A 72,089-nucleotide genomic window follows, 5' to 3' on the forward strand; every position below is an offset into this window, starting at 1 on the left:
CTGGACACCACCTATCGCTCCAACACCGTTCCAACATATCACAAAACCCCTTCTGCCCAAGATGCAACAGCCACAATTAAGACGCTGATCACTTTCTCCTCAACTGCCTTGAGTTCTTTCCACACAGATACACACAACATCGCCACACTTTATGACCTACTGACACACACACCCAGCTGGGCGCAGATGGCTCCTCCACCATAAAGACATATGTTCAAAGACAAAGGAATGATTCATTTATTCATGAGACGATTTCTCACACTTTTAACGTGGTCTTAAACCTGCACTAGGTAAATCCAATCCCTATAGGATGCAACTGATCTTCACCTCGTCTTCATGCATATGACACGATCCTCAGGTAGAGGGACAATATCTAAATCATTTATGAGGCAAAAATAACCTAAAAACGTTACCCTACATAGACATTTGAACATCCTACAAACCACATATACTGTGCTAGACTTAGAGAACATCTGAGTGAAGATTTGCTCGAGATGAAAGCTGCCTCGTCCCTTACTATGCAGAGGCCCAGGATAACAGATGAGCTATATCAGAACTCCGGGACAATGTTAAGTTACACGATTGGTGGCTTGAGGTCTGTGTAGTTAAGCCAGACTCGAGTCTTCACATGGGCAGTGATCCAGCTTGCCGTCTTTGCATTCGGACGCATTCCACTTCGCCGCACAATGCAGCCATATATAGCTGGGTGAGCTAAATGGGGCTTACGCCTCCCAAAGCAAGAACAAACGGGACTCGAACCCACGCCTTCGTGCTTCACGGCAAAGCGTTCAATTCAACCGTGGATGTGAGAATGTGAGACCCCTCTCCTTCTGGTAACCCGGTAAGTCTTACGTCTTTAAGTCAGTTCTAGAACATTTCAAGTGAGAATCTCTATAGGTTCACAGGATGACGTGTCTAAATAAAGATCTGCTTCACAGAAAACCAGATCTTACTCTCCAGTGACTCAGATGGGTCTTAGCTGCTGGCCACTGATGGATTCATTAGTGAATCAGTGAGTCACCAGTGGTCCAGTGAGTCATCAGCAGTCCACTGGTTCATTTGTGGCCCTGTGGGTCATCAGTGGCCCGGTGGCTCATCAGACATCCAGTACGAGGTAAAATGATTCTTCAGTGGTCCAGTGATCCTTCACTGGACCAATGATCATCGCCGAAGGAACCCCAGCAGTCCAATCGTGTCAATGGTCCAGAATTACTTTGTTGGAGCATCAGCGGTACAGAAGTACCTCGGGAGAGCAGTGGTACACATGTACCTCATTCACTGACATTCTGGTCCAGAGTTACATGTGACCCAGCGATCTGGCCAAGTACTCCGAGGAGGTACTTCGACGTTGCAGCGATGTGGTGTTGGTCCAGGAAGGTGCCTCGATGTTCCAGCGATGTGGTGTTGGTCTAGATAGGTTCCTCGATGTTCCAGCCATGTGGTGTTGGTCTAGATAGGTTCCTCGATGTTCCAACGATGTGGTGTTGGTCTAGATAGGTTCCTCGATGTTCCAGCCATGTGGTGTTGGTCTAGATAGGTTCCTCGATGTTCCAGCGATGTGGTGTTGGTCTAGATAGGTTCCTCGATGTTCCAGTGATGTGGTGTTGGTCTAATAGGTTCCTCGATGTTCCAGCGATGTGATGGTGGTACAGGGAGATACTTCGACGTTCTAGCGATGTGGTGTTGGTCCAGGGAGGTGCCTCAATGTTCCAGCGATGTGGCGTTGGTCGAGAGAGGTTCCAGCGATGTGATGATAGTCCAGGATCCAGAGAGGTACCTTAATGGTCATATAATATGGTGTTGGCCCAGAGAGATTCCTCGATGTTTCAGCCATGTGGTGATGGTCCAGAGAGATACTTCGATGTTCCAGCGATGTGGTCCTTGTCCAGAGAGGTTCCTCGATGTTCCAGTGATGTGGTGTTGGTCTAGATAGGTTCCTCGATGTTCCAGCGATGTGGTGTTAGTCTAGATAGGTTCCTCGATGTTCCAGCGATGTGATGATGGTACAGGGAGATACTTCAACGTTCCAGCGATCTGGTCCCGAGAGATACCTCGATGTTCTAGCGATGTGGACGTTGTCCAGAGATGTAACTCGATGTTCCAGTGACCTTTCCAGTTAGTGATCCAGAGAGGTACGCCAGCGGTCCAGCAGCCTCGCTTCCTAAGACGAGGTAACCCAACCAACGGTGCAGGATGGCCACGAAAATGTCATGGGAAGATGAGGTCAGAGGTGGCGCAGGGCGGGGTGGGTGGTGGCTGGGGTCGGGGGTCGGCGGAGATATAAAAAGGGGCTGGCGGCCCAAGTTGGCAGCAGACCTTCAGCGGCGACCAGAGCGCCAGCATCTTTCCTCCCACACCCTTCGCCCGCCCCGCCGCCCGCACCGCCGCCCATCATGGCCTCCTGGACTAGCTTGGTAGGAAACCCAATCGCCTCCCTCCCCCCCAACTCCCCGGAAGTGACCCCCCCCCCTGTGAAACACTCGGTTCAATCTTCTTGTGAAACTACACAAGTGAACCTTCACGGGAAACACATATATGAACCAAGTAACACACACCAGTGAACCATACAAATGAACGTTCGCGTGAAACACATATATGAACCAAGTGAAGCACAGAAGTGAACCATACATCTGAACCCTCACTTGAAAATGGTTAAATCTTCTTGTGAAACACACAACAGAACCTTCAAGTGAAACACATATAGAAACCAAGTGAAGCACACAAGTGGACCATACATAAGAACCCTCACGTGCAACACATGACTGAATCTTCTTGTGAAACACAACTGAACCTTGAAGTGAGACACATAACTGAACATTCAAGAGAAACACATGACTGAATCACTTCCTGAAACAACACAAAGGATTCTTCACGTGAATCAGAAACGCGTGACACCAACAGAGAACCCATAAAACAGGGGATCGAACGATCACACAACACTACGATCCATCTAACCCGAAACACAGTGTTGTCTGCCACGACTCAGAATACCATCGACCACAAGTGATTCAGTTCTTCTTGGTGGTGTTTCATACGTGTGTGTGTGTGTGTGTGTGTGTACATGTGGGTTTTGTTCGAGGATATACAAGGCTGCAACACAAATTTTCATCATCACACGTCATCTGACCATCACCACACCCCACGCCATACCATCATCTGACCATCACCACAACCCACGCCATACCATCATCTGACCATCACCACAACCCACGCCATACCATCATCTGACCATCACCACACCCACGCCATACCATCATCTGACCATCACCACACCCACGCCATACCATCATCTTACCATCACCACACCCCACGCCATACCATCATCTGACCATCACCACACCCCACGCCATACCATCATCTGACCATCACCACACCCACGCCATACCATCATCTTACCATCACCACATCCCACGCCATACCATCATCTTACCATCACCACACCCAAGCTATACCATATACTATCACTATATACCCTACATCATCATCAAACTGTCACCATATACCCTCTACACCATTTCATCACCATCACCACAAGAAATGATCACCATTTGCAACCTCTGCATAGCTGCCACTGCCACACCACATCCATCTACCACACGACGCCACACCATCTACCACACGACGCCACACCATCTACCACACGACGCCACACCTACTACCACACGACGCCACACCTACTACCACACGCCGCCACACCATCTACCACACGACGCCACACCTACTACCACACGACGCCACACCATCTACCACACGACGCCACACCTACTACCACACGACGCCACACCATCTACCACACGACGCCACACCTACTACCACACGACGCCACACCATCTACCACACGACGCCACACCATCTACCACACGACGCCACACCATCTGCCACACGACACCACACCATCTACACGACACCACACCATTCTCCACGATCGAACCACCACACAAAGTTCATCTACCACCAGGACGTCACACAATTTACCATCACGAAATTCTCAACTTTGATCTTTCCTTCCCTCTAGATTAAGGTGACAGTGAATTACATCATATATATAAAGTGTTGACTAACCATCGTAGATTTGAGGCATAATATATATATTTCTTTTTTTTTCTTTTTTTTCCCCCCAAAAGAAGGAACAGAGAAGGGGGCCAGGTGAGGATATTCCCTCAAAGGCCCAGTCCTCTCTTCTTAACGCTACCTCGCTATCGCGGGAAATGGCGAATAGTATGAAAATATATATATATATATATATATATATATATATATATATATATATATATATATATATATATATATATATACATATATATATATATATATATATATATAGTTGTCTATGTGTTGAATATGTTATATTCCCCAGTCAAGCATTACATCGTCATGACACCAAAAAAGCCTCGTCTCGAGAGGGCGCATGTTATCCCCTTCTGAAGCCAGGACACCACAAAAAATCTCCTTTCCGTTAACACAGCTTTTGTCTCTGTTGCAGGCGCTGTTGTCCGCATTAGCGGTTAGCGCGCTGAGTTTGCCTCGGCCCGACGAAAGTGCCTACAAGATTCCCCAAGTTGGAACTGGACGGCGTTCCCAGTACTACGTCCTCCACAACGACGGAACCTACAAGTACGGCTACGACACCGGCGACGGCGCCTTCGAGAGCGCTCGACTCAAGCAGGCTGGCCGCCAGGACGGAGAGTTCGGCTACAGGGACCCCGACGGCAACACTGTCACCCTCCAGTACAAAGCTGGTGAGGGAGGCTTCGTGGCCAAGGGGGACCACATACCTGCCCCACACCCGGACTTCGATGCGGCTCACGCGGCAGCTCGAGCTCGCCCACCCTTCGTAGATCCTCTCGCCGACGGGAACACCGACGCTTCGTACGGATTCCAGTTCGCCGAGGACGGGCTTGCGCGAGTGGAGCAGAGTGACTCAGACGGCAATGTGCGTGGCTCTTACACCTACACTGACGAGGAAGGTCGTACACGAACCTACACATACACTGCCGGCCGTGGTACTGGTTTTGTCATCGAGGGCGACGATCTTCCACAAGCACCAGAGGCTCCCGGGGCCACTCCAGCTGCAACACGACTCTCATCTTCTGCCGGCCGGTTCTCTGCCTCCCGCGCTACCGGAACAACATCCTCCACCGCTTCAGCTGTAACCGCCTTCAGGGCATCCTCTGCCAGCCCACGTCGTCCAGCTCGCCCCTTCAGTGGCACTTCAGCAACAACTTCAGGAAGCTTCTCTACTCAGTACCGCAGTCCAACAGCATCACGCACCACTGCAGTGTCACACACTCCCTCCATCACCCGCACTTCCACGGCTTTTCGTCGCCCTACCTTTACAGGCGCCCAGACTCAGTACACAACCTCTTCCCAAGCTTCAACCCGTCAACAGACCAGACCATTTGAACCTGCCAATACTCGCAGTCAGCTGACGTCTGATGGTGGTTACGCCTTTGCCTACGAGACGTCCAGTCACTCGCGAGCCGAGTCTGGCGACGGAGACAACAACGTTGTGGGAGAATTCGACTTCGTCGCAGATGACGATGGCCAGCGACGAGCTATCCAGTATGAGGCAAGCTCCGCCACAGGATTCATCGCCGAGGGTGCGCACATTCCTGTAGGACCCGAGGTGCCTGGGGCGCCGTCTGGCCAGCCTACCGGCAAAATCGTCCCCGTTCAAGAGGTCCCCTTCATCGACCCTCTGGCTGACTCCAACACCGACGCCTCCTACAACTTCGGCTTCGAGTCGGAGCAGTATTCCCGCACAGAGACCGCTGACGCCGATGGCAACGTTCAAGGTACCTACACAGTCGTGGACGACGACGGAACGCGTCGCACCTACCGCTTCCGGGCCGGCGAGGGCGTCGGCTTCGAAACCGAGGAAGTCTCGTCTTCTCGAGGTCCTCCTCCATCCCGCCCTGCTTCCGCTACGTATGCTTCAACCTTGCACGGCAGCGCAGGCACAGCAACCTCGTCCGCAGCAGCTGGTGCGGTTTCTGTGGGTCCGTCAACGACCTACTCCGTCCCATCCCCTTTCAGAGGCACCTCGTCAGCGCGCCGACCAGCGACCCAGACTTCGGTGACATCTCGACCATTCGCATACACTCAGCCCGCCACCTTCTCCTCCTCGACGTCCCCTCTGAGGACCTCCTTCACCCAGTCTACCAGACAGGAACTCTTCCCTGGCTTCACGCTAAACCAGTACGCTGCCACAGATAACGCCGAGAAGTACGGCTACGTCTTGAAGTTCGACTAAACACGGAGCGAAAGCGTCGACGAGGAGAGGCAGATGGGAGCCACGCACCGCTGACCCTCCTCCACTGCTCTCGAGAATAGAACCCACACTCACATGATACATCCATCACGCGCACTTCAGACGGGTACAATGACGTACTACGTTCACGTACGTGCGTACGTACACGCTAGTGCACGAGAGCTACCAACCTCTGCAGTCCAACAGGTTACGGTGACGGGAACACAGATCCGCTGGCTGTACTCAGGACGATCATACGTCATCCAGCACCCAACTAACATGATCATCTTACACTCCACCCCCTGCAGGTTGAGTGGCCTCATGCATGCTATATATGTGTGTTTTTTTTTTTTATATAACAACTGTACCGAACATCTCATCCAAGACACTAACTCCCATATTTAGCCATGATTATCCACGCAATTTATAAAGTTTTGAAGATGATCATCATATTTTATTTGACCTTTGATATAAATATATGTATATAAATATACGAACAAAGTGCATAGGAACGCGCACCTTTATAGAACATACAAATCTCCAACAGCCAGGATCGAACCCTGTGGCACAGGGGTCCTGGGTTCAATCCTGTCTGTTGAAGGTTTGTATGATATACATATATATATATATATATATATATATATATATATATATATATATATATATATATATATATATATATACATATATATATATATATATATATATATATATATATATATATATATATATATATATATATATATATATATATATATATATATATATATATATATATATTTACAGAACCTTATAGTTATAGTTACACTGGAAAAACAGTATCAACTCAACACGAACTCAGAAATCGTCTTTGGTCAAAACGACCTGTGACAAAAGAACAACGCTTACCTTCCCCCAGAAGAGACTCGATCATGAACGTAAACACTGAATCTACCTCATCAAATCCACTCTTCCTTATATGGTTTCTGATCCGATACACAACATGGGATGTATAGAATATCAGGATATGGTTCGAGTGTCAGACATGGCACACACACACACCACAGGTCTGATCCATAAACTGAACAGTTCACAGGCACAGAAGCACTGGAACATTTCAGTGAAACACGAGACGTTTCAGTGAAATATGAGACGTGTGTGTGTGTACTTGGTCACCTCCAGGTACCCCATAAGACCCCTCTGTATGGGAGGCCCTCCTGCTCAGACGAAGAGCCAGCTAGACGCCCTCTCCCTGCCTCACACCACTAGCCCTGAGAACCATATTTACACCATTCCAGGAACGTATATCTTACATGAGAGGAGAGAGTAAGGCAGCTCCACCTTAACCTATGATAAATACTGAGGGTTAAGACAATGGTCGTCATGTGACAAAGAGAACTAGGAATGGAGAGAACTTCTCCTCCAATATGTTGGGTCATAATCATATGGAGAGAACCTCTCCTCCAATATGTTGGGTCATAATCACATGGAGAGAACTTCTCCTCCAATATGTTGGGTCATAATCATATGGAGAGAACCTCTCCTCCAATATGTTGGGTCATAATCACATGGAGAGAACCTCTCCTCCAATATGTTGGGTCATAATCACATGGACAGAACCTCTCCTCCACCATGTTGGACCATAATCACATGGAGAGAACCTCTCCTCCACCATGTTGGACCATAATCACATGGAGAGAACCTCTCCTCCAACATGTTGGACCATAATCACATGGAGAGAACCTCTCCTCCACCATGTTGGACCATAATCACATGGAGAGAACCTCTCCTCCAACATGTTGGACCATAATCACATGGAGAGAACCTCTCCTCCAACATGTTGGACCATAATCACATGGAGAGAACCTCTCCTCCACCATGTTGGACCATAATCACATGGAGAGAACCTCTCCTCCATCATGTTGGGCCATAATCACATGGAGAGAACCTCTCCTCCATCATGTTGGGCCATAATCACATGGAGAGAACCTTTCCTCCATCATGTTGGGTCATAATCACATGGAGAGAACCTCTCCTCCATCATGTTGGACCATAATCACATGGAGAGAACCTCTCCTCCATCATGTTGGACCATAATCACATGGAGAGAACCTCTCCTCCATCATGTTGGGTCATAATCACATGGAGAGAACCTTTCCTCCATCATGTTGGGTCATAATCACATGGAGAGAACCTCTCCTCCACCATGTTGGGCCTTAATCACATGGAGGGAACCTCTCCTCCATCATGTTGGACCATAATCACATGGAGGGAACCTCTCCTCCAACATGTTGGGTCATAATCACATGGAGAGAACCTCTCCTCCACCATGTTGGGTAATCACGACATCCTCCACTCCGTCCCGGAAGCGATCCATGATCAACGTCACAATGGTCCCCAAGAGCTGGGGGACGACGGTGAGTGGGTGAGGGGGCTGTGGTTATAATCACCGCAATTATTCTTCTACTTAAAATATATTCCCTTTTTCCGGGTGGGGGGATCTCATCTACCCCACAGTGTGTTGTAATGTCCGTAACTGATCATTTTTCGTACTGGGACGTGGCGTAGTAGGCAAATGAATGCCCTGATCCAAGCCATGTATATTCCTCCTTCACTTGGAGAGATATGCTTTTTCCTTCCTTCCTTCCTTCATTCCTTCGTCTTTTCCCCCCACATCCTCTTCACTCCCAAGGCAACGCAAGGTCAAGTAACACATGAGAAGCTCAAGTAAATGTGATGTAATTCTTTCTTTTTCTTTTCCTTTCCTATAATTTCATCATACAACACTTCGTCGACCTGTGTTCGGGGTTGGCGTGTGCATGTCGACCATGCCACCCCGGGTACCTCCTGCCCATGAAGACACACTCGACAGTGCTGCTCAAGGTCTCCGAAGACCAACACACACGCTCCAGAGGCTCCGGGGGTTCCAGACGTTCTTTGCTCAGCTCGCGTCCTTGGTACTCACTCGCGAGTACATCCCCAGAGAATGAGTCCCCCCCCCTCCCCTCTGTGGTGGAATAGGTCACTAGTACATCCCCAGAGATCTGGAGGCAGAGTCGAGAGAGACGTTCCAAAAGCTAGTGTGCTCCGAGATAGTGGGAGTGTGTGAGAGTGAAGAGGTGAGGTTACCATCAGTACAAGAAAGGGCAGCGAGACAGGATGGGTTGAGTACGAGTCTGAGAGGGAGGTAGGGAGGGAGGAGAACATGGAGGAAGTGCCATGCTTTAAGCCATAGGCAGCTGAGAGAGTGGATATGGCAGCGGACGGGAGCATGGGAGCTGACATGAGCAGGAGAGGGAGCAGAGATCCTGGGGTACACTGAAGGGTGTAGAGGGAGGAGGGGGTTGTCACTGCCTGTTCGGACGAGGATGGGTATGTTTGAAGGTATGGTAGTCCCGACGGCATCGGAGGGATGCGAGTCTTGGGCTCTGAATGCAAGGGAACGGTAGAGGTGTGGACGTACTGCATATGAACAACTTACCAACTCTATGTGGCGTGAGGAGGGTTGATCCCGTACGGAACAACAGTGTAAAAGAGACATGTGATAATAAGCCGAGTGCGCGCTGAGATGGTTTGGACATATGGAGAGGATGAGTGAAAAGAGATTGATTAAGAAGACATATGCGTCAGAACAGACGGATGAAAGAGATGGAAGGATGGAGTGAAAGACGCTTAAAGTCATCAGGGCCTGAACATACACGGCGGTGAGAACCATGATGCATGGGATGGAGCGATCTGAAGTGATGTGGTATACGGGGGCGACGTGCTGTCAATTGGTTGGACCAAGGTATATGACATGGGAATGGGAAGTCTAGGGTAAGGTCTGTGGGATATGAATGTTTAGGGGGCTCTGGTTTCGATGCACTGTACATGACAGTCAGTAAGAGTGAACGTGAATAAATGAGTCCGTTCTTCGTCTGTTCCCGGCGCTACTTCGCTAAGCGAGAAATGGAAAAATCAAACTGAAAAATACCTATATATATATACATATATATATATATATATATATATATATATATATATATATATATATATATATATATATATATATCCTTTTCTATACCTAACCGCCTTCCCGCCTCAACGACATGGCATCAGGGACAAACGAACAAAGGCTTCACTTGTAAACACTCAGTCTTTGTATACAATGCAAAACGCACCAGAACCCAAGCCTCACTTTAACCCAGTAAGAGCAAGACGCTCCCATATGCAACCATGATCCAACTTACTTCTAACCGATGCTCACCTCTCCTCGTATTCACCTCCCTGACCAGCTCGTATAAGAAGAGATTAAATAGCCATGGTGACATCACACATCCTTGATGCAGACCCATCTTCGCTAAGAATCACTTACCCTCGTCCCTCTCTTTTCGCTAAAATGCTGTACTCTTCCAGCAAAAGCTCATTGCATTCAGTAGCTTTTCTACCACACAGTATATATATATATATATATATATATATATATATATATATCTTCGTATCACCTTCTACGAGGCATCTTCGTCAACCCTATCATACCCTCATTTTTTCAGATCCATAAATGCCCAGTTCCTACCCATCTCTCTATCGAAAACTCCTCACAACTCTCCTTGCTCCTTTGACGGTTCTGGAATTCCATCTCTTGACTCAATGAACATACTTGGTATTACTGTAACAGCCTCTCTATTTCTTGGAAACCCCACATTACAGGAATAACCGTGTCTGTCTCTTAAGAAACTGGGTGTCCTGTTTACATGTCGTAACCTTCTCTTTCTGAACAGTTTGCTCCATTTATACAAGAGGCTGATTCATCCTTGTATGGAGTACAGCTCTCACATCTGGGGTGGTTCTAGCTCTGCATCCTTACTTGACAAAGTGGAGTCGAAAGTGATCCGCCTTATAAACTGTCTCAGGCTAACTTCTAAAACTTGACCCCCCTTGCCTTGCACCGAATCGTTGGTTCACTTTCCCTCTTCTATAGGTATTACTTTAGTTTTTGCTCCCGATAGCTGGCTACCTGTGTGCCCACAGCACTAGCTAGATCACGCAATACTCGGCAAGCTGCTGCAATTATTGTGTGGCCATCAGCAACTCCGGGGTGGGCCAATTTGATAACTGTTTCTTTCCCTACACGTCGAATCTTTGAATCTCTCTACTTTCCCATTCTTTTCCAAATGACTATGACCTAGCACATTTCAAAAGACAGGTTTTTAACTTTCTCAAAAATTCGCAAATACTTTCCCTTGTCTTTTCTTTTTCCGTTTAATGATTCTCTCTATATTTCAATTAGGGCACGGCCTTAATGTGGACTTTCGTCCTTGGCTGAAGCCTTCAAAATAGTAAAAAAAAAAAAAAAAAAAAATACAGATCCTTCTCCTTCAAGAATTCCTCACAAAAATTCTTCAAAACAAACATCGGGTCTGCACATCCTCTACCTCTGCTGGAACCACGTAGCTTCTCTGCACACCACCACCCGCTTAATGCCCACTCTTCTACCTCAGTAGTTCGAGCACATCCTTTTGCCTCCATTCTCCTTATACAAGGGAAGTGTGCAGGCATTTTGCTCAACCTCTGGCACCCTCACCTTTGGCCATTCAAACGTCAGACACCCACACTAACCGATCGACAGCATTCTCACCCACTTTCTTGGAAAACCCAACCGCAGTCACACCTACAACCGACCACCGCTTTGCCGCACCTCATCTTAACGCAAATGGCATGCACGACCTCCCTCCTTTTCATCCTCACCCCACCACCCACCTGAGGTTGTGGGTAACATAAGTCCGGAGTTTCATGACACAATAACGAGTAGTATATTGGCAGTTCTCAAGACATGACTCACTACCGTATCTCAGCTAAGAGCTAGAGAACTGGCTGTTATGAACCTCCTCCTCCTTCTTCCCTCGAACACCTAAGCTGTGGAATTCTCTTCCTTCTTTTGTCATTCCCTCATCATTGAACCTTTCCTCCTTGAAGAGCCAGGCCCTACAAACACACACGGAGCCCTGGTTAATCTCTACTTTCTTCTTTATCTTTTTTTCTTTCACCCGAGATGGCGGCCTTGACTGGGGCATGTTATTTTTCCAGGGCCGTTGTGGTCACCATAAAAAAAAAAAAAATGAAAGTGATGCTCTGAGCCGTGACAGATCTCTGGGATCTACCGGTCCAATAAATAACTGTATTACCAGCTACTTCTGTGTTGCTCCAGCATTATATGAATGCGAAGATCCAAGACGAAACGTAGCATTATATGAATGCGAAGATCCAAAACGAAACGTGGTATACAAGAAGCTGTGGAAAGCATAATAAATTGTATTTTGAGGATAACAGGATGATAGTTCGATGAAGGATTCCGCCTACGCGACCCTCAGCAACGGTACGGGCAACATGCCTCACACCACGGAGACATGGCAAGTACCTCTGCGTCATCGCAAAGTTCGATCTGTTTCCGAAGGCTCCACGGCGCGGTGGCTCCAAGTGATCATCCCCACCTTTTCACAACTCAAAAGTCTGCATTCCCTTTTATCGAAATATTTTCCACAGCGGGGGGACCCCTCGCCTAAATTCAATGTCTTCATTACAGTATGTGAAGGTGTACTAAAATGCCCAAACAAGATCTGGGTTACGAAGATGGATGTAAGCAAGAAATTCGCAAAAAAAAACAAAAAAAAAAAAAAACGGCCATGCAAACTACCGCCAAACGAGCTCACAATTAAGGAAAAAGCCTGAAGAAGAGCGAAAGAGACCATTGATGGAAGTGTTGCCAGACGGAGTGAAGACAAGGGAACGATAACTACACGAAGAGCAGGCGACACCTGTTGGGAGCTGCTGCCAGACGGAGCAAAGACAGACTAGAGGAAGATCTTGTCAGGATGGCCAGAGACGTAGCACCAACGAAACAAGTAATTATCGTACGAGGTAAATAATGTGAATATCAGGGTCTTTACGTAATTCGTCACAGGATCCATCCCCAACATTTCTCCAGAGTTTATAACCCGGAAAAAAGATGAGTACCAGTTTTTGTTACTTTCGGAATGTCTCGGTGTCAATATATTACACTATATGTATGAGAAACATTACCTTGAATGGGACCTCCGTGGCGTCGCGTAGCGGTTCGCGTTCATGACCGTGACACATTCACGGGCCGGCAAGGGTCGAGCGCATAGGTTCGAATCCTGGTTTGTGGCAGTCGGCCCGCAGTCAAACCAGCTGTTCATCTACACCCAGGAGCTAGTCGATACAACGTGCCGTCTCAGCTAGCATAAAAAAAAAAAACTACTAAGTATTCTGTATATGGTAATGTGACAACTGAATTAATTCAGTTCAATATGTTTATGAATTAATTACTGTCGCTACCGTAGTATCATTAACGAAAATGGATTGAGAAATTATTCATTTTTTTAACTAAATTGTAAATCCGTCTAACAAATGTTCATTCTGGTGACACTATGAAACTTAGCTAATAAGTCTTTATTCTCTAGATCCAAACTCATCTACGCTGACCTAGCCACACACCTCAAGGTAATAACCGATCTATTTTTTTTCATTTTTGGAGAAGACGAACCATTAAACGAGAGTAACTAGACCGTCAGGCAGTTCTAGAGTTCCTTGTCGCCTCGAGAACACCTTTAACTACCAATTCTGGGCAAAAACACAGATATACGAAATCATCCAAAATTATCAGATACTAACAAAAAATAAAAAAAAAATATAGCTGACGCATTCAGTAACTAACTCGAGTAACAAAATCTAACTTAAAGCTAAAGAACGTTCAAGTTCCAGTTAGTTTTGCGTTATTTCGTTAACCTAACCTAATCTAACCGAAGCTAACTTTACCGGAACCATAATTTTTAACTTAAAACAGAATGTAAAGTTCCCGTACCGTAACTTTAACAACCAATATTTATATCAGGCGCTTTCATTACCCCTCCATTGAAATACACACACACACACACACACACACACACACACACACACACACAATCCTAACTTAAATAAAAAAAATTCTGTTTTAGAAATAAATGTCTGAAGTGTCCGACGGTCACTTGGCAGGAAAATACAAACCAGAAGATACTTAAACACAAATGATACCTACGATAATATAAGTGGCTTTGGGTTACCATACAAAAAAAAACAAGAATATTTGTATGGGTGACAAGCTTAGGTTTACCACGCAACAAGAAGAAGAATTTTTGTATGGGTGAAAATTGGCGCGGGTTTGCCTCGTGCAACCTTACTACACCATGCTACCAGGTCAGGTTAGGCTACCAAACCTAAACTACCAGAATCTACGCTACCACACTCCAGACTCGGGTCCTGTAATTAAGCCCATTGACTAAGTAACTAGGCTACCAGATATAGGGTACCAGACTTAGGGTGCTAGGCTGCCACACTGTAACTAGGCCCAACGACATCATTGTCGTGCTGGTTCACTTCCATCTAACAAATCCTTAATATAAACCAAGAGTAAAATTCTGATTTATGAACGACACGCCGAATTTAGCATTATTACATAAGTTTTCGCCCTGGTCGTTAAGACTCCATTGCAACTACATACATCCCTTTAAAAAATATATATCTATACACTGAATGGAAACTTTAAATGGATATGAGGACGAGAACTCCTATGGGTGAAGGGCGAAGAAGCAACTCTCAAAGTGAAAAGGCTCTTCACAGGTAAGCTTGAACTAAAACAGGAAAACGAACAGATAAGCTTAATATGAAGCGTAGTTCTGTCTGGTGAAAAACCATGAGTCTTGAACGTAAAATACGAAACTATTGGGAAACTTGAAAATATGGGCCAGGAGAAGAATGGGGAATATAAGTCAGGCAGATCAACGAAATAACGTAGACGTTTTTATGTCAAGTGGACAAGGGAACTTCACTTATGTAATATTATTACGAAAAACCAAGCGACGAACAGTGTTGCCTGCCATCTTGTCTTGTATAACATAATGATTGACTGACTGATTGACTTTATTCAGGGAACCTAGTGCATTATGACAGGTGTACACATGTGCAATATACCACAATAAGGTACGTAGCAGCTTCCACTAGGATAACCTACTAAGGTTTAACAAACTTATTTCCACAGGGTAACTGTATTGTAGCAGAGATGGAGCAGTCAACAAAGGAGCCACTGCACCCTATACAAGAATCATATGCACATTGTATGTATATATATATATATATATATATATATATATATATATATATATATATATATATATATATATATATAGCGTCACCGACTGCTTTTAGTTACGTTTAAGTGACAAGTAACCTTCGCTGAGGTTGCATCAGTGGTGTTACATAACCTCGTCGTAGAACTTGCTCCAAAAGCGTCCATCCTTTCCCTACTACTAGCTGTAGCGTATCCTTGAATCATATGTACTAAAGTTTCTGGATTGCAAGAGGACGCATATATACGATTGTTCATTACGTCCTCTGGTTTTTCATGAAGGGATGTAAACTCAGAAGACCTTCTCATTTCAAGGAAAGTCAGTTGTTACGATAACATATGAAGATCGATCTTAGCGTCTCCAAAGCAAGTTTGTACTAATGATACTGGTTGCTTTAGGTGACAAACATCTGTATATATATATATATATATATATATATATATATATATATATATATATATATATATATAATGAATTTTTCAATCTTGCTATTCTGCTTGGAACACAGACAACTGTTTTTTTTTAGAGTCAGAACACAAGAAGGAACATCCAAGGCGATAAACTTGACTCAAGTGATGGTAGTGTAACTTTCCCACTAATGTTACGCTGTTGAGAGACAGGGTAAAATCCGGATCAGTCAGTAACGGGTTAAGAGGTGCGAGGTCGGCGGTGGTTCTGCCCCGAGTGTGGGATATAAGGAGGGTGAGGAAGGCACAAGACAGCAGAGCTCGGCCGGCAGCCACACCGTCCACTACACACCATGGCCCTCTGGACTAGCTTGGTAATGCTCACCACAAATGTTGACGCATAAGACCCACTTCTTTCCAACTGACCAACATTGACTCCTGCTTAATGACTCCCTCACCACCGACCTTTCTTGACAGTGAAGAACGGCATTAAGAACTCGTAATTATCACAAATGGTAACACTTACTCCAATCATCTTTCACGCAATTACAACGTAATGGTTTATCTCTTGTCTTTAACTTCGTTAACACTAGCAAAGGTCTGGACTACCCAGTTCCACACTGTACTCTTACCTTTACTTCAAGTGTCTATGCAATTGAAAATTCATTTCAGAAGAAACACATAATTATACAAGTATTCTAAATGCATAAGTGTTTGACCACAATATCTAGTTAGTATTATTCATATATTTGGTGTAATAGCGAAAGTTGTCTCTGTTGCAGGCGCTGTTGTCCGCATTAGCGGTTAGCGCGCTGAGTTTGCCTCAGCCCGACGAAAGTGCCTACAAGATTCCCCAAGTTGGAACTGGACGGCGTTCCCAGTACTACGTCCTCCATAAGGACGGAACCTTCAAGTACGGCTACGATACTGGCGAGGGAGCCTTCGAAAGAGCTCGTTCACCTCGAGTTGGTAAGGTAGATGGTGACTTCGGCTACACTGATCCTGACGGCAATAATGTCTATCTTCAGTACCAAGCTGACGAAGGGGGTTTCGTAGCCAAGGGTGACCACATACCTGCCCCACACCCGGACTTCGCTGCAGCTCACGCGGCAGCTCGAGCTCGCCCACCTTTCGTAGATCCTCTCGCCGATCCCACAGCTGACGCTTCCTATGGATTCCAGTTCGCCGAGGGTGGACAGGCACGCGCCGAGCAGAGTGACTCAGACGGCAATGTGCGTGGCTCTTACACCTACACTGACGAGGAAGGTCGTACACGAACCTACACATACACTGCCGGCCGTGGTACTGGTTTTGTCATCGAGGGCGACGATCTTCCACAAGCACCAGAGGCTCCCGGGGCCACTCCAGCTGCAACACGACTCTCATCTTCTGCCGGCCGGTTCTCTGCCTCCAGCGCTACCGGAACAACATCCTCCACACGACCTTCACAAACTTCTGCTACTCCTTCTACAACCTTCAGAGCTTCTGCAGCCTCACGACCTTCATCAACCCCCTTCAGTGCCACACCAGGTTCCCCTGTTGGAACAGGACCTTCTTCAAGACCCTTCGGTGCCACTCCTGGTTCCCCTGCAGGAGTAGGAAGACCTTCATCAACCCCCTTCGGTGCCACTCCAGGTTCCCCTGTAGGAACAGGAAGACCTTCTTCAAGACCCTTCGGTGCCACTCCAGGTTCCCCTGCAGGAGCAGTATCTTACCAGCGAAGTGGCGCACAATCTGATGCATCTTACTCATTTGCCTACGACGCCGGTGACCACTCACGGTCCGAGTCTGCCGATGCTGACCTCAATGTTGAGGGACAGTTTTCTTTCGTGGCTGACGACGGTGTCACAAGAAAAGTCACATATGAAGCTGGTAGTGACACGGGATTCCTGGCTGAGGGAGACCATCTTCCTCAAGCACCACAGTCACCCGTTGGCTCTCAGACTACATCACCCAGCTTGTCAAGACCACAAACCTCTTTCCGTAGTCCAGCAGCAGCCCGCACACCCTCCTTCCCTGGCACTCCTGCAGGCTCTCCCACTCCTTCCTTCCCAGGCACTTCCGCAGGCTTCCCTACTACTTCTTACCGTGGCACTCCCGCAGGCGCGCGCCCTTCCTCTTTCCCTGGTACTCCCGCAGGCTCCCCCACTTCTTCCTTCCCAGGCACTCCTGCAGGTTCTCCCACTCCTTTCTTCTCTGGCACTCCCGCAGGTGCCCGCGCTTCCTCCTTCTCTGGCACTCCTGCAGGTGCCAGCCCTTCCTCCTTCTCTGGAACTCCTGCCGGCGTCCCATCTCCTTCTTTCCCTGGCACTCCTGCAGGCGCCAGCCCTTCCTCCTTCTCTTCACGTCCCTTAACGCGTCAACAGGGCCAACCATTTGAACCTGCCAACACTCGTAGCCAACTTTCTCCAGATGGTAGTTACTCCTTTGCCTACGAGACGTCCAGTCACTCACGAGCAGAGTCTGGCGACAAAGACAACAATGTTGTGGGAGACTTTGATTTTGTTGCCGATGATGGACAGCGACGAGCTATTCAGTATGAAGCAAGTTCCGCCACAGGATTCATCGCCGAGGGTGCGCACATTCCTGTAGGACCAAAGGTTCCTGGGGCGCCGTCTGGCCAGCCTACAGGAAGAATAGTTCCAGTTCAGGAAGTTCCCTTTATCGACCCTCTCGCTGACTCCAGTGCCGATGCCTCCTACGACTTCGCCTTTGATTCGGAGCAGTATTCCCGCACAGAGACCGCTGACGCCGACGGCAACGTTCAAGGTACCTACACAGTCGTGGACGATGACGGAACGCGTCGCACCTACCGCTTCCGGGCCGGCGAGGGCGTCGGCTTTGAAACCGAGCAAGTTTCATCTTCTCGAGGTCCTCCTCCATCTCGGCCTGCATCAGCCACCTTCCGTGGCGCAGCGTCCACCGGACAGGTGGCTGCTCCATCTTCTCCAGGTGCTCGTCCTTCATCTGGGCCTGCGTCAGCCACCTTCCGTGGCGTAGCGTCCCCCGGGCAAGCTGCAACATCTTCCACCACATTCTCTAGCCAGACGGGCGCCGCCTTCGCCACTTCTGCCGCGTCGTCCGCCTTCACAACCGCGTCAGCAGGCTCCAGGCTGGACGCCTCCTCCAACATTAAACTCCATCAGTACGGTGCCTCCGAGAACTGTGACAAATCTGGGTATGTTCTAACCTTTGATTAACCAGGTGAACAAGACATCAGGTGACCCGTCGCTACTTGACGTATCTGGAGTTCTGTGTGAACCCACGATTTGTCGGCACGAAATGAGGTTTGGGTACTGGTGAAATCATACACATTTATTGTCCATACACATTCAAAGTTAGGCCACCACATATTGTAAATGTCTACGTATTTAGAAGCATTATGTCAACATTTTTTTTTTTCTCTCTCTCTCTGTAGATTTCATGTGTTATCTCTGTCCCATCTGCAACGAAAAGAATAATTAAAAAAAAAGAAATGCATTAATGTCTCTTTCCTTCACACCAAATCCCACACCCGGGAAATGGGTCTTGACTGCAAACATATGCACATCTGTCACTGCACAGTTCACTGCATCATAACCTGTGCACTGAACACCGTCATGCTGAGCGCTGGGTACTGTGAACCACACACCGCACAGATGCCTGATGGTGCTCTGGTGTGGATACTGAACACTTCGACACTGAGCACTGAACGCTGAATGACCCACACAGAACACAAATGCAATGTGCAATGCTGTGGTGGATAGTGTGAGCTCTAGGCACTGAGCATTAGGTAACAAGAGCTTTGCACAAGAAGCACCAGATACTGAGCATTGAGATGCATGAGCTGTCCACAAGAAGCACCAGATACTGAGCATTGGGCGGCATGAGCAATGCACAGGAAGCACTACACAGAGAACTGCAAAGCCTAGCCCCACACTGAGCACTGGGTGGCATGAGCAGTGCACTGGAAGCACCACATTGAGCACTGGGTAGTATGAGCAAAGCACAGGAAGCACCACACTGAGCACTGACAAATATGAGCAGTGCACAGGAAGCACCACACTGAGCTCTGGGTAGTATGAAAAATGTACAGGAAGTACCACACTGAGCGTTGGGTAGTATAAGCAGTGCACAGGAGGCACCACACTGAGCACTGGGTAGTATGAACAGTGCACAGGAAGCACCACACTGAGCACTGGGCGACATGAGCAGTGCCAAACCAGGTACTCCAGCCCGTAATAGATGTGCGACAGACGTACCATCTTCCTGTCTCTGTCTGACTTGCATGTTGCACACGAGGTAACGTACCCAGTTCCCAGAGAGAGAGAGAGAGAGAGAGAGAGAGAGAGAGAGAGAGAGAGAGAGAGAGAGAGAGAGAGAGAGAGAGAGATAATGATCAAGGCAATAATGTCCGGACAAAGATGGATATATCTGATGGTACGGTATAGTCCCAGCGGTGCTGTATGGGTGCGACTCGATGGCCACCTATGTACTAACACAAGCCTGTGGATGGAAGAAGGCGAATGTGGCTGATATGAAATGCTTTAAGTATAATATGTGGCGTGAGGAGGGTTGATCACGTCGAGAGTGACTGGGAAAGACTTACGCGTGGTGGTGATCCTATCATCACTGAAGAACGTAGGGACATATGGAGAGGATGAGTGAGGAGAGATGGACTAAGAGGATACATGTCTCAGAAGTAGAGAGAGCAAGAGCACCGCGAAAGAGATAGAAGGATGAAGTGAAAAAGGATTAGGGTAATCGTAGCCTTACCATGTAGGAGGGTCTGAGGTGTGCATGGGATAGAGTGAACTGGAGTGATGTGGTATACAGGGGGCAACGTACGCTTAATGGGATGAAACAGTCCATATGAAACGATCAGAGGAAACCGCAGAAAGTATGTGGGAGGTGCCACACAGCCCTCTGTTATTTCCCCTGACCGTTTCATATGCCCTAGTTCAATCCACTGAGAGCTCGTCGCCCCCTGCTTGACACATCACTCTAATTCATTCTATCCCGTGCATAGCTTATAACCTTCAGGTATGTGTAGGTTCTTGATACTGAAAATCTTTTCCACTCTATCCTTCCATCGCCAATTCTGTCTCCTCCCTTTCACTTCTTACCCATTTAACTTTCTTGTCAACCTCTCGTCACTCATCCTCTCTGTATGTCCAAACCATTTCAGTACATCGCCATCACCTCTCTCAACCATAACAATATTAATTAAGTAATAATAATAATAATAATAATAATAATAATAATAATAATAACAATAGTAATAATGATAATGTCTCACTAGATGCAACAAAATTCTGAATACAATAAAAGAAAATACTCATAAGAAAGGCAGTAAGGCCTATGTAATAAGGGGGTAATGGTAGGGGGTTAGACAGCCATCCTGTACACCAACCCTGGTCTTGTAGCGATCTGTACGACCTCACCTGAGCTCGATACAGTTGTGGTGCCGAACTACAATTTGTGGACAAGGGATCTCCAGTGGCAAGAGATGACGGTGGCGGGAATGGTGCAGGAGCTTCTTTCCGAGCTGACGGATGAGGTGCAGGTGATGATGGGTGGGGAGAGGTGGGATGAACAGTGAGAGACCAAGGATGATCCTGCACTCCAATTTCTGCAACCCTTCTGTATGGTGGATGACGAGGAAGACCTGACGGAGGAGGCAGAGATGAGTTTAGCAGGAAGGACAGTCGGGGAGGTGTTTCTCCAAGTTCAGGTGCACGGAGTCCAAAGTGTCTTGAACAGAGGGATGATGCAGTCGCGTTCCTTCCAATACCAAGATAAAACAATAGGAATATCGACTGTAATCCTTCATTCAAACCACAGAAACTAACAAGTGACATTCAAACAACAGAAGTATTTACTCCCAAGTCAATATTTCTTCCTTAAGATCCTTCTCCGTCCTCGCGACGCTTCCCACCCGGAGGCGGGAAACACATGACCGGTGCCCGGCCAGATGCCTCGTAAGGAAACCAATTCAAACTCTACGGGGGAAGCACAAGAAGGAGCACCAACATACACAACATGAAACAAGTGATGGCAGTTCAACTTTCCCACTAATGTTACACTGTTGAGAGACAGGGTAAAATCCGGATCAGTCAGTAACGGGTTAAGAGGTGCGAGGTCGGCGGTGGTTCTGCCCCGAGTGTGGGATATAAGGAGGGTGAGGAAGGCACAAGACAGCAGAGCTCGGCCGGCAGCCACACCGTCCACTACACACCATGGCCCTCTGGACTAGCTTGGTAATGCTCACCACAAATGTTGACGCATAAGACCCACTTCTTTCCAACTGACCAACATTGACTCCTGCTTAATGACTCCCTCACCACCGACCTATCTTGACTTTTAACTGTGAAGAACGGAGTGAAGAACTCGTAATTATTGCTTATAGTTACATTCAATACAATGATTTTTCACGTCTGATTCTAATACAACAGATTTATCTCTTGTCTTCGTTAACACTAGCAAAGGTCTGGACTACCCAGTTCCACACTGTACTCTTACCTTTACTTCAAGTGTCTATGCAATTGAAAATTCATTTCAGAAGAAACACATAATTATACAAGTATTCTAAATGCATAAGTGTTTGACCACAATATCTAGTTAGTATTATTCATATATTTGGTGTAATAGCGAAAGTTGTCTCTGTTGCAGGCGCTGTTGTCCGCATTAGCGGTTAGCGCGCTGAGTTTGCCTCAGCCCGACGAAAGTGCCTACAAGATTCCCCAAGTTGGAACTGGACGGCGTTCCCAGTACTACGTCCTCCATAAGGACGGAACCTTCAAGTACGGCTACGATACTGGCGAGGGAGCCTTCGAAAGAGCTCGTTCACCTCGAGTTGGTAAGGTAGATGGTGACTTCGGCTACACTGATCCTGACGGCAATAATGTCTATCTTCAGTACCAAGCTGACGAAGGGGGTTTCGTAGCCAAGGGTGACCACATACCTGCCCCACACCCGGACTTCGCTGCAGCTCACGCGGCAGCTCGAGCTCGCCCACCTTTCGTAGATCCTCTCGCCGATCCCACAGCTGACGCTTCCTATGGATTCCAGTTCGCCGAGGGTGGACAGGCACGCGCCGAGCAGAGTGACTCAGACGGCAATGTGCGTGGCTCTTACACCTACACTGACGAGGAAGGTCGCACACGAACCTACACATACACTGCCGGCCGTGGTACTGGTTTTGTCATCGAGGGCGACGATCTTCCACAAGCACCAGAGGCTCCCGGGGCCACTCCAGCTGCAACACGACTCTCATCTTCTGCCGGCCGGTTCTCTGCCTCCAGCGCTACCGGAACAACATCCTCCACACGACCTTCACAAACTTCTGCTACTCCTTCTACAACCTTCAGAGCTTCTGCAGCCTCACGACCTTCATCAACACCCTTCAGTGCCACACCAGGTTCCCCTGTTGGAACAGGAGACCTTCTTCAAGACCCTTCGGTGCCACTCCTGGTTCCCCTGCAGGAGCAGGAAGACCTTCATCAACCCCCTTCGGTGCCACTCCAGGTTCCCTTGCAGGAACAGGAAGACCTTCACCAACCCCCTTCAGTGCCACATCAGGTTCCCCTGTTGGAACAGGAGGACCTTCTTCAAGACCCTTCGGTGCCACTCCTGGTTCCCCTGCAGGAGCAGGAAGACCTTCATCAACCCCCTTCGGTGCCACTCCAGGTTCCCCTGTAGGAACAGGAAGACCTTCTTCAAGACCCTTCGGTGCCACTCCAGGTTCCCCTGTAGGAACAGGAAGACCTTCTTCAAGACCCTTCGGTGCCACTCCAGGTTCCCCTGCAGGAGCAGTATCTTACCAGCGAAGTGGCGCACAATCTGATGCATCTTACTCATTTGCCTACGACGCCGGTGACCACTCACGGTCCGAGTCTGCCGATGCTGACCTCAATGTTGAGGGACAGTTTTCTTTCGTGGCTGACGACGGTGTCACAAGAAAAGTCACATATGAAGCTGGTAGTGACACGGGATTCCTGGCTGAGGGAGACCATCTTCCTCAAGCACCACAGTCACCCGTCGGCTCTCAGACTACATCACCCAGCTTGTCAAGACCACAAACCTCTTTCCGTAGTCCAGCAGCAGCCCGCACACCCTCCTTCCCTGACACTCCTGCAGGCTCTCCCACTCCTTCCTTCCCAGGCACTTCCGCAGGCTTCCCTACTACTTCTTACCGTGGCACTCCCGCAGGCGCGCGCCCTTCCTCTTTCCCTGGTACTCCCGCAGGCTCCCCCACTTCTTCCTTCCCAGGCACTCCTGCAGGTGCCAGCCCTTCCTCCTTCTCTGGCACTCCTGCAGGTTTTCCCACTCCTTCCTTCTCTGGCACTCCCACAGGTGCCCGCCCTTCCTCCTTCTCTGGCACTCCCGCCGGCGCTCGCCCTTCCTCCTTCTCTGGCACTCCTACAGGCGCCCGTCCTTCCTCCTTCTCTGGCACTCCTGCAGGCTCCCCCACTCCTTCCTTCTCTGGCACTCCCGCAGGTGCCAGCCCTTCCTCCTTCTCTGGCACTCCTGCAGGTGCCAGCCCTTCCTCCTTCTCTGGAACTCCTGCCGGCGCCCCAACTCCTTCCTTCCCTGGCACTCCTGCAGGCGCCAGCCCTTCCTCCTTCTCTTCACGTCCCTTAACGCGTCAACAGGGCCAACCATTTGAACCTGCCAACACTCGTAGCCAACTTTCACCAGATGGTAGTTACTCCTTTGCCTACGAGACGTCCAGTCACTCACGAGCAGAGTCTGGCGACAAAGACAACAATGTTGTGGGAGACTTTGATTTTGTTGCCGATGATGGACAGCGACGAGCTATTCAGTATGAAGCAAGTTCCGCCACAGGATTCATCGCCGAGGGTGCGCACATTCCTGTAGGACCAAAGGTTCCTGGGGCGCCGTCTGGCCAGCCTACAGGAAGAATAGTTCCAGTTCAGGAAGTTCCCTTTATCGACCCTCTCGCTGACTCCAGTGCCGATGCCTCCTACGACTTCGCCTTTGATTCGGAGCAGTATTCCCGCACAGAGACCGCTGACGCCGACGGCAACGTTCAAGGTACCTACACAGTCGTGGACGATGACGGAACGCGTCGCACCTACCGCTTCCGGGCCGGCGAGGGCGTCGGCTTTGAAACCGAGCAAGTTTCATCTTCTCGAGGTCCTCCTCCATCTCGGCCTGCATCAGCCACCTTCCGTGGCGCAGCGTCCACCGGACAGGTGGCTGCTCCATCTTCTCCAGGTGCTCGTCCTTCATCTGGGCCTGCGTCAGCCACCTTCCGTGGCGTAGCGTCCCCCGGGCAAGCTGCAACATCTTCCACCACATTCTCTAGCCAGACGGGCGCCGCCTTCGCTACTTCTGCCGCGTCGTCCGCCTTCTCAACCGCGTCAGCAGGCTCCAGGCTGGACGCCTCCTCCAACATTAAACTCCATCAGTACGGTGCCTCCGAGAACTGTGACAAATCTGGGTATGTTCTAACCTTTGATTAACCAGGTGAACAAGACATCAGGTGACCCGTCGCTACTTGACGTCTCGGGAGGCTCTTCGTGTGAACTGGTCAAAAAATATATATGTAAGGTGTTGTTCTGCAGGATCCAATGGATGTACATACACATTTATAAGCGGGATAAATGTATTTTACATTAAGTCTCTGCATGCTTTAAGGGAGAGACATTTGTTTTACAACAAGCAATGTAAAAGAATTAAAAAAAAAAAAGAGTGTGAGGCAATAAAGTCTGTCATTATCCACAACATCACGTCCATGCGAACGTCTTCACTCGAACTCCACATGATGTCATCAGGTAGAACACGTAGGAGGAGACGCATACCGTTAGCAAGTGTCTTCCTGACCTTTCTCTACCCCAGATGCCATGTGAACCATGCGTCTGTCAGTCGCCAGCTTCCTGGTCAGTCTTCACTCGTTCCCTCCCTCCTATCCTCATGTTTACTTCAACTTTCAAAAGCGTCTTTTCCTCTTCTTTCCAGCGATCTCATTCTAGGACGTCCTACTGGACATCTTCCTTTATGGGTCAGCAAACGTACTTCTTGAACTGTCATGGAAACACACACACATACACACACACACACAAGAGGGTGAATACAGTGTGTCTACCTCCACTTTATCAATCACCATCACGTTCACTTCGGAGGAAGACACCACGAAACTCTCATCACCTCCACTACATCCTCGACACACCTAAATTCACTTGACCATCAACAAGCGCTTCTTCACTACACCACGAGCCTTCAGGATCGGAGACCTTGGTGTCGGATCGATCTTCGGCACATCTTCCTCTCTACGACACCGCTTCTTCACTACACCACGAGCCTTCAGGATCGGAGACCATGGTGTCGGATCGATCTTCGGCACATCTTCCTCTCTACGACACCGCTTCTTCACTATACCCTCCATGTCTCCGACTCTCACTCGACAGTTCCCGATTAGGGCCAGGGCTTGGTCCTCGTCCTCACCCTGATGGGTAAGGGTCAAGTGCATTTCTCGATCGACAACCTTTATCAACCACAACTCTTCCATACCACTAGATGCACTTACCAACCTTTGACTAAAGGCATTTTCGTGAGACCCATGACACATCTGTCCTTTGACCTGACCCTTACAGGTCAAGACAATGGCTCTGGTTTGGTGAAGAAGCATTTGACCTTAACCTACCCAGGGTCATTTCAAACGCAACTTTACTACACCAGGTTAGGCTGCGGACTGGTGGGAAAGTCACCAGGGTCAGGCTGCGGACTGGTGGGAAAGTCACCAGGGTCAGGGCTGCGGCGCAACTGGTGGGAAAGTCACCAGGGTCAGGGCTGCGGACTGGTGGGAAAGTCACCAGGGTCAGGCTGCGGACTGGTGGGAAAGTCACCAGGGTCAGGCTGCGGACTGGTGGGAAAGTCACCAGGGTCAGGGCTGCGGACTGGTGGGAAAGTCACCAGGGTCAGGCTGCGGACTGGTGGGAAAGTCACCAGGGTCAGGCTGCGGACTGGTGGGAAAGTCACCAGGGTCAGGGCTGCGGACTGGTGGGAAAGTCGCCCGGTTAGGCTGCGGACTGGTGGGAAAGTCACCAAGGTCAGGGCTGCGGACTGGTGGGAAAGTCGCCCGGTTAGGCTGCGGACTGGTGGGAAAGTCACCAGGGTCAGGGCTGCGAACTGGTGGGAAAGTCACCAGGGTCAGGGCTGCGGACTGGTGGGAAAGTAAGCAAACGAATCATGACAAATGCAATCTCTATCCCTTGTACAGAGGGAGCCTTAGAGACTTGCAAACTCAGGATGCACCAGTGACCTCACGCTGACCCTGCATCTCAGGATGCACCAGCGACCTCACGCTGACCCTGGCACAGGACTGAGCGGTGAAAACAGTGCAAGGAAACATACCGTGAGCAGTGGACATTCGATAACACTGCTCGCATGGAGAGTATACGGCAACACAGTCTTAATGCAAGCACGGACATGCACTTTCAAAGGAAAATTATCAGAAAGAGACACTTGTGAAGCAATCGATCAAGGAAAACATCAGGGCCAGATAAGACTATGAATGTGAATCTAAAAAAAAAATCTCCATACAAACGAACTCATTGATGAAAGCCAATCACATGGATGCGTCATAACTTCTTTCAACCAGTCAACGTGAAATAAAATACAGCATAACATCGCCTTTCAACAAATCAAAGCGAATCATTACACTTTTCAACCAATCTGAGAAGCATTACTTTTCCCTACGCCTCGCTCATATAACAGTTTGTTATGTGCCGTTCCCAGTGTATAACTCTTAATAATGAATTAATACTTACAATCAAACTTCCAATACTCATAAAATACGTGAACTGAAATAGTAAATCAGGACATAGATATTAGACGGAGGAAATGCCTGTCAGATATCACGTCTTTCAATACAATGACTTAATAATGGAGTCATTTTTTTTTCAACTTCCATAATGGAACAATATAAAACATAATTCACACTGATATAGAAAAAAATATTATAAACCACGTGTGTCTGAAGGAGGTTTAACACGGGCGTCAGACCCAACCATGTAAACATAATTAGCTTCCATTCTCCCGTTGGTCGTCCACCACCTCAGATGAAACAATATCGTTTTAAGTCACCATACACATCACCCGTCATTACCAACCTGTAAATGAGCAGCCTGGTGCCCTGTACGTCAGCAAATGGTTCATTCTGGAGCGTCTTATCAATACTGACAGGAATCCATTTTCGTCATAACCGTATATTGACATGTTCGGCCGCATGGACCGAGCTGTTGCTGGGACTTCTTCTTGCCCACAGAATTAAATTCGTCCAGAGGGATGATGCTAGTGTCTCTGTATTCCAACTTTCCTTCACTAATTCGAATAAAGAATCGGGAGTCCCAGGTGCAGGATAATTTCTCATATTGTTTGGCCATTCGAGCCACGTCCTTCCGCAGTGCTCCAGGTAGTGAATGTAAACAAACTCTTGTTCTCAAATGAGCATTATGAATGTAAACAAAGTTTCAGAAAAAAAAGTTATAGTTCATTTATAATTGGGGTTAATAAAGTTTCTTACATATCAGTAAATATGAGAAAAATTATATTTGCTTTGATTAAACTCTGAATACTGTTTTGACTACGTAACGCCAAACACGAGAAATATCGTGCAAGCTCGCTATGACAAATTGGTGAAATATATTGCGTTTCCATGAAATTTTGGCGGCAATACAATTTCGACAAAAAAATGCCGATAAATGTGTCCGTCCGTGACAGGGTCTGTAGCGGTAACGAAAACGAAGTTCAATATTTACGACATTGACAAGTGGGGGCACTTGCCCCCTTTATTACCCCTAAAAAAATCTCATATGGTATATTCATGGTCATAATTTGTGTTGGTGTTTAAGCAATCAATCTTTAAGTTTGCTCACTTACACTGTAAAAACATTCCTACATCCATGTTTTGCTCTAGAAAATCCTTGAAATCTTTCCATGATTATCCATGTATTATTCTAAAACGTATATCAATGCTCTTGTAATTTTGTCATTTAACTAATTTTCTTACGTGACCTTCCAACAGCAGCAAACATATTCAGTTGGTAACATAGATCAACAGTATTGGTCCCAAATCCGGACCCTGTGGCACTCCATTGGCCAGATGAAAACCCCTTTGAGAAAGGCTATTCCAACATGCTTCCTTAGTTCCCTCCCACAGTAATAATCTATCCAGGTTTTTAATCAGCTTCCCATGCCGAACCGCGTCAAATGCTTTCTGACAGTTCATCCAGCCTTAGTTCCTCATAGAAATCTTAAGAGATCAGTGACACATGACCTCGATTCTTCTCTTTTAAACTATCCGCCATTTCCCGCATTAGCGAGGTAGCGTTAAGAACAGAGGACTGGGCCTTTGTGGAATATCCTCACCTGGCCCCCCTCTGTTCCTTCTTTTGGAAAATTAGAAAAAAGAAAAAAAAAAGTCCCGCGTTAGCGAGGTAGCGCAAGGAAACGGACGAAAGAATGGCCCAACTCACCCACACACACACATATATATATATATATATATATATATATATATATATATATATATATATATATATATACATATATATATATATATATATATATATATATATATATATATATATATATATATACACTCAGGAAGTTTCTCCATAAAAAAGTGAACCACTTCCTTTCTAATCATTTTCCAAAACTTCGTTACAAAGACCGCTTTATAATTCGACGCACTTCCGGTCTCATGTGATTAGTTGTTACAAGGGAAGCTTTAAACTCCTCTTGTTCAGTCTCTTAACCTTGTGTTTACTTATTTTCTTTACTCCGATGCACGTATGCAAACACACACACACACCAGACTTAACAAGATGCCTTTTTACCGATCGGCCCCAATGAGAGGATCAACACCTGGGCTTGCTGTACATCGAATGCCACACTCAGGATTCCAACCCCGACCCAAGGATGGCCTGTGCTGTGTTTGTGATTACATGGGCAGTTTTTTTTTTTTTCACTCTTGTTGCCTCGTATCTAGATTTTTTTTTTTTTTTATACCTCGTCGCTGTCTCCCGCGTTTGCGAGGTAGCGCAGGGAAACAGACGAAAGAAATGGCCCAACCCCCCCCCCCCCCATACTCATGTACATACACACGTCCACACACGCAAATATACATACCTACACAGCTTTCCATGGTTTACCCCAGACGCTTCACATGCCCTGATTCAATCCACCGACAGCACGTCAACCCCTGTATACCACATCGCTCCAATTCACTCTATTCCTTGCCCTCCTTTCACCCTCCTGCATGTTCAGGCCCCGATCACACAAAATCTTTTTCACTCCATCTTTCCACCTCCAATTTGGTCTCCCCCTTCTCCTCGTTCCCTCCACCTCCGACACATATATCCTCTTGGTCAATCTTTCCTCACTCATTCTCTCCATGTGCCCAAACCACTTCAAAACACCCTCTTCTGCTCTCCCAACCACGCTCTTTTTATTTCCACACATCTCTCTTACCCTTACGTTACTTACTCGATCAAACCACCTCACACCACACATTGTCCTCAAACATCTCATTTCCAGCACATCCATCCTCCTGCGCACATCTCTATCCATAGCCCACGCCTCGCAACCATACAACATTGTTGGAACCACTATTCCTTCAAACATACCCATTTTTGCTTTCCGAGATAATGTTCTCGACTTCCACACATTTTTCAAGGCTCCCAAAATTTTCGCCCCCTCCCCCACCCTATGATCCACTTCCGCTTCCATGGTTCCATCCGCTGACAGATCCACTCCCAGATATCTAAAACACTTCACTTCCTCCAGTTTTTCTCCATTCAAACTCACCTCCCAATTGACTTGACCCTCACCCCTACTGTACCTAATAACCTTGCTCTTATTCACATTTACTCTTAACTTTCTTCTTCCACACACTTTACCAAACTCAGTCACCAGCTTCTGCAGTTTCTCACATGAATCAGCCACCAGCGCTGTATCATCAGCGAACAACAACTGACTCACTTCCCAAGCTCTCTCATCCCCAACAGACTTCATACTTGCCCCTCTTTCCAGGACTCTTGCATTTACCTCCCTAACAACCCCATCCATAAACAAATTAAACAACCATGGAGACATCACACACCCCTGCCGCAAACCTACATTCACTGAGAACCAATCACTTTCCTCTCTTCCTACACGTACACATGCCTTACATCCTCGATAAAAACTTTTCACTGCTTCTAACAACTTGCCTCCCACACCATATATTCTTAATACCTTCCACAGAGCATCTCTATCAACTCTATCATATGCCTTCTCCAGATCCATAAATGCTACATACAAATCCATTTGCTTTTCTAAGTATTTCTCACATACATTCTTCAAAGCAAACACCTGATCCACACATCCTCTACCACTTCTGAAACCGCACTGCTCTTCCCCAATCTGATGCTCTGTACATGCCTTCACCCTCTCAATCAATATAAATTGTCAAAGTGGTTAGTTTCTTTACTGACACCTTTAGTGGGTAAGATATCACATTCTAATATCATGAACAATGTAGATTTAGTTAAGCTTAATAATATCAGTTCATTTTGATTTCAACCTTGTTAGCTTTGATGTTTCCTAACTTTTAACAAAAGTTCAAGTTGATGACCTTTTAGAATATTCATGTTTTGGATGATATTCATTTACGTTTCAACGTCTGTTTTCACTGAACTGATAACATTGCGTATAAAAGTGTATTTCAATTCAATGGAGTTTATTATGCTCAAAAATTTGGTATGGCAATGGGTAAACCTTTTTCACCTGTACTAAGTAATATTTATATGGAATTCCTTGAAACAAAATTACTAAAGGATATCTTACCATCTAAAACAATTTGGTTTAGGTATGTTGATGTTTTGTGTTTGGCCAACAAATGAAAATTTGCTAACATTTCTCTCCTTAACAATTTAGTACCTTCCATCAACTTTACTGTAGAAAATGAAAATAATGGTATGTTACAATTTTTAGATTGCATGATCCATAGGCAAGAAAACAAGTTTAAGTTTAGCATATACAGAAAACCAACCAATGTATGCTCATATATCCATTACTACTCATCTCAACATGAGTTAAATTATCATTTCAATCTTATGTTCCTGTGTGTGTATATGTATGTATACGTTGAGATGTATAGGTATGTATATTTGCGTGTGTGGACGTGTATGTATATACATGTCTATGTGGGTGGGTTGGGCCATTCTTTCGTGTGTTTCCTTGCACTACCTCACTAACGCGGGAGACAGCGACAAAGCAAAATAAATAATATATAGATATAAATATAAGTAAAGTTTTTAGATATCTGGGAGTGGATCTGGCAGCGGATGGAACCATGGAAGCGGAAGTGAATCATAGGGTGGGGGAGGGAGAGAAAATTCTGGGAGCATTGAAGAATGTTTGGAAGTCGAGAACATTTTTTATCTCGGAAAGCAAAAATGGCTATGTTTGAAGGAATAGTGGTTCCAACAATGTTGTATGGTTGCGAGGCATGGGCTATGGTTAGAGTTGTGCGTAGGAGGGTGGATCTGCTGGAAATGAGATGTTTGAGGACAATATGTAGTGTGAGGTGGTTTGATCGAGTAAGTAATGTAAGGGTAAGAGAGATATGTGGAAATAAAAAGAGCGTGGTTGAGAAAGCAGAAGAGGGTGTTTTGAAATGGTTTGGGCACATGGAGAGAATGAGTGTGGAAAGATTGACCAAGAGGATATATGTGTCAGAAGTGGAGGGAACGAGAAGTGGGAGACCAAATTGGAGGTGGAAAGATGGAGTGAAAAAGATTTTGAGTGATTGGGGTCTGAACATGCAGGAGGGTGAAAGGCGGGCAAGGAATAGAGTGAATTGGATCGATGTGGTATACCGGGGTCGACGTGCTGTCAATGGATAGAATCAGGGCATGTGAAGCGTCTGGGGTAAACCATGGAAAGTTCTGTGGGGCCTGGATGTGGAAAGGGAGCTGTGGTTTCGGGCATTATTACATGACAGCTAGAGACTGAGTGTGAACGAATGGGGCTTTTGTTGTCTTTTCCTAGCGCTACCTCGCACACATGAGGGGGGAGGGGGATGTTATTCCATGGCGAGGTGGTGATGGGAATAAATAAAGGCAGACAGTATGAATTATGTATATGTGTATATATGTATATGTCTGTGTGTGTATATATATGTGTACATTGAGATGTATAGGTATGTATATTTGCGTGTGGACGTGTATGTATATACATGTGTATGGTGGTGGGTTGGGCCATTTCTTTTGTCTGTTCCCTTGTGCTAACTCGCAAACGCAGGAGACAGCGACAAAGCAAAATAGATAAATAAATATAAATATACATGCATGTACTGCACAAGCTCAGACACAAACCATACTATCCTCTGTGTATGCATGTCACCTGCCTCTGCCTGTATGAGATTACATTGCAAGTGAAAAGTCACCTTTGGAGAGGTCAAGGAACATACTCAAAAAGAGACCACTTTCCCTGCTAAAGAGGTACTGGGTAATACAGGGATTCTTTCTTAAGAAGACGTCTTGGGATATATATGCTCCTGCAGCACAAGTCTACGCTATTTCCAGTAGCAGAGAAAATGGAACCATGGAAGCGGAAGTCACACGGTGAGAAAGTTCTCGGAGCAGTGAGTAATGTACGGAAAATATAGTGGCTATCTGGGTGTATGAGTTTTATACCAAAGTCTTTTCCACCTGTTCCACTTTATTAGGTCTTACATTGTACCAGTTATGTTCTCTTCATTATTTCACGACTTATTTGCAAATATTTTTCATTAAATTCAATCAGCTTCTGATCCAATGATTTTGCTTTAGTGTCGTCTGAAAAGCTCCAGATGAGGCTTTCCTTTCCTTCTTTGTCAATGTCTGCAATTGTTATAATAAAATGAGGCTAGCGCTGTACCCTAAGGCACCTGACATAACATCCTTCTAAGAAGTTGTTCCGTTTCTACCACTTCAGACTGAACCTCCAGTTCATTACTCATTCTTTGATGTTCCCATCTTACCCTTGTTTTGTAGAGCAACTTTCTTGAATGAAATTGTGATTTACTTTATTAAATGCTTTTGCTGTCACGAAAAAATGTCCATTCTTTCTCCTGGGATTAAAATTTCAAGTCATTGTAATTTGCATACTTATTCCAAACACAAATCCATGCTGGTTTGTTTATGTAGCTATTATTCATTAGCTGGTTTAATATACGACCTTTTATCATTGGGTTTTACTTTGTAACGATCAAGATAATTGGTATGTATTCAGATATTTGCTTGGATCATCCTTCATTTACTTGGATTATGTTAGGTTTGATAGAAAAAAAATCATGGCCTAACTCTGAACAATACAAGGTTATCTCCATCTAAATGCATCTATACAAACCTGTCACCCGATACCTTTGATTGCATGCAAAAGGCTCTCTCTTTCAAGCCATTATGGTGGCTAAATATAAGAGTACATGGAGAGTTGAGCAAGTTTCATTATATATATGGATGTGAAGCTGGGCTATGCATGTCACTGTGGCTTTTAAACATCTATAAATGGAGTGATAAGAGAGATAACAGTAAAACTATGGAGAAGAGGTGCTGCGATGGAGTGTGGTGATGACAAGCCTGTTTGCTGATCATAATGTGTTGTTTCCTGACAATGAAAAGATGCTGATGGTTGTGTATTTCATGATGTGTTTGAGTATCAGCAATTACAGGTAAATGCAAGTAAAAGTAATGAAGTTTGGAAGAAAACAGTGAAAGTAAAGATTTCACTAAGCCATAGAGAAAAAGTAACTAAACTGTAATATAGATATGAGTGTACAAAGACTGGAAGAGGTGAGAGTATCTAAGTATTTGGGAGCTATCTTGGGTAAGTTTGGTGATATGAAAGAATAGATAAAGCATCAAACAGTAAATGGCAGGAGAGTAATTGTCTCTATTATAATGAAGGAAAGAGGTGCAAGTACGTGAGTGAAGAAAGAATCAAGGGAGAGCAAAGTCCTACTGACCCTGACCTATATGCTATGGAAACATGGACATGGGATGACTCACAGAGGTCAAGAAACCAGGATGTGGAAATGAGTTGAGATAAGAATGTACTGTGCCAAGATAGAATTAAGAATGTACTGCATGATGTATGAGAGATCTGGTATGGCAGGGAATGCAAAAGGAATAAATCGTGAGGAAGAGTGGGTGAAACAATACTTTGAGGGGGTTTTGACATGTGGAAAAGTGCAAATTTACAAGTGTATGATAGTCTGACAATGGACATGTGACATGGAGAAACAAGAGTACAGCAGTACTGGAAAGAGTTAAAAGAGAAATCGTGGGAAGAATGTGTGGAATGGTGTACATCAGGCAATCATGTAAACAGAGCGATAAGATTCTTTTCCTGTCACCAACCCCTTGATGGGGGTTTCATGAGGGAACAGGCATCAGAAACAAAGACAAATAGAGAAAAATATATGATATATACCAATAACCATCCCATATGTGGCACACCAACTGAATGTTTACCAATTCATGTACCCAGAAATGCTGAAAGTCAGTTTGTTCACTTTTCCAATCTCCTACTGATTGTGTTGATTTTTCTGATCTCTTAATTATACAAAGACTGGCATAAGAAAAGTTTGACACATCTGATTGCCCAATTCCCAAGGATACATCTACATCAGTACTGAAGCATATACTATTCCCCTCCACCTAAGTCATAGCTGACACTGTATACCCAGACAGTTCTGATTGCAATTATTTTGAAGTGTGCTAGAAAACTCATTGATCCATTCACTTAGTATATCATTTATTTTTTTTTACTTGGACATAATTTTCAAAATCATAAAATGCCTTAAGGAGAGAATACTTTTTTTTTTTTTTTTTGATTTTCCAAAAGAAGGAACAGAGAAGGGGGCCAGGTGAGGATATTCCCTCAAAGACCCAGTCCTCTGTTCTTAATGCTACCTCGCTAACGCGGGAAATGGCAAACAGTTTGAAAGAAAGAAAATAATCCAGCAATGATCTAAGAACAGTTTATGCACTTTAGCCTTAACATAAGCCACTGCCAGTCTTCACTGTTGTTTTTCCTCCTTTATAAGATCTTTAAGCATGTTTCTTAATCTTTCTAAGCAATACTTGACAGCAGTTAAGCCTTTCAGATATCTTTAGACACTATAATGACACTATCATTTCTTTTTGAACTCTTCTTCCACAACACACTGCAAACAAAACACATCACCGCTGGGGGGGAATCAAACAAGATTTTATGATTACCACTGTCGTTATCTTCGATCTTTGCATTGTTAAATATTTGACAATGACCATCTCATATCTTAAACAGCATAAATAAAATTCAGTGGGCCTTCACAGCACAAGAAAAATACAGGCAACTATAGGCTTTCTTGTGACTTCACACTTCACATTCCTTCCAAAACCAAAATAAAAAAAAGAAAAAAAAATCACCTCTTTCACTATTAAGTGAAAATGTAACTTAAAACCTAAAAGCCTGGAACATGGGTAAATACGACATTATTGTACAAACCTAGGAACACTTTTATGGGGATCCTTCATATTCAAGGCTGCACTCCATGTAGAAGCAAGGAAATGGTGGACTCCTCAAGGAGCATAGGCGATGTCTTCCCAAAGGTGAATTTTCGTTTGCAGAAAGAATCCGTAACACCAGTAGCTTACATACATACAAATATATAAAGTTACAATTTAGGTGCTACAGATTTTGCTGTTAAGTAATTACATTATGAATAAGAAGTCCCCTTTGGCAAGACTGATCATTGTCAATGGACAGTAAAGGGCACAGCTGACCTTTTCCCCTAATGAATCCATTTCCATGTTCCTAGTTGTACAGCTTTAAAGATGAAGGGGCCCCATAAAAGAAGTCTTGGGATTGTAAAATAATACCGATTCTGATCAATATAATGGTGCAAAGTATTGGTACATCTGTCAATAATCATTATAATTTAACATCAGGAGTATACCTGACTGTCCTAGTTATTCACTATAATACTCTCCATAGTGAATTATAATTCAAATCAGGAATTCACCTGACTATCCTAACTATTCACTAAAACATCAAGCATTACATTTCAACATTCATTCCATAGTGATATCATCTGAGTCTTGTCAAGGAGAATTCATTCACTCAGTGTAGAGCAATTTTGACACTAATAACTATAACGAGTAAAAATCCTACTCTGTAGTGACTTTGAACACTAAACAGGATATATGATTAAGGCTAACTAGCAGATATATTGAGGGCACAGCTGACATGTTACTGAAACTCTAGCCCATATAGTTTTAAAACAAACAGGTAGTTTTACAGCTCCAGATAAATTTCATGCCACCAACACCTCAACTCTTGCTAAAGATGTTTATGTATGTGATTACTCCTCTACCTCCTCTGGCTACTTTGGCTTCCCGAGCCATAGCCTGCTCCTCCCCACTGCTGCTTATTATATGCAGAGCCCCACTGCTGGCCGGTGCCACTCCAACTACCACTCTGCTGGCCCCAACCACCGCCACCACCACCACCACTGGCTGTACTTGACTGGTTGCCTGCTCCATATTGTTGGTTAGTTCCATAGCCCTGGTTTCCATATCCATATCCCTGAAATTATGAAATTCACAATAAACATATCATACATCACACACACAAAAAAAAAAACAATGGAAGGAGCTATCACTTCAACAGCAAGTGAAAATGACCTTTGTACAGTGCAGTCTTACAACTAGCATTCCAAATACCAGCAACTCCCTCAATCTGGCACATGCAGGTGGTACTTGATGAAATCCATAGCACCTACTCCTATGAAAACCAAAAAAATAAAAGTATGTGGAAAGGAGGCACGGATCACTAGTGATGTCTGAGAAAAACGGTAAAAGTGTGCCATACAGCTGCAATGAGGCAAGTTGGGAGCAATAGTAATGTGCATGGGAGAGAAGTAACAATGTGATGGGAAGTTGTATAAACATATGTGGTGGGAAGTAACAGAAATGTGTGAGGGAAGGGAGGAGACAGTGTGGCAGGGAACATGATTGTTGTACCTTGTGTGAAGTGAGGTAGAGGCAGGAAAAGACAAAGAAAGGCTACATCCACTCATCCAATTTCCAGATGTCAGGTGGCATGTACCAAAAGCACAGCTTCCTATCCACAACCAGGCTCCACAGACCTTTCCATGGTTTTCCCAAGATGCTTCTCATGCTCTGGTAAGTCCACTAACAACAAGTCGACCCCTGAATACCATATCATCCCCCTTCATTCTATTCTCTGTGAGCTTTTCACCCTCTTGCATGTTCTGGCCCTGATCGCTCAAGATCTTTTTCACTCCATTCTTCCAACTTCAACTTGGTTTTCCCATTCTCCTTTTTTCCCACCAAATCTATCACATACACCCTCTTCATCAACCTTTCCTCACTCACTCTCTCCTTATGTCCAAATTAATTTAGCAAAACTCCTTCAGCTCACACAATCATACACTTTTCATTATCATATCTTTCTCTAACCCTTTCATTACTTACTCATCACATACTATCCTCAAACATTTCATTTCAAACAAATCCATCCTCCTCTGTGCAGCCTTGTCTATAGGAAAGAAAGATCAAGAGGGTCAAGTGTTTTCGGAGCAGCTGAGTGAACGTGTCAGCAGTTTTGATGCAAGAATGGTGGGATGTCTGATCACTATCTTGTGAAGACAAGGGTGAAGTTTTGTAAAGGTCTTAGAAAAGGAGGAACATCAGAAAAGGGTCGTGAAAGTAAGCAAGCTTGGAAAAGACACTTGTGTAAAAAAAATATATACCAGGGGAGATTGAGTGTAAAATGGCAAGGGTAGTAAGTGGTGTGACAAAGTAAAGCTGCAAGTGAAAGAAAAAATGGAGGCATTCAGGCAATACTTAAATGTTGAAGTATAAATGATTGAGAGAAAGCAGCAGGTCAAGAGGAAGGTGCAGGGGTTGAAAGATGGCAAATAAGAGTTGGGGTGATTATCAATAAACTTTAGGGATAATAAGGTGCTTTGGAAGGTTAATAATGTGGAAAAAAAAGAGAGAACAAATAGGAACATCAGCGAAGGGGTCAACAGAGGAAATGTTAACAGGAACAGACAAAGAAAGGCCAAATCTGATCATATCCATTCTCTAACAGTCATGCGTAATGCCTTGAAACTAGAGCTCCCTCTCCACAACCAGGCCCCACACACCTTTCTATGGTTTACCCCAGAAGCTTTACATGCCCTAATTCACTCCACAAACAGCACAGTGACTACTATACACCGCTATCCCCATTCACTCTATCCTATGCACACCTTTCACCCTCCTGCAAGTTCAGGCCCCTATTGCTCAAAATATTTTTCAGCCCATCCCTAATTCTCCAATCTGATCTCCCTGTTCTCTCCACTTCTGACACACATAATCTTTGCCAACCTTTCCTCATTCATTCTCGTTCTCCTTGTTCCCTCCACTTCTGACATATATACTCTTTGCCAACCTTTCCTCATTAATTCTCCCTCTAAGTTTAAACAATTTCAGCACACCCTCTTCAGTTCTATCAACCACTCTTTTTACATCTCTCTTACTTTCATAACTTTTTTTAATTTCTAAGGCTCTAGTCACAGATAAAAGTCCAAATCAAGGCCCAGCCTTAACTGAAATATAGATAGGGTTGATGAAAGAGACAGAGGATAGTGTTTACAAGTTTTGGAGAAAGTGAAAAACCCCTTTTAAAATAAGCCATGAGAAAGCCATGAGAACGTAAAGCTCCAAAGCTTCACGGTGTAGCAAAAGAAATGATAATAAAAATGGCCCATCCTTAAGTTGTCAACGGCCACACAGGTTATGAAACAGTTGCACAAAGAAAGTTGTCGTAGTGCCTCAACACCTTAAGGAAACTATGCAATGGTGTTTGGAGTGCAGAATTTTTTTGCACTGAATAAACTGCCAAAATTCCAGGCTACAATATAACCTGAACAACCCAATATTACCTAACTATGCTTTACCTTTTTTTATAAACTTTTATTAAACAGTACAGGCAAAAAACATATAACAGTATTGCATATAAAAGTTACACAATAGAGTGGATTTCTTAATTTTGTCTTTCAGAATGAGCATATGTGTGAGAGACAATGAATGCATATATGCCTCTAGAAGCCAGAAATTTGCCAAAAAGGCATGGACTGACACTCAAGTACTGAGGCAGAAAAGAGGCTTGCTAAAGTTCATTAGTTGCTCCATGGTCCCCAATCAGAAACCAGTCCCAAACAATGACCACCTGGACCCCAATGGCTCACAATCAAATTTGGAATTTGAATTCACCAATGGTGGAGGAGATACGGACGTTAGGGATGAAAATGCTCAAAAGCCTATAAGTAAACATGCTAAATGCTTGCATCAAACTAACCAGTAAACAGTATCACGAGTCATCTATGTAATTTTCAACATTTCACTTTACCTATGATTCAGCAAAATGGCATATTTGTAACGAACTGTAAGAATTTATCGCACAGAGTTAAATATCTCAACAATCTTTCTCACTCCATCTTTCCACCTCAAATTTGGTCTCCCATTTCTCCTTGTTCCCTCCACCTCTAACACATATATCCTGCTTGGTCAATCTCTCCTCGCTCATTCCCTCCATGTGACCAAACCATTTCAAAACACACTCTTCTGCTCTCTCAACCACGCTCTTTTTATTTCCACACATCTCTCTTACCCTTACATTACTTACTCGATCAAACCACCTCACACCACATATTGTCCTCAAACATCTCATTTCCAGCACATCCACCCTCCTATGCACAACTCTATCCATAGCCCACGCCTTGCAGCCATACAACATTGTTGGAACCACTATTCCTTCAAACATAGCCATTTTTGCTTTCCGAGATAATGTTCTCGACTTCCAAACATTCTTCAAGGCTCCCAGAATTTTCGCCCCTTCTCCCACCCTATGATCCACTTATGCTTCCATAAATGCCCCCTTTTTTTTTTTTTGCCGGTCTCCCGCATTTGCGAGGTAGCGCAAGGAAACAGACGAAAGAAATGGCTCAACCCACCCCCATACACATGTATATACATATGTCCACACACGCAAATATACATACCTACACAGCTTTCCATGGTTTACCCCAGACGCTTCACATGCCCTGATTCAATCCATTGACAGCACGTCAACCCCAGTATACCACATCGATCCAATTCACTCTATTCCTTGCCCTCCTTTCACCCTCCTGCATGTTCAGGCCAAGATCACACAAAATCTTTTTCACTCAATCTTTCCACCTCCAGTTTGGTCTCCCACTTCTCCTTGTTCCCTCCACCTCCGACACATATATCCTCTTGGTCAATCTTTCCTCACTCATTCTCTCCATGTGCCCAAACCATTTCAAAACACCCTCTTCTGCTCTCTCAACCATGCTCTTTTTATTTCCACACATCTCTCTTACCCTTACGTTACTTACTCGATCAAACCACCTCACACCACACATTGTCCTCAAACATCTCATTTCCAGCACATCCACCCTCCTGCGCACAACTCTATCCATAGCCCACGCCTCGCAACCATACAACTATTCCCTTCAAACAAACCCATTTTTGCTTTCCGAGATAATGTTCTCGACTTCAACACATTCTTCAAGGCTCCCAGAATTTTCACCCCCTCCCCCACCCTATGATTCACTTCCACTTCCATGGTTCCATCCGCTGCCAGATCCACTCCCAGATATCTAAAACATTTTACTTCCTCCAGTTTTTCCCCATTCAAACTTACCTCCCAATTGACTTGACCCTCTACTCTACTGTACCTAATAACCTTGCTCTTATTCACATTTACTCACTTCCCAAGCTCTCTCATCCCCAACAGACTTCATACTTGCCCCTCTTTCCAAAACTCTTACATTCACCTCCCTAACAACCCCATCCATAAACAAATTAAACAACCATGGAGACATCACACACCCCTGCCGCAAACCTACATTCACTGAGAACCAATCACCTTCCTCTCTTCCTACACGTACACATGCCTTACATCCTCGATAAAAACTTTTCACTGCTTCTAACAACTTGCCTCCCACACCATATATTCTTAATACCTTCCACAGAGCATCTCTATCAACTCTATCATATGCCTTCTCCAGATCCATAAATGCTACATACAAATCCATTTGCTTTTCTAAGTATTTCTCACATACATTCTTCAAAGCAAACACCTGATCTACACATCCTCTACCACTTCTGAAACCACACTGCTCTTCCCCAATCTGATGCTCTGTACATGCCTTCACCCTCTCAATCAATACCCTCCCATATAATTTACCAGGAATACTCAAACTTATACCTCTGTAATTTGAGCACTCACTCTTATCCCCTTTGCCTTGGTACAATGGCACTATGCACGCATTCCGCCAATCCTCAGGCACCTCACCATGAGTCATACATACATTAAATAACCTTCCCAACCAGTCAATAATACAGTCACCCCCTTTTTTAATAAATTCCACTGCAATACCATCCAAACCTGCTGCCTTGCCGGCTTTCATCTTCCGCAAAGCTTTTACTACTTCTTCTCTGTTTACCAAATCATTTTCCCTAACCCTCTCACTTTGCACACCACCTCGACCAAAACACCCTATATCTGCCACTCTATCATCAAACACATTCAACAAACCTTCAAAATACTCACTCCATCTCCTTCTCACATCACCACTACTTGTTATCACCTCCCCATTTGCACCCTTCAATAAAGTTCCCATTTGCTCCCTTGTCTTACGCACTTTATTTACCTCCTTCCAGAACATCTTTTTATTCTCCCTAAAATTTAATGATACTCTCTCACCCCAACTCTCATTTGCCCTCTTTTTCACCTCTTGCATCTTTCTCTTGACCTCCTGTCTCTTTCTTTTATACATCTCCCACTCAATTGCATTTTTTCCCTGCAAAAATCGTCCAAATGCCTCTCTCTTCTCTTTCACTAATAATCTTACTTCTTCATCCCACCACTCACTACCCTTTCTAATCAACCCACCTCCCACTCTTCTCATGCCACAAGCATCTTTTGCGCAATCCATCACTGATTCCCTAAATACATCCCATTCCTCCCCCACTCCCCTTACTTCCATTGTTCTCACCTTTTTCCATTCTGTACTCAGTCTCTCCTGGTACTTCCTCACACAAGTCCCCTTCCCAAGCTCACTTACTCTCACCACCCTCTTCACCCCAACATTCACTCTTCTTTTCTGAAAACCCATACAAATCTTCACCTTAGCCTCCACAAGATAATGATCAGACATCCCTCCAGTTGCACCTCTCAGCACATTAACATCCAAAAGTCTCTCTTTCGCGCGCCTGTCAATTAAAACGTAATCCAATAATGCTCTCTGGCCATCTCTCCTACATACATACTTATACTTATGTATATCTCGCTTTTTAAACCAGGTATTCCCAATCACCAGTCCTTTTTCAGCACATAAATCTACAAGCTCTTCACCATTTCCATTTACAACACTGAACACCCCATGTATACCAATTATTCCCTCAACTGCCACATTACTCACCTTTGCATTCAAATCACCCATCACTATAACCCGGTCTCGTGCATCAAAACCACTAACACACTCATTCAGCTGCTCCCAAAACACTTGCCTCTCATGATCTTTCTTCTCATGCCCAGGTGCATATGCACCAATAATCACCCCTCTCTCTCCATCAACTTTCAGTTTTACCCATATTAATCGAGAATTTACTTTCTTACATTCTATCACATACTCCCACAACCCCTGTTTCAGGAGTACTGCTACTCCTTCCCTTGCTCTTGTCCTCTCACTAACCCCTGACTTTACTCCCAAGACATTCCCAAACCACTCTTCCCCTTTACCCTTGAGCTTCGTTTCACTCAGAGCCAAAACATCCAGGTTCCTTTCCTCAAACAGACTACCTATCTCTCCTTTTTTCACATCTTGGTTACATCCACACACATTTAGACACCCCAGTCTGAGCCTTTGAGGAGGATGAGCACTCCCCGCGTGACTCCTTCTTCTGTTTCCCATTTTAGAAAGTTAAAAAATACAAGGAGGGGAGGATTTCTGGCCCCCCGCTCCCGTCCCCTCTAGTCGCCTTTTACGACACGCGAGGAATGTGTGGGAAGTATTCTTTCACCCCTATTCCCAGGGATAATATATACATACATACATAGCGTGGGCTATGGATAGAGTTGTGCGCAGGAGGATGGATGTGCTGGAAATGAGATGTTTGAGGACAATGTGTGGTGTGAGGTGGTTTGATCGAGTGAGTAACGTAAGGGTAAGAGAGATGTGTGGAAATAAAAAGAGCGTGGTTGAGAGAGCAGAAGAGGGTGTTTTGAAATGGTTTGGGCACATGGAGAGAATGAGTGAGGAAAGATTGACCAAGAGGATATATGTGTCGGAGGTGGAGGGGACGAGGAGAAGAGGGAGACCAAATTGGAGGTGGAAAGATGGAGTGAAAAGGATTTTGTGTGATCGGGGCCTGAACATGCAGGAGGGTGAAAGGAGGGCAAGGAATAGAGTGAATTGGAGCGATGTGGTATATCGGGGTTGACGTGATGTCAGTGGATTGAAGCAAGGCATGTGAAGCGTCTGGGGTAAACCATGGAAAGCTGTGTAGGTATGTATATTTGCGTGTGTGGACGTATGTATATACATGTGTATGGGGGGGGTTGGGCCATTTCTTTCGTCTGTTTCCTTGCGCTACCTCGCAAACGCGGGAGACAGCGACAAAGTATAATAAATAAATATAAATATATATATATACACATGCCCATATACACACATATACATACATGTACATATCAACATATACATAAACAGACATATACATATATTTTTCTTTTTTTCTTTTCTTTTAAACTATTTGCCATTTCCTGCGCTAGCGAGGTAGCGTTAAGAACAGAGGACTGGGCCTTTTTTGGAATATCCTCACCTGGCCCCCTCTGTTCCTTGCTTTTTTTTTTCTTTTTTTTTTTTTTTGAGAGAGAGAGAGATTGAGAGAGAGAGAGAGAGATGAGAGAGAGAGAGAGAGAGAGAGAGAGAGAGAGAGAGAGAGAGAGAGAGAGAGAGAGAGAGAGAGATTTCCAGCCCCCCCGCTCCCTCCCCTTTTAGTTGCCTTCTACGACACGCAGGGAATACGTGGGAAGTATTCTTAATCCCCTATCCCCAGGGATACATATATACACATGTACATATTCATGCTTGCCTTCATCCATTCCTGTAGCTACCCTGCCCCACAGGAAACATAATTGCTACCCCTTGCTTTAAAAAGGTAGCGCCAGGAAAAGACAAAAAAGGCCACATTTGTTCACACTCAGTCATGTGTAATGCACCGACACCTTAGCTCCTTATCCACATCCAGGCCCTACAGACGCTTTCCGTGGTTTACCCCAGATGTTTCACATGCCCTAGTTCAGTTCATTGACAGCATGTTGAACCTGGTATACCACATAGTTCCAATTCACTCTATTCCTTGCACGCTTGTCCCCCTCCTGTTTGTTTAGGCCCTCATCACTCAAAATCTTTTATTCCATTCTTCCACCTCCAACTGGGTCTCCTGCTTCTCCTTGTTCCCTTCACCTCTGACACATATATCCTCTGTCAATCTTTCCTCACTCATTCTCTCCTTATGTCCAAATTAATTTAGCAAAACTCCTTCAGCTCACACAATCATACACTTTTCATTATCATATCTTTCTCTAACCCTTTCATTACTTACTCATCACATACTATCCTCAAACATTTCATTTCAAACAAATCCATCCTCCTCTGTGCAGCCTTGTCTATAGGAAAGAAAGATCAAGAGGGTCAAGTGTTTTCGGAGCAGCTGAGTGAACGTGTCAGCAGTTTTGATGCAAGAATGGTGGGATGTCTGATCACTATCTTGTGAAGACAAGGGTGAAGTTTTGTAAAGGTCTTAGAAAAGGAGGAACATCAGAAAAGGGTCGTGAAAGTAAGCAAGCTTGGAAAAGACACTTGTGTAAAAAAAATATATACCAGGGGAGATTGAGTGTAAAATGGCAAGGGTAGTAAGTGGTGTGACAAAGTAAAGCTGCAAGTGAAAGAAAAAATGGAGGCATTCAGGCAATACTTAAATGTTGAAGTATAAATGATTGAGAGAAAGCAGCAGGTCAAGAGGAAGGTGCAGGGGTTGAAAGATGGCAAATAAGAGTTGGGGTGATTATCAATAAACTTTAGGGATAATAAGGTGCTTTGGAAGGTTAATAATGTGGAAAAAAAAGAGAGAACAAATAGGAACATCAGCGAAGGGGTCAACAGAGGAAATGTTAACAGGAACAGACAAAGAAAGGCCAAATCTGATCATATCCATTCTCTAACAGTCATGCGTAATGCCTTGAAACTAGAGCTCCCTCTCCACAACCAGGCCCCACACACCTTTCTATGGTTTACCCCAGAAGCTTTACATGCCCTAATTCACTCCACAAACAGCACAGTGACTACTATACACCGCTATCCCCATTCACTCTATCCTATGCACACCTTTCACCCTCCTGCAAGTTCAGGCCCCTATTGCTCAAAATATTTTTCAGCCCATCCCTAATTCTCCAATCTGATCTCCCTGTTCTCTCCACTTCTGACACACATAATCTTTGCCAACCTTTCCTCATTCATTCTCGTTCTCCTTGTTCCCTCCACTTCTGACATATATACTCTTTGCCAACCTTTCCTCATTAATTCTCCCTCTAAGTTTAAACAATTTCAGCACACCCTCTTCAGTTCTATCAACCACTCTTTTTACATCTCTCTTACTTTCATAACTTTTTTTTAATTTCTAAGGCTCTAGTCACAGATAAAAGTCCAAATCAAGGCCCAGCCTTAACTGAAATATAGATAGGGTTGATGAAAGAGACAGAGGATAGTGTTTACAAGTTTTGGAGAAAGTGAAAAACCCCTTTTAAAATAAGCCATGAGAAAGCCATGAGAACGTAAAGCTCCAAAGCTTCACGGTGTAGCAAAAGAAATGATAATAAAAATGGCCCATCCTTAAGTTGTCAACGGCCACACAGGTTATGAAACAGTTGCACAAAGAAAGTTGTCGTAGTGCCTCAACACCTTAAGGAAACTATGCAATGGTGTTTGGAGTGCAGAATTTTTTTGCACTGAATAAACTGCCAAAATTCCAGGCTACAATATAACCTGAACAACCCAATATTACCTAACTATGCTTTACCTTTTTTTATAAACTTTTATTAAACAGTACAGGCAAAAAACATATAACAGTATTGCATATAAAAGTTACACAATAGAGTGGATTTCTTAATTTTGTCTTTCAGAATGAGCATATGTGTGAGAGACAATGAATGCATATATGCCTCTAGAAGCCAGAAATTTGCCAAAAAGGCATGGACTGACACTCAAGTACTGAGGCAGAAAAGAGGCTTGCTAAAGTTCATTAGTTGCTCCATGGTCCCCAATCAGAAACCAGTCCCAAACAATGACCACCTGGACCCCAATGGCTCACAATCAAATTTGGAATTTGAATTCACCAATGGTGGAGGAGATACGGACGTTAGGGATGAAAATGCTCAAAAGCCTATAAGTAAACATGCTAAATGCTTGCATCAAACTAACCAGTAAACAGTATCACGAGTCATCTATGTAATTTTCAACATTTCACTTTACCTATGATTCAGCAAAATGGCATATTTGTAACGAACTGTAAGAATTTATCGCACAGAGTTAAATATCTCAACAATCTTTCTCACTCCATCTTTCCACCTCAAATTTGGTCTCCCATTTCTCCTTGTTCCCTCCACCTCTAACACATATATCCGCTTGGTCAATCTCTCCTCGCTCATTCCCTCCATGTGACCAAACCATTTCAAAACACACTCTTCTGCTCTCTCAACCACGCTCTTTTTATTTCCACACATCTCTCTTACCCTTACATTACTTACTCGATCAAACCACCTCACACCACATATTGTCCTCAAACATCTCATTTCCAGCACATCCACCCTCCTATGCACAACTCTATCCATAGCCCACGCCTTGCAGCCATACAACATTGTTGGAACCACTATTCCTTCAAACATAGCCATTTTTGCTTTCCGAGATAATGTTCTCGACTTCCAAACATTCTTCAAGGCTCCCAGAATTTTCGCCCCTTCTCCCACCCTATGATCCACTTATGCTTCCATAAATGCCCCCTTTTTTTTTTTTTGCCGGTCTCCCGCATTTGCGAGGTAGCGCAAGGAAACAGACGAAAGAAATGGCTCAACCCACCCCCATACACATGTATATACATACGTCCACACACGCAAATATACATACCTACACAGCTTTCCATGGTTTACCCCAGACGCTTCACATGCCCTGATTCAATCCATTGACAGCACGTCAACCCCAGTATACCACATCGATCCAATTCACTCTATTCCTTGCCCTCCTTTCACCCTCCTGCATGTTCAGGCCAAGATCACACAAAATCTTTTTCACTCAATCTTTCCACCTCCAGTTTGGTCTCCCACTTCTTGTTCCCTCCACCTCCGACACATATATCCTCTTGGTCAATCTTTCCTCACTCATTCTCTCCATGTGCCCAAACCATTTCAAAACACCCTCTTCTGCTCTCTCAACCATGCTCTTTTTATTTCCACACATCTCTCTTACCCTTACGTTACTTACTCGATCAAACCACCTCACACCACACATTGTCCTCAAACATCTCATTTCCAGCACATCCACCCTCCTGCGCACAACTCTATCCATAGCCCACGCCTCGCAACCATACAACTATTCCCTTCAAACAAACCCATTTTTGCTTTCCGAGATAATGTTCTCGACTTCAACACATTCTTCAAGGCTCCCAGAATTTTCACCCCCTCCCCCACCCTATGATTCACTTCCACTTCCATGGTTCCATCCGCTGCCAGATCCACTCCCAGATATCTAAAACACTTTACTTCCTCCAGTTTTTCTCCATTCAAACTTACCTCCCAATTGACTTGACCCTCTACTCTACTGTACCTAATAACCTTGCTCTTATTCACATTTACTCACTTCCCAAGCTCTCTCATCCCCAACAGACTTCATACTTGCCCCTCTTTCCAAAACTCTTACATTCACCTCCCTAACAACCCCATCCATAAACAAATTAAACAACCATGGAGACATCACACACCCCTGCCGCAAACCTACATTCACTGAGAACCAATCACCTTCCTCTCTTCCTACACGTACACATGCCTTACATCCTCGATAAAAACTTTTCACTGCTTCTAACAACTTGCCTCCCACACCATATATTCTTAATACCTTCCACAGAGCATCTCTATCAACTCTATCATATGCCTTCTCCAGATCCATAAATGCTACATACAAATCCATTTGCTTTTCTAAGTATTTCTCACATACATTCTTCAAAGCAAACACCTGATCTACACATCCTCTACCACTTCTGAAACCACACTGCTCTTCCCCAATCTGATGCTCTGTACATGCCTTCACCCTCTCAATCAATACCCTCCCATATAATTTACCAGGAATACTCAAACTTATACCTCTGTAATTTGAGCACTCACTCTTATCCCCTTTGCCTTGGTACAATGGCACTATGCACGCATTCCGCCAATCCTCAGGCACCTCACCATGAGTCATACATACATTAAATAACCTTCCCAACCAGTCAATAATACAGTCACCCCCTTTTTTAATAAATTCCACTGCAATACCATCCAAACCTGCTGCCTTGCTGGCTTTCATCTTCCGCAAAGCTTTTACTACTTCTTCTCTGTTTACCAAATCATTTTCCCTAACCCTCTCACTTTGCACACCACCTCGACCAAAACACCCTATATCTGCCACTCTATCATCAAACACATTCAACAAACCTTCAAAATACTCACTCCATCTCCTTCTCACATCACCACTACTTGTTATCACCTCCCCATTTGCACCCTTCAATAAAGTTCCCATTTGCTCCCTTGTCTTACGCACTTTATTTACCTCCTTCCAGAACATCTTTTTATTCTCCCTAAAATTTAATGATACTCTCTCACCCCAACTCTCATTTGCCCTCTTTTTCACCTCTTGCATCTTTCTCTTGACCTCCTGTCTCTTTCTTTTATACATCTCCCACTCAATTGCATTTTTTCCCTGCAAAAATCGTCCAAATGCCTCTCTCTTCTCTTTCACTAATAATCTTACTTCTTCATCCCACCACTCACTACCCTTTCTAATCAACCCACCTCCCACTCTTCTCATGCCACAAGCATCTTTTGCGCAATCCATCACTGATTCCCTAAATACATCCCATTCCTCCCCCACTCCCCTTACTTCCATTGTTCTCACCTTTTTCCATTCTGTACTCAGTCTCTCCTGGTACTTCCTCACACAAGTCCCCTTCCCAAGCTCACTTACTCTCACCACCCTCTTCACCCCAACATTCACTCTTCTTTTCTGAAAACCCATACAAATCTTCACCTTAGCCTCCACAAGATAATGATCAGACATCCCTCCAGTTGCACCTCTCAGCACATTAACATCCAAAAGTCTCTCTTTCGCGCGCCTGTCAATTAAAACGTAATCCAATAATGCTCTCTGGCCATCTCTCCTACATACATACTTATACTTATGTATATCTCGCTTTTTAAACCAGGTATTCCCAATCACCAGTCCTTTTTCAGCACATAAATCTACAAGCTCTTCACCATTTCCATTTACAACACTGAACACCCCATGTATACCAATTATTCCCTCAACTGCCACATTACTCACCTTTGCATTCAAATCACCCATCACTATAACCCGGTCTCGTGCATCAAAACCACTAACACACTCATTCAGCTGCTCCCAAAACACTTGCCTCTCATGATCTTTCTTCTCATGCCCAGGTGCATATGCACCAATAATCACCCCTCTCTCTCCATCAACTTTCAGTTTTACCCATATTAATCGAGAATTTACTTTCTTACATTCTATCACATACTCCCACAACCCCTGTTTCAGGAGTACTGCTACTCCTTCCCTTGCTCTTGTCCTCTCACTAACCCCTGACTTTACTCCCAAGACATTCCCAAACCACTCTTCCCCTTTACCCTTGAGCTTCGTTTCACTCAGAGCCAAAACATCCAGGTTCCTTTCCTCAAACAGACTACCTATCTCTCCTTTTTTCACATCTTGGTTACATCCACACACATTTAGACACCCCAGTCTGAGCCTTTGAGGAGGATGAGCACTCCCCGCGTGACTCCTTCTTCTGTTTCCCATTTTAGAAAGTTAAAAAATACAAGGAGGGGAGGATTTCTGGCCCCCCGCTCCCGTCCCCTCTAGTCGCCTTTTACGACACGCGAGGAATGTGTGGGAAGTATTCTTTCACCCCTATTCCCAGGGATAATATATACATACATACATAGCGTGGGCTATGGATAGAGTTGTGCGCAGGAGGATGGATGTGCTGGAAATGAGATGTTTGAGGACAATGTGTGGTGTGAGGTGGTTTGATCGAGTGAGTAACGTAAGGGTAAGAGAGATGTGTGGAAATAAAAAGAGCGTGGTTGAGAGAGCAGAAGAGGGTGTTTTGAAATGGTTTGGGCACATGGAGAGAATGAGTGAGGAAAGATTGACCAAGAGGATATATGTGTCGGAGGTGGAGGGGAACGAGGAGAAGAGGGAGACCAAATTGGAGGTGGAAAGATGGAGTGAAAAAGATTTTGTGTGATCGGGGCCTGAACATGCAGGAGGGTGAAAGGAGGGCAAGGAATAGAGTGAATTGGAGCGATGTGGTATACCGGGGTTGACGTGCTGTCAGTGGATTGAATCAGGGCATGTGAAGCGTCTGGGGTAAACCATGGAAAGCTGTGTAGGTATGTATATTTTGCGTGTGTGGACGTATGTATATACATGTGTATGGGGGTGGGTTGGGCCATTTCTTTCGTCTGTTTCCTTGCGCTACCTCGCAAACGCGGGAGACAGCGACAAAGCAAAAATATATATATATATATATATATATATATATATATATACACATGCCCATATACACACATATACATACATGTACATATCAACATATACATAAACAGACATATACATATATTTTTCTTTTTTTCTTTTCTTTTAAACTATTTGCCATTTCCTGCGCTAGCGAGGTAGCGTTAAGAACAGAGGACTGGGCCTTTTTTGGAATATCCTCACCTGGCCCCCTCTGTTCCTTGCTTTTTTTTTTCTTTTTTTTTTTGAGAGAGAGAGAGAGATTGAGAGAGAGAGAGAGAGATTGAGAGAGAGAGAGAGAGAGAGAGAGAGAGAGAGAGAGAGAGAGAGAGAGAGAGAGAGAGAGAGAGAGATTTCCAGCCCCCCCGCTCCCTCCCCTTTTAGTTGCCTTCTACGACACGCAGGGAATACGTGGGAAGTATTCTTAATCCCCTATCCCCAGGGATACATATATACACATGTACATATTCATGCTTGCCTTCATCCATTCCTGTAGCTACCCTGCCCCACAGGAAACATAATTGCTACCCCTTGCTTTAAAAAGGTAGCGCCAGGAAAAGACAAAAAAGGCCACATTTGTTCACACTCAGTCATGTGTAATGCACCGACACCTTAGCTCCTTATCCACATCCAGGCCCTACAGACGCTTTCTGTGGTTTACCCCAGATGTTTCACATGCCCTAGTTCAGTTCATTGACAGCATGTTGAACCTGGTATACCACATAGTTCCAATTCACTCTATTCCTTGCACGCTTGTCCCCCTCCTGTTTGTTTAGGCCCTCATCACTCAAAATCTTTTATTCCATTCTTCCACCTCCAACTGGGTCTCCTGCTTCTCCTTGTTCCCTTCACCTCTGACACATATATCCTCTGTCAATCTTTCCTCACTCATTCTCTCCTTATGTCCAAACCATTTCAATACACCCTCTTCTGCTCTCTTACACTTTTTATTTCAACACATCTCTCTTACCCTTTCATTACTTAGTCGATCAAACCACTTCACACAACATATTGTCCTCAAACATTTCATTTCCAACACATCCACCCTCCGTACAACCCTACCTACAGCCCATACCTCGCAACCATATAACATTACTGGAACTACTATTCCTTTGAACATACCCATTTTTGCTCTCCAAGACAACGATCTCATCTTCCACAGATTCTTCATCACTCCCAGAACCTTCGCCCCCTCCCCCACCCAAAGACTCACTTCCACTTCCATGGTTCCATCTGCTGCTATGTCCACCTCCAGAAGTCTAAAACACTTCACTACCTCTAATTCTTCTCCATACAAACTTACATCCCAATTAATGTGTCCCTCAACTCTACTGAGCCAAAAAACCTTGCTCTTATTCACATTCCCTCTCAACTTTCTTCTTTCAGACAGTTTTCCAAACTCAGTCACCAAGTTCTGCAGTTTCTCACATGAATCAGCCACTAGAGCTGAATCATCAGCCAACAACAACTGACTTACTTCCCAGACCCTCTCATCCCAAACAGACTGCACACTCGCAACTCTCTCCAAAACTCTTGCATTTACCTTCCTAACAACCCCATCCAAAAACAAATTGAACTACCATGGGGACATCACATACCTGTCACAAAACGGCATTCACTGGTAACCAATCACTTCCTACTCATGCCTTACATCCTTGGTAAAACCTTTTTACAGCTTCTAGCAACTTTCCTCCCACACCATATACTCTTAACACCTTCCACAAAACATCAACAACCCTATCATATGCTTTTTTCAGATCTAAATCCATGTTTTTCTAAATATTTCTCATACATTTTTCAAAGCAAACACCTGATCTACACATCCTCTACCACTTCTGAAACCACACTGCTCCTCCCTAATCTGCTGCTCTGTATATGCATTAACCGTCAATCAATACCCTCACATATAATTTCCCACAAATACTCAACAAACTTATGCCTCTGTAGTTTGAACACTCACCTTTATCTCCTCTGCCTTTGTACAATGGCACTATGCATACATTCTGCCAATCCTCAGGTACTTCACCATGGTCCATACATATACTGAATATCCTTACCAACCAATCAACAACACAGTCACCCCCTTTCTTATAAATTCCACTGCAATACCATCCAAACCTGCCGCTTTGCCGGATTTCATCTTACGCAAGGCTTTCACTACCTATTCTCTTAACCAAACCAATCTCCCTGACCCTCTCACTTCACACACCACCCTGACCAAAACACCCTATATCTGCTACTCTATCATCAATTTCAAAAACCTTCAAAATACTCACTCCATCTCCTCACTTCACTACCTGTTATTACCTCCCCACTTGCCCCCTTCACCAATGTTCCCATTTGTTCTCTTGTCTTACACATGTTATTTACCTATTTCCAAAACATCTTTTTATTCTCCCTAAAATTTAATGATACTCTCACCCAAACTCTCATTTGCCCTTTTTTTCAACCTTTGCACCTTTCTCTTGACCTCCTGCTGCTTACTTTTATAATCTCCCAGACGTTTGCACTACTTCCCTGCAAGTATCATCCAAACGCCTCTTTTCTCTTTCACTAACAACCTTACCTCTTCATTTCATCACACTACTATTTCTAATTTGCCAACCTCCAACCTTTCACGTGTCACATGCATCTTTCGTGCAAGCCATCACTGCTTCCCTAAATATATCCCATTCCTCACCCACTCCCCTAACGTCATTTGCTCTCACCTTTTGCCATTCTACACTCAATCTCTCATGGTACTTCCTCACACAAGTCTTCTTTCCAAGCTCACTTTCTCTCACCACTCTCTTCTCCCCAACATGCTCTTTTCTTTTTTGAAAACCTCTATAAATCTTCACTTTCGCCTCTACAAAATAGCAATCAGACATCCCTCCAGCTGCCCCTTTCAGTGCATTAACATAGAAAATTCTTTTGCACGCCTATCAATTAACACATAATCCAATAATGCCCTTTGGCCATCTCTCCTACTCACGTACGTATCCTTAAGTATATCTATTTTTAAACCAGGTATTCCCAATCACCAGTCTTTTTTCAGCACAAAAATCCACAAGCTCTTCATGATATCCATTTACAACACTGAATACCCCATGTACACCAATTATAAATTCAACTGCCATACTCACCTTCACATGTAAATCACCCATCACTAAAATCTGGTCTTGTGCATCAAAGCTGCTGACACACTCACTCAGCTGCTCCAAAAACACTTGCCTCTCATGATCTTTCTTCTCCATGACCAGGTGCATAGGCACCAATAATCAGCCATCTCTCTCCATCCACTTTCAGTTTTACCCACATCAATCTAAAATTTACTTTCTTACACTATCATCTCCATCCACTTTCAGTTTTACCCACATCAATCTAAAATTTACTTTCTTACGCTATCACATACTCCCACAACTGCTTCAGGAGTAGTGCTGCTCCTTGCTTACCTCTTGTCCTCTCACCAACCCCTGACTTTACGACCGAGACTTTCCCAAACCACTCTTCCCTTTTACCCTAGAGCTTTGTTTCACTCACAGAGCCAGAACATCGAGGTTTATTTCCTCAAACATAATACCTCTCTCTCCTTTCTTCTCATCTTGGTTACATCCACACAGTCAGACACCCCAATCTGAACCTTTAAGGAGGATGAGCACTCCCCATGTGCCTCCTCTTCCTCCTCCTCCTGTTTCCTGTTTTAAATATTTAAGTACAAGGAAGGGAGGGAGGGTTCCAGCCCCCCTTCTTTAGTCACCTTCTAAAACACACGGGGAATACGTAGGAAGTATTCTTTCTCCCCTAACCCCTTACAATATCCTCTAAAATTCTTCCCCTTGCCTGATTAGCTGCTCCTTAACTGACAATCTATTCATGATGAACTTATATAAAAGTTTCACATTTTCTCCTCTTTTGCACATAATATTCTTTGCAAAGCTTCTTTGTTCTTGCAGATCTTTCTGAATTCATTCCTTTCTCACACTTTGCATATGCTGTCTGGCTCGAGAGCCATCTATATCTTCAGTGCATTTCTCAAAGCTCATTCACTTTTTGATATCTTTTACTTAACTCCTCTTTCTTACTATTCCCTCAATATTTGAGGATGCAAGTACCCATCATCCTACTCCTTCCATGTAAACTTCAAAAACTGTCTCACCACAAAGCCCTAATTCCTGGCTTCTAAACTCCATTTCCCAATCTATGTTATCATATAAATCGTTAAGGTCTGCATAGTTTCAACAATCATATCTCCTCTTAATGTCTTGTCTCTTGCTATCCATTTTTATCACACAGTCAAACTTAAGCACTCTTTTGCTATCCATCTTTACCACATGACCAAACTTAAACATCACATGATTACTTTTTCCTAATGGGATATCATGCAAGTATGCATAAAGGGATGATCTATCTATCTATATCTCTGATGCCTGCTCACACCTGAAACTCCCTGAAGGGGGTGGCCATAGAAATAGTCTCGCCATAACTGGTGCCACTTCTTAGCCTTTAGCGCCTCACCCTTAACAGCCCACTGGCAAAGGGCAACTCCAGCACAGTTTTGCAAATGCTCTTACCTAATGTTTCTGCTGACTGTTACTACCCACTAATACTACTTAACGTTTCTACCCAATGCTCCAGCCTAAATGTTCCTAACTAAAACTTCTACCTAATGCTCCTACCATTTCCAGGCAGGCCTAGCACATAATGCCCAGCACAGAAAAATCTAGTCACAAAGATTGAGCTGTGTGAATTAAGTGCTATGTATGACATGGAGAGATTGTACGTTCCTGGACAAAATGCCAATAGTCCATATGTGGGTGAGGCAGAAAGAAAACACAGCTAACTGGATCAGAGGAGTGCAACTTAATAACTCTAGTGCTGGCTCACAATGCAGCCATCACTAACACTCCCAATAACCTGGAGGTAGTACTGGTAATATACTTCCCTGGTAGTTGGCTGCCTACCAACTCTTACCTAACATAAGATCTAGCAATGATGGTTATCAGTACCTCTCATCCTACTGTGTTCACTGACTAGACTTTTTGAGACTCCCCATCATCATAAGAATCCTCATTCGCCAAATCTGTCTTTATAATTGAAATCCCTTATCATCATTACCATCTCCGAGATGAGAGGCTTTTGATTCATATACCACAAAGATTGTTCCTGTGTTGTTACCATTTGTTGATCTGCTCTGGGTCAAATGTAACATCTGAATACATTACTTTCAGTCTGACATTATCCTCTCCAGAGAATCCTGTTGTCTCTGTAGTACTGGCAAGGTTGCTCTGTCCTCTTGCATCACTTGGCATCTTCAGTTTTTTGTCTTCTGATAACAATGTTATATGGATGCAAGGCATAGGCTATGGATGGGAATGTAACGAGTAAAGTAGGCGTTGGAAATCAAATATTCAAAGACAATATGTAGTGTAGGAAGGGTTGAGTAAGTTGCAACATGGAAATATTTGGAGAAAAATAAGAGAACACCAAGAATTGCATGTACTCATATCAGCCACCAGTCATTAGCAAAAAGAAATTGACTGAACACCTAGATTCCCCCTCCCAAACACAATTTTCTTATATAAATTGAAAAATTATGTAAAATGAAACAAGATTATTTGCTACACTTCTTCTATGACATACTGCACAATACAGGGGTTCCTACAAATCAGCGACCTGCTTATACAGAGGTCATAAAAAAATGAATTACATAAATAAGCAGTGCTGGAGTTCAGCAGTTATGGAGACTCTATTGCTGTGGCCACCCCCTCAAAGGAGTTCCAGTTGGAACAGGCGTCAAGAGATATAGATATAGAGATAGACAGAAAAAGATCGAAAAACCAGGTGTGGAAATAGGTGATTGCTCTGATCATTTGCTGGAAAGTGGCAGTAGTACCACCAAGACATATCGAGTATAATGTATATTGTCTGAAATGAATAAATGATGCAATTAAATATAAAAAATTACAAAAAGTTTCAAAAACATTATGGTTCACAGAAACAGGAAATAAATCACTAACAAGTGGTTGTCCACTGGCAAGTGGTAGTGCCCATGTGACGATCAATCCACTTTTTTTTTAAGTTATGAAGGAAAATATACAACCCAAGTTCTTTAATGCTGTAATACTGCATTATTACCTCCTGTAAATATTATGTTCCATGAATGAAAAGCTCCCAGTCTTGTGCTTCTGGGAAAAAGAGGAGCATTAACTGCAGGTAACGTTTGACAGCTTGTGGTGTATGATGATGGTCCACATGGTGGTGGTATTACAGCAGCCTCTGCCAACCATATCAGGAACAACTATTGTTTCTACAACATTACTTTTATTTCTTTAACTATTTTTATTCATTTATCATACTTAATCACTGTCTCCCACATCAGTGGGGTAGCACAAGGAATGAGGAATGGCCCAACCTACCAAAATACACATGTATATGCATAAACGCCCACATACACAAACACACATATACATACATATACAATTCAACATATACATATATATACATACACAGACATATATATATATATATATATATATATATATATATATATATATATATATATATATATATATATACACATGTACATATTCATATTTGCTGCCTTCATCCATTCCTGTCGCCACCCTGCCACTCACGAAATAGCATTTCCCTCCTTCCAGCGAGGTACACCAGGAAAGGACAAAAAGACCACATTCGTTCACACTCAGTCTCTAGCTGTCATGTGTAGATACTAATATCAATAAAGTAACCACATGGCACAGAAGGTTCTTGGGCAACTATATCCACCAATCTGTTTGCAAATTAGATTGAGAAATCTCCACAAGCAATATAATCCCCATTATCACATCGAGTTTCATGATAAAATGTGATCTACTATCCTGTGTTTCTGATTAGCTGATGATTTTCTTGAAAGCATCCCTATTATTAATAATAAGTGGGGACTAGACATAAATGGCATTGTTAAAAATAATGGAAAAATAGTTTCGTTTAAACAGACACTCGTACCATTAACCTATAAAATGATCCATGAATTTAGGTTAAGTATCTATTCATACATATCATATGGTGTATCTAGACTCTCCCAAGAGGAGGTTACCCTTGAGAGATAAGCAAGTCACCTTCTGTAAGGAGAAATTTTTGTCAATGGATGAAATGCAATAGTTTTAAGGGAGAACTTATGTTTCAGAGGAATCCAATATACCCTACTCCTGACTGGAACACAGCCTCGGAGATGCAGTAACCCAATAAAAGGAGTCCTGGGATTTATACCTATCTTTCTAATTTTTTTTTTTTTTTTTTTTTATACTTTGTCGCTGTCTCCCGCGTTTGCGAGGTAGCGCAAGGAAACAGACGAAAGAAATGGCCCAACCCCCCCCCCATACACATGTACATACACACGTCCACACACGCAAATATACATACCTACACAGCTTTCCATGGTTTACCCCAGACGCTTCACATGCCTTGCTTCAATCCACTGACAGCACGTCAACCCCTGCATACCACATGACTCCAATTCACTCCATTTCTTGCCCTCCTTTCACCCTCCTGCATGTTCAGGCCCCGATCACACAAAATCTTTTTCACTCCATCTTTCCACCTCCAATTTGGTCTCCCTCTTCTCCTCGTTCCCTCCACCTCCGACACATATATCCTCTTGGTCAATCTCTCCTCACTCATTCTCTCCATGTGCCCAAACCATTTCAAAACACCCTCTTCTGCTCTCTCGACCACGCTCTTTTTATTTCCACACATCTCTCTTACCCTTACGTTACTTACTCGATCAAACCACCTCACACCACACATTGTCCTCAAACATCTCATTTCCAGCACATCCATCCTCCTGCGCACATCTCTATCCATAGCCCACGCCTCGCAACCATACAGCATTGTTGGAACCACTATTCCCTCAAACATACCCATTTTTGCTTTCCGAGATAATGTTCTCGACTTCCACACATTTTTCAAGGCTCCCAAAATTTTCGCCCCCTCCCCCACCCTATGATCCACTTCCGCTTCCATGGTTCCATCCGCTGACAGATCCACTCCCAGATATCTAAAACACTTCACTTCCTCCAGTTTTTCTCCATTCAAACTCACCTCCCAATTGACTTGACCCTCACCCCTACTGTACCTAATAACCTTGCTCTTATTCACATTTACTCTCAACTTTCTTCTTCCACACACTTTACCAAACTCAGTCACCAGCTTCTGCAGTTTCTCACATGAATCAGCCACCAGCGCTGTATCATCAGCGAACAACAATTGACTCACTTCCCAAGCTCTCTCATCCCCAACAGACTTCATACTTGCCCCTCTTTCCAGGACTCTTGCATTTACCTCCCTTACAACCCCATCCATAAACAAATTAAACAACCATGGAGACATCACACACCCCTGCCGCAAACCTACATTCACTGAGAACCAATCACTTTCCTCTCTTCCTACACGTACACATGCCTTACATCCTCGATAAAAACTTTTCACTGCTTCTAACAACTTGCCTCCCACACCATATATTCTTAATACCTTCCACAGAGCATCTCTATCAACTCTATCATATGCCTTCTCCAGATCCATAAATGCTACATACAAATCCATCTGCTTTTCTAAGTATTTCTCACATACATTCTTCAAAGCAAACACCTGATCCACACATCCTCTACCACTTCTGAAACCGCACTGCTCTTCCCCAATCTGATGCTCTGTACATGCCTTCACCCTCTCAATCAATACCCTCCCATATAATTTACCAGGAATACTCAACAAACTTATACCTCTGTAATTTGAGCACTCACTCTTTTCCCCTTTGCCTTTGTACAATGGCACTATGCACGCATTCCGCCAATCCTCAGGCACCTCACCATGAGTCATACATACATTAAATAACCTTACCAACCAGTCAACAATACAGTCACCCCCTTTCTTAATAAATTCCACTGCAATACCATCCAAACCTGCTGCCTTGCCGGCTTTCATCTTCCGCAAAGCTTTTACTACCTCTTCTCTGTTTACCAAATCATTTTCCCTAACCCTCTCACTTTGCACACCACCTCGACCAAAACACCCTATATCTGCCACTCTGTCATCAGACACATTCAACAAACCTTCAAAATACTCATTCCATCTCCTTCTCACATCACCGCTACTTGTTATCACCTCCCCATTTACGCCCTTCACTGAAGTTCCCATTTGCTCCCTTGTCTTACGCACCCTATTTACCTCCTTCCAGAACATCTTTTTATTCTCCCTAAAATTTACTGATAGTCTCTCACCCCAACTCTCATTTGCCCTTTTTTTCACCTCTTGCACCTTTCTCTTGACCTCCTGTCTCTTTCTTTTATACTTCTCCCACTCAATTGCATTTTTTCCCTGCAAAAATCGTCCAAATGCCTCTCTCTTCTCTTTCACTAATACTCTTACTTCTTCATCCCACCACTCACTACCCTTTCTAAACAGCCCACCTCCCACTCTTCTCATGCCACAAGCATCTTTTGCGCAATCCATCACTGATTCCCTAAATACATCCCATTCCTCCCCGACTCCCCTTACTTCCATTGTTCTCACCTTTTTCCATTCTGTACACAGTCTCTCCTGGTACTTCCCCACACAGGTCTCCTTCCCAAGCTCACTTACTCTCACCACCTTCTTCACCCCAACATTCACTCCTCTTTTCTGAAAACCCATACTAATCTTCACCTTAGCCTCCACAAGATAATGAAAGTGAAAGAATACTTCCCACGTATTCCTCGCGTGTCGTAGAAAGCGACTAGAGGGGACGGGAGCGGGGGGCCGGAAATCCTCCCCTCCTTGTATTAACTTTCTAAAATGGGAAACAGAAGGAGTCACGCGGGGAGTGATCATCCTCCTCGAAGGCTCAGAGTGGGGTGCCTAAATGTGTGTGGATGTAACCAAGATGTGAAAAAAGGAGAGATAGGTAGTATGTTTGAGGAAAGGAACCTGGATGTTTTGGCTCTGAGTGAAACGAAGCTCAAGGGTAAAGGGGAAGAGTGGTTTGGAAATGTCTGGGGAGTGAAGTCAGGGGTTAGTGAGAGGACAAGAGCAAGGGAAGGAGTAGCAATACTCCTGAAACAGGAGTTGTGGGAGTATGTGATAGAATGTAAGAAAGTAAATTCTCGATTAATATGGGTAAAATTGAAAGTTGATGGAGAGAGGTGGGTGATTATTGGTGCATATGCACCTGGGCATGAGAAGAAAGATCATGAGAGGCAAGTGTTTTGGGAGCAGCTAAATGAGTGTGTTAGCGGTTTTGATGCACGAGACCGGGTTATAGTGATGGGTGATTTGAATGCAAAGGTGAGTAATGTGGCAGTTGAGGGAATAATTGGTATACATGGGGTGTTCAGTGTTGTAAATGGAAATGGTGAAGAGCTTGTAGATTTATGTGCTGAAAAAGGACTGATGATTGGGAATACCTGGTTTAAAAAGCGAGATATACATAAGTATACTTATGTAAGTAGGAGAGATGGCCAGAGAGCGTTATTGGATTACGTGTTAATTGACAGGCGTGCGAAAGAGAGACTTTTGGATGTTAATGTGCTGAGAGGTGCAACTGGAGGGATGTCTGATCATTATCTTTCTAATATGTTTATGATTTCCAGTGCATATGAGGTACTGCCAGGAACAGAAGAACAAATGACCTCATTTGCCTCCGTCCACTATCTGGCTGTTATGTATACTGCATCAAAACCATAGGCCACCCTAACAGACCTTTCTGTCATTCTCCCAGACCACTTTAAATGCTCTGGTTCACTTCACTGACAGGACATCACCCTTGTACACCATACTGCTCCAACTCACCCTAGTTCATTTCATTGACAGGACATCACCCCTTGTACACCATACTGTTCCAACTCACTCTTATCTTGTGCACGGCTTGAAACCTCCAGCATGTTCAAGCCCTGACCCTATAAAACCTCTTACTTCAAGTCTAACTTTCTAATCCCCATCACTTCTGAATCATATACCCTCTTTGTCAACCTCCTCACTCATCTTTCAAATGTCCAAACCATTTCAACACATCTCTTCAGTTCTCTCAACCATACTCCTCTTACTACAACATATCTCATGTACCCAATCATTTGTAAGCATCCCTTCACACACCATACATTTTGCTAAAGCATTCCATTTCTGTAGTTTTTGATCCGGGGCCCACACCTCACATTCATACATTGTAGTGAAAGCTTTGCAGATGAAATCAGGCAAGGAAGCAGGGTTTGGATGGTATACCAGTAAAATTTATCAAGAAAGGGGGTGACTGTTGTTGTTTGGTTGGTAAGGATATTCAATGCATGTAAGGATCATGGTGAAGTGCCTGAGGATTGGAGTAATGCATCCATAGTGTCATTGTACAGAGGCAAAGGGGATAAAGTATAAGGGGAAATTATCTATTGTACTGAAATTCCTTAACATGAGGTAATATTCCTGTGAAAACCCTTTGATATTGTCATAAATTATGTATATCAGCTCCTCAGCTCAATTACATGGTATAAAGTAACATTCATTTTTGGCCAAGAAATGGCACTCACGTACCACAGTGTGCCACTTCATACCCTTTAGTGCCTTACCCTCAACAGGTCACTGGCAGAGGGCAAATCAAGCAATTTTTGTAAAGGTTCCAATCTAATGTTCCTAATGACTACTACTATCTAATGCTCCTATCTACTGGCTCTACCTAATGTTTCTACCTAAAAATCCTGCTTAAATGTTCTTTCCTACTAAATCTACCTACTGCTCCTACCATTTTGCCAAAAGGCTGAGCTAACACATAGTGCTCATCACAGGAAAATCTAGAGTTATGAAGAATGAGCAGAGTGAAGTGTTGTCAGGTGTAATATATGAAAAGGAGAGATTGTATGTTTGAGGACCGAATCTAAGTAGTCCGTATGTTAGCCAGGCAGAAAGAAATGACAGCGACCTGGGTCAGAGGAGTGCAACTCCTCTGACCCACCAAAGTACTCTTTCAATCACACTCTTCAACACAATTTACTAAGTACTCTACATAAACTTATACCTCTATAGTTCAAACACTTACCTTTGTTGCTTATGCCTTTAGACATCTACATTCCACACACATTCTGCCAATTCTCAGGCACCTTACCATGATCCATACATATAATAAAAATCCAAACCAACCAACCAACCAACAAAACAATCACTCCCTTTCTTAACAAGTTCAACTCAAATGCCATCCAGCTGGGCCACCATGCCATATTTCATCTTATGCAGGGCTTTCACAAGCTCTTCTCTCTTTATCAAACCCTTGACAAGACACTCACTGAAACCTCCCCAAACCCAATAAATAAAACATTTAATGAAAATACAATCAAGGTATAATGCTGTAATTAATCAAATTAATAGTTGAGTACTCACTGTTCCCCAATACTGCTGTTGTGGTTGCTGCTGTTGCTGTTGCTGCTGCTGCTGCTGCTGCTGATAGTACTGCTGGTTCCATGTGTTGTTGCTGTAACCCTGACCGTAGCCATAACCCTGGTTTCCCCAACTGCCTTGGTTGTTGTAGCTGCCGTAGTTTCCATAGCCTTGACTGCTCTGGGATCCCTGCTGGGTTGCCCATGAGTTAGTAGTAGAAGTAGTACTATTGGGAGTCTTTATCTCATTACTCTGCAGCAAGAAGAGATGGAAAGAAAAACAAATAAGTCTACCAAAACTGTTACAGTTACATAAAAACAAAATATGGAATAAAGAAAAGCAAAGGCTGTAAAAACAAAACAGGGGGGAGGGAACTAATAATAATAATAATAATAATAATAATAATAATAATAATAATAATAATAATAATAATAAAAAAAAGGACCAAGTCTCAAGTTCACTGCAAGATCCGACAGGAAGCGCCTTTTAGTCTTTTCAAGCCAGAATGGTAACTGGCATATGCTGCAGATCCAGTCCATGTATGTGGGCTTAGCCTTGCTTCTAAAATGTATATTTCTTTTGTGTTTAATGTTCTGGCTGATGTAGTGAACTTTGCCTCCATTCTGGGTAGGCACAGATTTCTTCCTTTTCTCTTTACGAAAGGTTGTCATTGCTAAAATGCTGATTTCCTTCTCTTTAGAATGATGACTTTGATACTCTAATCCATCAATGCAATTCCTTCTGCCTTACAACATTCCTTCCTTATACAAGCTCAGAAAAGAATCCAACCACCGCAACATCAATAAAGATGATTCTGTGCCTCTACTTATGTCAATCTTGTACAGACCCTTCAGTGGATCAAATCTGTAAATGCTTTTTGGAGTTATCATCCCCCAATCCCTTGAGTACGAAGCTATATTAATCATCCACATTCACATCTGTGATAACCCCACATCTGTGATAACCAGACGGCCATGGAAGACAAAGGATGTAAATTCTCGTACACTTCCATTTCAATGCATATGAGCCAGCCACAAACATACCAATCATTTTCTCTCCATATCAATTCTTTGTCAGCTTTAAATCATAGCAAATTTTCCTTTCTTGGGTTCATACTGCCAAAAATGAATTTTCCTGTTCATGTTTTTCGTGGCATTTGTACATATCAAACAGTTCCTCAATCTTCTCACTACAATTACCTCCCAATCAGAGGAAGATTTAGTTGTTTCATTATCATCCCAATGTCCACCAAACAAAGGTATTACATGACTTCTCAGCAAGTGGTTCTGACTTTACAGCCTTACTTAACCCCTTGATGACTGCTCTAATAGTTTTGTCACTCCCATTTTCAAAATGGCAATTTTTTATTATTATACTTGAGCAAATAAGTTAAAACAAAAGGAAAAGACATGTAAATGTTTCACACAACATCTAAGTAGGATTTGTCAGACACCAGTGACAGGCACAATTTCATCAACATCTGCCAAGAAAACAAAGTGAACAGATGACAGATAGCACCAACAGTTGCCAAGAGTGTTTTCGAGTAGGCATACTAAAAAAATATCTTTAGAAATGAAGATCATTAATTTTTCTAATTATAATCATTGCTTTTGATCATTTTTGCACTGACATGGATTCTCATGACGCCAGCTAAATGCTTCTGGTGTTAATGCACAGGGGTACCTAGTGACAGCGCTAGGAACCCATGGTTTCGGTGCATTACACATGACAGCTAGTGACTTAAAGTGTTAGCAAATGTGGCCTTAATGTCTGTTTTCCTGGCACTACCTCACTGAAGCAGGGGGGTAGTGATGCTGTTTCCTGTGGGGCGGGGTAGCGACAGGAATGGATGAAGGCAAGCATGAATATGTACATGCGTATGTAAGTATATGTCTGTGTATGTAAGTATATGTTGATATGTATATGTATCTATATGTGTATATGTGCATTTATGTACATATATGTGTATATGAGTGAATGGGCCATTCTTCATCTGCTTCCTGGCGCTACCTCGCAGACGTAGGAAACGGCGATTATGTATAATATAAATAAGATTATATTTCCACGTGCTAATAATTTTCTCAACCATGTTCACCATTTCTTGCAATAATGAGGTAGTTACAGGAACACATGAAGAAATGGCACTAGTTTACTGTCATGTATATTATGATGTGATTTAAGCCCCCTACCCAACACAAGACCGACCAAATTAATAAATTCAAAATCCATAGGCTTATAAATATACAGATTTTATTTACACAATTCAGTAGGGTGTATTCATCAATGGAGAGGAGGAGTTGTAGTGTTTTGAGCAAATGGAGGTGACTCATGTCTTCCCACAAACTTCTGGCTTTCCTTTCATACCCTATACTTTTAAGACCTAGAATGCACTGTTATCAACCCTTTCATACACGTTCTCCAGATCCATAATTGTCACATACAAATACACCTGTTTCTCAAAGTGTTTCTCAAATGCATTCTTTAAAGCAAACAACTGATCCATACATCCTGTACTACTTCTGAAACCATACTCCTCCCCAATCTGATGCTCTGTACATACCTTCAATTAACCTACCTACATCTCTAATGCTCATTCCCTTCGGGATCTCCCATCTAGGGTGTGGCCATGGAAAAAGTCTCCACTTACCCTTGTCCTTATAAGTCTCTATAGCATACCCTTTCCACATATTCTTCCACCATTTCTCTCTCTCCAGGTTTCTTCGACTGTACCTCCCCATGCCACAGGTGGCATCCTCTCACACCAACCTCTGTAATTGTATTATCACACACACTCCTTGTAAACTTGCATTTGTGCACTCTTTCCAAATGCCCAAGCCACCTCAAAGTATTGTTTCAACCACTCTAACACTCCACAATTCATTCCCTTTGCATTCCCAGCCATACCACATCTCTCATATACCTCTTCATTTCAATCTTCATTCCATGTACTCAAAGCACCTCATTTCCACAGCCTGGATTCTTGACCTCCTGACATTCCAAGTCCATGTTTCAGCTAAAGAAGTCAGGATTGGGAGGACTATGCTGTCCCTTAATCATCTCTTCACTTCCATACTTACACCTCTACCCTTAATTATTTCATTAGGGGGTCCAATGACTCCTACTCTGTACTGCTCTCTCCCTTACATATCACCAAACTTCCCCAAGACAGCTCCTAAATCCTTAAATTCATCTCTCCTGCCATATACAAAACACAGTTTGGTACACTTTCATTTTCCATCTTCATGGTTTTGAAAAATCTATACTTTCAATGCTTCCTTTCACCCTCTCAATCACTAGCCTACCAAATAACTTACCAGGTACACTCAACAAGCTTATACCTTTGTCATATGAACACTTACTTACCTTTATTCAACAGCACTTTATACGCATTCTGCCTTACTTACCTTTATACAACAGCACTATATATGCATTCTGCCAATCCTCAAGCAACTCCTTAAAACATAGACACTGAAAATCCCTACCAACCAATCAACAACCCAATCATCCCCTTTCTTAAAAAATTCAAATGCAATACCATTCACTCCAACTGCTTTGCCACATTTCATCTTACAACAAAAGCTTTGACCACTTCCTTCCTCACCTAACCAATCTCCATGACTCCCACCATATACTACCTCAACCCAAATAAGGTGCATGTCCCAACCTATCATCAAATACATTCAACAGTCCTTCAAAATACTTAACCCATCTCTGCCTCACTACCTGAATACCCGTTCTCCAATTGGCCCGGCACCGATATTCATATTTTTTGTTTTCTGCACATTATTCAACCTCCTTCCAAAACATACACATCTTTTTCTTGTCCTCTCCATTATGTTCTTACCTCCTGGTTATCTACATATTCAGAAAAAAATGTAGGAAAAACTTACAAAGCCACCAGAGTCGCACCTGCTTACTGTCAGAACTTTTGTCTTACACTTGGTGAATGACAAGGTATATTATATTTTCTGTATATTTTCATAAACACTTTCTTTAGTAGGTTTATGACTAATTCATACACTAATGAATTACATAGAGTACATTAAGAAATATAATGTAGCAGAAACAGCAGCAGTGCAACAGTCTACAGAAGAGAAAGTTTCTAGTTCTGGGAGAAGAGTGTAGTAGAGTGGTCATTACACAGTTCAAAACATATGTGTTTTCAGGTGTATATGATAAACTGCACTGTTTATATAACTTTTGACTCATTTCTCTAAATTTAGCAGGTTCATGACTAATTCATACACTAAAAATGTTATATATAAATATATAAAGAAAAACAAAGGAAATGCAAATCAGATGGGTGATAAAAAAAAAATCAATTTTTTCTATACATTTCTTTTCAGTAGGTTCTTTACTACTGCATGAACTAATAATTATCAACCCATTTCGAAATATTCAACAAATCCTTACCTAGCCTATGCCAGTCCCAAAGAAATGCAGATCTGACAAACAGTCAGACATCTGTATGTGTGTTGTATATCGGTTTCACTGTTTGAATAATGTTTTCAACATTCTTTGGTACATTACTTCCATTATGTATAATACGTTTTTCTTAGTCCTAACCCTTACAAGGAAATGGATGTCATGACAGTACAAACACTTTGGTCCCTAAGTTGTGCTATATCATGCCCCTTCTGTAGTTGTTTCATACACAGATACATGGACCCAAGGTCCAATCGAGGTAGGGGAAGGGGGACTTTGTAAGCAGTAGCAAAAAACGATAACGCAAAAGCTCTCTCTCCACCCTCCACTCCCACCGGCACATGCCGACAGAAAAACAGTAAGAAAAAATGCTGGCAGGAAAACAATAAGAAAAATACCTTGCAGGATAAATTAGTCCGAAGAAATTCTTCGTAGGAAAGTCATACAGTAAAATGAACATGAATATGTCATGCATCCCATCATCAACATGCATCCCTTCACCTTTTCTTATAAAAGCAATACTATGGATTAACTTGAGCTCCAGCCTCTTGACTTACCATGCCTATATCATTCCTGATGTTGAAGATGATACAGTAATTCTTAAATACTCTCTCTCAGTAGGTGACATGAGTTAATCAAAGTTAGTATGATAACACAACACATCCAGGAAGAAATCAGTGGTTGAAATGGTAGCATGATATACCACTGCATTATGATGAATGAATAAATAAATCATTCAATACCAGAGAGACATGTGATGATCAAGCCTAATTTTGAAGATACAAAGGGTGTTGCTTTGAAAATTTTCTGGTTGCTATTCCCTTACATCAATAATGTCAGTGTTGTAAAAGATATTCTGTACAGTCCAGATCAACTCGGTGACCTCTAATACTTAATCCATTACCTCTCGTCGGTAATGCTGGCGATAGTGTAAAGATGTTCATTATCAACACTGTTGAATCCTTTAAGTATCTTGAAACATTCTATCAATTTACTCCCAAGGTGTCCCTTGCTTAAGGAAAACAAGTAAATTCTTGCACTCTCTTCATACATTGCAACGTATACATACATATACATACACAGATATACACACATGTACATATTCATACTTGCTGCTTTCATCCATTCCTGTCCCCCCCCCACACACACACACACACACACACACACACATGAAATGTCACCACCCCCTTACCCCAACGCGCACGTGAGGTAGTGCTAGGAAAAGACAATAAAGGCCACATTCGTTTACAGTCTCTAGCTGTCATGTGTAAAGCACCGAAACCACAGCTCCCTTTCCACATACAGGTACCACAAAACTTTCCTTGGTTTACCCCAGAAGCTTCACATGCCCTGATTCAATCCATTGACAGCACATCAACCCCAGTATACCACATCATTCCAATTCACTCTATTCCTTGCACGCCTTTCACCCTCCTGTATGTCCAGGCCCCGAGTGTTCAAAATCTTTTTCACTCCATCCTTTCATCTCCAATTTGGTCTCCCACTTCTCCTCATTCCCTCCACCTCTGACAAATATATCCTCTTTGTCAATATTTCCTCACTCATTCTCTCCATGTGACCAAACAATTTCAATACATCCTCTTCTGCTCTCTCAACCACACTCTTTTTATTACCACACATCTCTCTAACCCTTTCATTACTTACTCAATCAAACCACTTCACGCCACATATTGTCCTCAAACATTTCATTTCCAACACATCCACCTTCCTCCGCACAACCCTATCTATAGCCCATGCCTCACAACCATATAACATTTGCTGTTGATTTTTTTTTCATACTATTCGCCAATTCCCGTGTTAGTGAGGTAGCGTTAAGAACAGAGGACCGAGCCTTTGTGGGAAATCCTCACTTAGCCCCCTTCTCTGTTCCTTCTTTTGGTAAATCAAAAATGAGAGGGGAGGATTTCCAGCCTCCCGCTCCCTCCCCTTTTAGTCGCCTTCTACGACATGCAGTGATATTGATATCTGATATTATTATCAATGCATTTCTTCTTTTGTCCTAGACATTGCATCCTCATCCTGAGAAAGGGAAAATAAGAAGAGGAAAAAGGTGTATTCTACCTATGGGTACCTACAATGAGAATTTACCAGTACTCACCTAATGTCTTGCATGCTGAACATGCGAGAACTATTACACTATTTAAGAGAACTATTACACTATTTACACTAAATCAGTTTGAGAAGAGTAAGTGATTGGCATGTGTGGGGATCTTTTCTCATCACCTGTGCATTATATGATCAGAACAAGCGATTGGAATGTGTGGGGATCTTTCCTCATCACCTGTGCATTAAACGATGGGAAAATTAGCCACAATTGTTCTGCAATTTCTTCCACAAGCGCAAGGTTTGTTGAGATGCCTCCATTTTAGGTAATCTTGCAACAATAACTCTCTAAATCCCTTAATTCTTCACATTTCTTACATTCTTCACTTTCCTCACCAGCTGATGGATGCAACAAAAGTTCCTTCTCATCTCCATGTTTTTCTGCAGGGTTCCTGTGTGTGTACACACAACCTGCAGGTTGATGGCCCTGCACTACTAATGGTAGTAGTTGCGGTACTGAGAAAAATTTGTATACAATTCTTTCTTGCCACAGTTAGGACCTCAAACCTGTGGTCAATTCATAATACAGTTAAGTCAGCTGGTTATTTGAATAGGAATGGGAAAAGTAAACATCAAATATGTTGATTAACATAAACAGAACATTACCCCCAAATATGACTTACTTCAGCTCCATAGTACTATCCACTGCTACAGGTACTCTCAGGAACATAAAAAAATCCACTTCCTCCCAATGTACACATTCACATCATCCTGTCTCATGTCTCTATTGCATCTCATTATTTCTTCTCAACTTTCCACCTTAACGCTCTTTCTGTCACCAGCTTTTGGAGTTTCTCTCAAGACTGTTTTTATCTTTTGACATGGTCAACACAGCAATGTCATATGCAAACACCAAATGATTCAATTTCCATGTCCCCTACCTCTATCACACTGAAGACCCATCAACTGCTCTAAGACCCTTTCATTTGCCTTCTTCACTACCCAGTCCACAAACATTAAACAACCAAAGGGATCTTTAACATCCCTGATATAGACCCAACTTCTCTGGCAATCACACATTCTCCTTTTCTTCTCCAATACATGCCTTACTCCCATGGTAAAAACTCCAAGCTAGACTCATTAACCTTCAGCTTACTCCATATGTTTGTCACACCTCCATGTCAACTGTATATATGCTTTCTCCAGATTCAAATATGCCACATGCAATTCACTCTCCAAATGTTTCTCACATAGATTGAACATATCATCTACTTCTCCAAGAGTACCTTATCTTCCTGTCCAGGTACCCTTCTAAATGGAGTCCTTTACCAATTAGATAGTCCAAAAATCTAATATTTGAGGCTTCTATCAGGTATTCTTTACATATTATGCTAAATTTGTGTCCACAAATAAAACATGCAATGGTCAGGGGTTATAACATGATGCTGTGTATAAAGTATGGAGTTGTCACA

At 43.7% G+C, this 72,089-nt stretch overlaps 4 protein-coding genes across 18 annotated transcripts in view; 3 read left to right on the forward strand and 1 right to left on the reverse strand.

The window, feature by feature from the left end:
• The first annotated feature begins 2,274 nt into the window (after positions 1 to 2,274).
• LOC139747014 (uncharacterized) lies at positions 2,275 to 6,694 on the forward strand. Its single transcript, XM_071658749.1, has 2 exons — positions 2,275 to 2,414; positions 4,484 to 6,694. Exons 1-2 carry the CDS (start codon positions 2,394 to 2,396, stop codon positions 6,251 to 6,253), a joined length of 1,791 nt encoding a protein of 596 aa, XP_071514850.1. The 5' UTR covers positions 2,275 to 2,393; the 3' UTR covers positions 6,254 to 6,694.
• Positions 6,695 to 16,046: 9,352 nt separating this feature from the next.
• LOC139747045 (uncharacterized) lies at positions 16,047 to 19,281 on the forward strand. Of its 2 annotated transcripts, XM_071658798.1 has the most exons (3): positions 16,047 to 16,171; positions 16,580 to 17,972; positions 18,045 to 19,281. In XM_071658798.1, the coding sequence occupies exons 1-3, from the start codon at positions 16,151 to 16,153 to the stop codon at positions 18,995 to 18,997; spliced, it is 2,367 nt and encodes a 788-aa protein (XP_071514899.1). In that variant the 5' UTR covers positions 16,047 to 16,150; the 3' UTR covers positions 18,998 to 19,281. The 2 variants fall into 2 exon arrangements, with proteins under 2 accessions (XP_071514899.1, XP_071514898.1); XM_071658797.1 differs by having other exon boundaries at positions 16,580 to 19,281.
• Positions 19,282 to 21,911: 2,630 nt separating this feature from the next.
• On the forward strand, positions 21,912 to 25,500 carry LOC139747025 (uncharacterized). Its single transcript, XM_071658762.1, has 3 exons — positions 21,912 to 22,036; positions 22,449 to 23,196; positions 23,574 to 25,500. Exons 1-3 carry the CDS (start codon positions 22,016 to 22,018, stop codon positions 25,262 to 25,264), a joined length of 2,460 nt encoding a protein of 819 aa, XP_071514863.1. The 5' UTR covers positions 21,912 to 22,015; the 3' UTR covers positions 25,265 to 25,500.
• A 10,540-nt stretch (positions 25,501 to 36,040) lies between these two features.
• LOC139747144 (heterogeneous nuclear ribonucleoprotein U-like protein 1) overlaps positions 36,041 to 72,089 on the reverse strand; it is a 128,737-nt gene continuing 92,688 nt past the window's right edge. For 6 of the 14 annotated variants that reach the window (XM_071659080.1, XM_071659073.1, XM_071659072.1 and 3 more), the window contains 2 exons: positions 64,132 to 64,380; positions 36,041 to 37,400 (listed from right to left, as the gene is read on the reverse strand). In XM_071659080.1, coding sequence (XP_071515181.1) covers positions 37,185 to 37,400; positions 64,132 to 64,380 — 465 coding nt within the window. In that variant the 3' untranslated portion in view covers positions 36,041 to 37,184. The remainder of the gene's footprint in view (positions 37,401 to 64,131; positions 64,381 to 72,089) is intronic. The other 8 variants (XM_071659083.1, XM_071659078.1, XM_071659076.1 and 5 more) reach the window with 2 other exon arrangements.

Source organism: Panulirus ornatus, chromosome 67 (genome assembly GCF_036320965.1).
Source record: "Panulirus ornatus isolate Po-2019 chromosome 67, ASM3632096v1, whole genome shotgun sequence".
NCBI lineage: Eukaryota > Metazoa > Arthropoda > Malacostraca > Decapoda > Palinuridae > Panulirus > Panulirus ornatus.

Bases quoted from the DNA above. Each gene is read 5' to 3' on its own strand.
- LOC139747014 (XM_071658749.1), top strand. From the start codon at position 2,394: ATGGCCTCCTGGACTAGCTTG. The intron at 2,415-4,483 runs GTAGGAAACCCA...TCTCTGTTGCAG, and splicing joins TGGCCTCCTGGACTAGCTTG to GCGCTGTTGTCCGCATTAGC.
- LOC139747045 (XM_071658797.1), top strand. From the start codon at position 16,151: ATGGCCCTCTGGACTAGCTTG. The intron at 16,172-16,579 runs GTAATGCTCACC...TCTCTGTTGCAG, and splicing joins TGGCCCTCTGGACTAGCTTG to GCGCTGTTGTCCGCATTAGC.
- LOC139747025 (XM_071658762.1), top strand. From the start codon at position 22,016: ATGGCCCTCTGGACTAGCTTG. The intron at 22,037-22,448 runs GTAATGCTCACC...TCTCTGTTGCAG, and splicing joins TGGCCCTCTGGACTAGCTTG to GCGCTGTTGTCCGCATTAGC. The intron at 23,197-23,573 runs GTTCCCCTGTTG...GTGCCACTCCAG, and splicing joins ACCCTTCAGTGCCACACCAG to GTTCCCCTGCAGGAGCAGTA.